The sequence below is a fragment of the Malania oleifera genome, chromosome 7 (genome assembly GCF_029873635.1).
Source record: "Malania oleifera isolate guangnan ecotype guangnan chromosome 7, ASM2987363v1, whole genome shotgun sequence".
Classification (NCBI taxonomy): Eukaryota; Viridiplantae; Streptophyta; class Magnoliopsida; order Santalales; family Ximeniaceae; genus Malania; species Malania oleifera.
The window spans coordinates 14,325,147-14,397,235 of NC_080423.1; the positions used below are offsets into that span (position 1 = coordinate 14,325,147).

The 72,089-nt window shown below is 36.0% G+C and overlaps 3 protein-coding genes across 3 annotated transcripts in view; 1 reads left to right on the plus strand and 2 right to left on the minus strand.

Annotated features, from left to right (window-relative positions):
• Positions 1-2,971: 2,971 nt before the first annotated feature.
• On the plus strand, positions 2,972-13,168 carry LOC131160187 (UBP1-associated protein 2A-like). The gene is made up of 2 exons (XM_058115587.1): positions 2,972-4,417; positions 12,925-13,168. Coding segments are annotated over exons 1-2 (1,266 nt in total). The 5' UTR covers positions 2,972-3,152; the 3' UTR covers positions 12,926-13,168.
• A 6,835-nt stretch (positions 13,169-20,003) lies between these two features.
• On the minus strand, positions 20,004-24,696 carry LOC131160188 (phosphopantothenoylcysteine decarboxylase subunit VHS3). The gene is made up of 3 exons (XM_058115588.1): positions 24,265-24,696; positions 23,616-23,758; positions 20,004-20,702 (listed from the first exon to the last, which is right to left on the minus strand). The coding sequence occupies exons 2-3, from the start codon at positions 23,733-23,735 to the stop codon at positions 20,253-20,255; spliced, it is 570 nt and encodes a 189-aa protein (XP_057971571.1). The 5' UTR covers positions 23,736-23,758; positions 24,265-24,696; the 3' UTR covers positions 20,004-20,252.
• Positions 24,697-59,692: 34,996 nt separating this feature from the next.
• LOC131160189 (probable small nuclear ribonucleoprotein F) overlaps positions 59,693-72,089 on the minus strand; it is a 17,454-nt gene continuing 5,057 nt past the window's right edge. Inside the window, exon 5 of the mRNA XM_058115590.1 lies at positions 59,693-60,071. Within this exon, the coding sequence (XP_057971573.1) occupies positions 60,002-60,071 (70 nt within the window). The 3' untranslated portion in view covers positions 59,693-60,001. The remainder of the gene's footprint in view (positions 60,072-72,089) is intronic.

Sequence of the window (72,089 nt, forward strand, 5' to 3'; positions counted from 1 at the left end):
TTATTATTATTATTATTATTATTATTATTATTATTATTACATTCCCAAACATATCATTTTCTAAGGCGTTACATGCTTGAAACCTTGTTTTATGTAAATTGTATGTTTCCAAACCATTTATTATATTATAGCATATTTAATCAAATGAGTGTGACATGCAATCGTTAATGTAAATGAACTGAACTTGTAGAATAGTTGGTATGAAATATGGGAACTGGAGTTCCAAATTGTTTTTAGGAATTGTGGAAAACGAGATGCCGATTTAAGACCGAGGGTTGTTTGTTTGTTAATGCCAAAGAATGAATGAGCTTGTGAAAATACTGGAATTGCTTAAATGTTTTATAAGGTTATTGTGGTGTTATAAATTGTATATATGATGTACGAACCACTTGAGAAACTGGTTACTATGGATGCATGGTACCGTTGCTAGTGGGTGATATAGTGCAATCACGCCTTATTGGTAAGGGTGGGTATCTAAAAAGTCGATTGGTCACTGACTCTGGTGTTTGATCCAGGGTGGGATTGACCAAGGCGGACTTGTAACGTTGAAGTGATTAGACTGGTGGGCCGCTAGAGTTAGATTGGGTTTACGGACCGCACAACTCGTACCATGGGAAAAGTAAATGGTGTTTATATAGTGTTCCTAGGCAGAGATGAGTTCGATATGCATATACATGATTTAAAAACAAAATAGGTGAAGTTATAGTTTTGAGTACTAAGTTGAGGGATTTTACAATATATGAGCCTGTATCCTACCCCAACCTTGGGAACTCTAGCTGATAATGAGTCACACTAATAATTGTTATACCAAAATGAAAATAAAACATTTAAAATTAAATGAACACACTGCATTCAAAGATATTATTAATTCAATTATTATTAACGGCTAACGACTACAAAAAAATGAATTTAGTTATTATTAGCATTTTGTAGAAATTAAATTATAAATTTATGAGAAGATTTCAAAATACTAATCATTTTATTTATGAGGGTTTCAAAATATTAAAATTTTATTTTATTGATTCATAAATTAATTCATTTCGCAATTGTTATTGAATTTATCAATTCAATTATCAATAGCAATTAAAAAATTAAATTATGAATTTAAATTATAAAAAAATGTTTAATTCAATGAGTAGTTTGTTAAGGACATTCTAAGATCAATGCCAACATTCTTAATCAATCAAAAACCCAAGAATGTAAAACACTACTGTACAAATTCAAACAATAAAAAATAATGCTAGTTAAAAAATAGATGAACATAAAATAAACTTTCATTAACAAAATATAAACATAACACATTCACTCAAAAAAATTAATTGGTCAATCTCATATTGTCCCAGGTCTTATACCATCCAAAAGCAAATATTATTAACAAAAAAATAAAATAAAATAAAGTTTCACCATTAGATCCATTAAAAAAAGGCTCTCATAATACTTGGACGGAGGCCCTTTGCTCTTGGTTGCCTCCGCTATTATTGAATACAAACTAAATTACTGTGCAAAAACATCATTATCGAACCAAAAATAATAATAATAGAAATTAATAACTATCAGAGCAATCATCACCATGATTTCTTAATGTTAGTACCCTGACCACAATCTCAATCTCACGAGCATACTTCAATGACACAACTTGCAATTTATTTGATGATTAGGGTCAAAGGAGACGAAACAAAAGTAATGAAGAAGAAATTTTTGGCTTGACAGTTGGAAAAATAAAATAAAAAAACTCAAAAATACTATCGAACATATATTTGAACATAGTTATTTTTCAAAGAAAGAGATAAAATATCTCATTTCTCCTCATCAGCGACTTTGATGTAAACATGGTTCAATGGACTCTTCCATTCTTCCAAGTCTAATAAAACTCTCCATTTTTCTATGCATTTTGTCTCTACAAAGCCACATCTATACCATAATCTTGTTAAGAAAAATTATAATCTAAGTAATATGTAATGTAAATTGAAAAATCAATAAAAATTACTTTAATGAAAAATCTTGTTGACTTGCATTAGGGATTGACAATCTGCAAACATGGCTGCAAAAATACTATTTATTTTTATTTTCTTAATGTCCTCACAAAAAATCATCACAAAAAAAAGAGACTAAAATTGAATACCCAATTGCTTTAAAAAAAAAATGAGAGAGAGAGAGAGAGATAAAGCTTACCCCGTTGAAAAATAATAAATAGAGAGTGATTAGAGACAATGTACCCCTATTGAATACATATATCCCAACGATTTCTAGGTAATAACATAAAGTAAATTAAGTATTTAAAAGATTAAAGTATACAATAAGAAGATGAGAAGACTCACAAATTTTCATCCGTACCTTTGATTTCTTCGTTTCCTATAAACTATTTAAGATACAATGGTCTGCCCATTTTCTTTGGGAGCTGACAACACAAGAATCTACACATCTTTTTTCAATAATTTCATCTTCAATTTGTTAAGAAGAACATCCAACTCAACTATAATCGCCTGCAATTTTAGAGCCACACATATTGTTCTTGAATGTAGAATTGGCAAAATTCGTGAGTGCGATTTGGGAGGGAGAGAGAGAGAAGTGAGTGATTGGAAAGAGATAGACACAAAAGATTTAAGAGAGAGAGAGAGATAATGGGTGGTAATTAGAATGGTCAAATATTCTACTGATATCATTTCAAGGCGAAAACATTATAAATCAATTAATCAGAAAATTAACAATTAATAAAAAATTTAAAATTATAAAAAATCATGATGAACATTTGAAGTTATAAAATTCTATAAGGAGTGGCTGATTTCTTTGAGCATTATAGTATATATTTATTTTAAATTTCAAAATATTAATTAAAAGTTATTAATCATTAATTTTAATTTTTAGTTTTTGTTGACATAAATTTTTAAAATAATTATTTTAATTTTTAGTTTTTGTTTAGATAATTTTAAAAAATAATACAAACGAAGTTAACCTCATTTTTGTCGGACCTAGCACCCAAAAAAAAAAAAACTCATTTTTGTTGGGATTTTAGGTACCGATACACCTTACAGTTTTTCGAGCGCAGAAAGGCCTAGGGCCCCGAAGCAAAACCCTACACGCAGGAGCCTGCGCTTGCCCCGCTCCCTTTCGTGCTTTCCCTGCTCTGATCTCTCCGACCTCGCTCCTCTCCAATGGCCAAGAGCAAGAGCAACAGCAAGAGCAAGAGCAACAGCAAGAGCAAGAAACAGAAGCTCGCCGCGAGGAAAAAAGAGAAGAAAGTAAACAAGAATAACCCCCCAAAAACCGTAGCGCTAGCCAATAACGAAGTTTCCAGCGACTCCGACACCGATTCTTTCTCTAACGCCGATGAGCTCCAGAGACTCCTCGAACCTTACTCCAAGTCGCAGCTCATCGATTTCATCGCCGACGCAGCCCTTAAGGACCTAGCCCTCTTCGCTCGCATCCGCGAATCCGCTGATCGCGACGTCTCCCACCGCAAGATCTTCGTCCACGGCCTTGGCTGGGACACCACTCGCGACACCCTCTTATCGGCCTTCCAATCATATGGCGAAATTGAAGACTGCAATGTCGTGACCGATCGCGCCACTGGGAAGGCTAAAGGGTATGGATTCGTTCTGTTCAAGAACCGCCAGGGAGCTTCCAAGGCGCTGAAGCAGCAGAAGAAGAAAATTAATAATCGGATTGTGTCGTTCCAGTTGGCGGCTGTTGGGCCGGTGCCGCAGCAGCATCAGGAGGCTTCAGGACGGAAGGTTTATGTGAGTAATGTGCAGGCGGATGCCGATCCAGAAAAATTGAAGACATTATTTGCTAATTTTGGGGAGATTGAGACGGGTCCAATTGGGTTTGACATGAAGACGGGCAAGAGTCGGGGTTTTGCACTTTTTGTGTACAAGACGCAGGAAGGAGCGAATAAGGCCTTGGAGGAGCCATTCAAGATGTTCGAGGGATACCGACTGCATTGCCAGAAGGCTTCGGAGGGAAAGAACAAGGTCCCTGCACAGGCTGCGCAGGCGCCTGTGTTGGCTGCGGTGGCTGCAGCCCAGAACTTGATGTTTAGTCAGCATGCTGGATTTAATCCAGCATATGCTGGATTGCTGGCAAATCCGAATGCTGGCTTGATGGCTGGGCCAGTGAATCCGATGGCAGCAGGGATGAATTCATCAAGTGTGATACCGTCTGGTCAGCTGACTCAGGTAGGTCAGCTGGTTGCTAGTCCATTGGGGAGTGTGGTGGGATCAGGAGGGTACAATGCGGCCTCCCATGGGTTGGGTAGCTTAGGTGGTGGTCATTCAGTGCTTGGGGCATATGGGTCCACAGCCACAAGCTTGGGTCTGCAGCATGTGTATTCAAATTCCCAGCTTGGGCATGGGCAGCTGGCTTCTGCTAGGGCGCATGGAAGTGGTGGGTCTTTCAGTGGTTACTCGCCATACATATGGTATGGATATTCTCATCCAGAGTTTTTACTTCTCGTTTACATGTTTAATTTTCTGAATTCATGTTTTTATGCATGCTTAATTTTTGTTTTTGATAGTTTTAGAACAGGACCAACTCAATTATTTATCAAATGAGTTGTTCAATGAATGTTTGATATCATTTTTATTATTATTTCTGTTTATTTATTTATTTGTTCACTCGGATATGATGTTTTTAATTACTTATTTGTTTTTAAATATGATAAGGAGTTGATTACAGCAGTGGGATCAAGATGAGATAGACTAAGATTGATATCTATAGATGTAGAATCTAGGAGGAAGAGAATAAAGAAAAAATGTGGAAGAAGAAAAGTAAAAAGTTATGAGAGATGAGGGTAAACATACGTGGACTTCCTATTCTATTTCAAAACTTCAACCTTCTTACAATAAAACAACCTAAAATTACATACAAATTCCTATAAAGCACATTTACAAACATATCCCCTGTTAAGCAGAAGTTTAACTAAGGGTGAGCATGGTTTGGGTCATAGGTGGAATCCCATTGCTAGAACTTGGAACCTATCATGTGAAGACTATTTTGGAAAATTGGGAACCTAGAATCTATACCGTAAAGGTCTCTGAAACCGAACCAAACTTGTTAATTTGAGGTTCTACTTTGGAACTTCTCAATCCAAGATAGGGTTTTCCAAGGTACCCTCTCCAAGTTCTACCTTGGAACCTATAAATATAAATTTGTTATGCGTTCTACATGGAACTTGCTAATACAATTTGATTCTAGATTCTACCTTGTATTGTAACTTGTAAAGAACCTATATTAGAACCAATTTGAGTGGATTACGTCATTGGTTAAGCTCTATGATGCAGAATGGAACTTGCAAAGACTGGTTCTCAAAAATTGAAATTAGAACCTACTCATATTGGCCTTGGAACCGCACCATAACCTACCTGCCAATTTCAGTTCTCATTGTTTATGGTTCTACCCATATTCGATGCTCACCACTTGGTTTGACTATTTAATTAAGGCTAACACATTTGGTTTATTACCTAACAAGTCATTGACCCTTTTCTTTGGAATTAGCCTTCAAGTAGGGTCATTGATCCATCCAATGACAGTCTTCGTGCTCTATATCAATTCCCTCTTGCGAAAACAAACTCGACTTTGTCAAGTTGGGGAAACCACTCAAGAGATCATGAAAGGAATCACCTCGTTTCATATAGATTTGGGTGGTGTTTTTGTTAGTGGAAGGTCTAGAGATGGTATCGACTTGTAGCTCTCCTTGTCAATGGAGAAGATATAGGAATTTTCATATGCATAGTGCATGAATTTCCTACCCAAGCCATCTTGAATGGATTAGGATGTGGCTCGACCTTCACTCTTTCTTTAGGAATTATGTTTGTACAATATTAGGATCTAGGAATGAATTCGAGTCTACACCATATTCTATTTGAACTCGACTGGACTTGAAACTCGAAACTCAAATTGAGCTTGATCAAATCTTAAGATTATCGAACTTGAGCTGAACGCAAGTTGTTTAAGCTCGAGGTTAAGCTCAACTTTGTTATAGAATAATATGAAAAATATATGAAATCTATAATTATATTGTATATATGTAAATATATATATATATATATATATAATATTGGTTCTTTACAATATGAAAAATTTATAAGGCAACAAAAGTTTGATTAGACTCTTGAGTAGCATTACAAAACTTGAGTTTGACTTGTCGGTCTACTTCAAAATCTAAAGTTTGAATAGCTCATGAGCTGACTTGTCTCACTCACCTCTATGATGATTGATGACCAAAATGCAAAAAAAAATTCTAACAAATACTTGATTCTAATGATTTCCTTCAACTTATGGGAAGCTTGACAATCTTTTTCTCCGTGTTGCCATCTTTATCTAAGTTTGTTTTTTGTCTCAGCTTCAATAATTGGATTTCATCATCTTGTTTCTTACATCACTGTTAGCTAGGATAAAGAACTTATATCAAAATACTTAATAGCATGGCGATACATTTATACAAAACTTCTACTTCGAGCACATGTAATGGAGCCATAGACAGTCAAGTGAAATCCAATCCACGAAATCATTTGATCTATGGACAGCGTCGTTGTAGTACAGGTCATAATGCCAGAGACATCATTATCGTAGGGCATAGAGGGGGCGGTCATGCTATGCAGCTTCATTAACCAAACCTTGGCTCCTGAAACACTAAATTGTTGGCTGGACCTTAAAAGTTGCTCCACACTCTTGGTCTTCCATCCAAATGCCTTTACACCTGTCTAATTGACTCTTCTTGCAAAACTTCATTGATAGTCCTCTCAAATTGAAGTGTCGATGTATCTCAAGGAGGATTATGTTGCATATCTTCTGCTTGAGTGGCAACCTTAATTGCATCTTCAATTGTAATATGGGATGAACAACTAGCTTGCATGTGGTCACTCGCTTCAATCCTTTATGTACAATTTAATCATGATATCCTCTTTCTATTCTCTATGTGCAACAAATTATAGAATTTGCTAGTTTAAAGAGCTACAGTTGTGTGTTCGTTTCTCAAATGGAAGAGCTGTGGATAGGGGTGTAATTGGTACCCTTTGGTTCTGTTTTAGGCTAAACCAAAAACCGAACCCAGAAAATTGGTTTCTCAAAGTTGTAAACCAACACCGAATTGACACTGTCGATTTTTCTCAAAACAGTTAATGCAGTTACCTGGTTCAGTTCAGTGTTTAACCGAATGTCCAGATCGCAAGGAAAAATAGGGGTATAAAATTTTTACTTAAATGTATAATATCTCAAGCCCAGCATGAAGGCTTAACATAAATTGCAAGCTGAGCCAACTAATGGGCAGGCACATAAGCAAGGCTGGGATGAGCAATTAAGGCCTCCCAAGGCAGTGCTTTTTAAAAAAAACCCAGGGGCTGACATATTCTTTAACTTTCGATGTGGAACGAACATCTCCCTAGTCCCAAGCAAGCAGCGCTCTCCTTTTTCCCCACTGCAACTTCCCCAATTCCCATTCCCAAATCAGAAGATGAAATCTTCCTAGGTCTCCCTTTAACCATATTAGTGCCCTTCCCACAGAAATTTGCTGACTGCAATTCATTTGAAGCCACTCTTTGGAAGGATATCGATAATAATAATTTTAAAGCAGAAGATTTGTTTAATATATAAAATTAGAATGCAATGATTTTTTATTAATAAATATGAATATTTACAGAATGAAAAGTAATGGTAAAAAGCAAATAAACTAGAATATTTAATATTTAAAATTTAAGTAATACATATGTGTTTCGTTTTTTGATTTTTTGGTTTGGTTTATTTCTAAAACCGAGACTGAAACTGAATTCTAAAAAGCTAAAAATTGAAACCGAAAATTGAAACTGAAAACCCAAACTGAAATGTGAAACGCTTTGGTTTCAGTCTGGTTCTCGGTTTTTCAGTAATTTTTGTATACCCCTAGTTGTGGATGGATGCACTGGCAGCAATCAGGGGGTTACAAATTGTTCTTGCAGGGCTTGCTTCATCTTATTCGACGTCCTAAATTCTCCTCCAAGAGATCTCTTGTCATTGTCATTTAATCCACCATAGTTTCCCTTCAATTTAGTTTCATCCTAATGCAACTTTCAAGATTCAATCTATGACAACAGTCTAAAAACTGAAATAATAATTCTAGAAAGAATAAGCCCAATCATCAAATTCATTAGGGGGTCATATTACCCTTATCCATTCCTGTCTCTCTTCTATCCCTTTGTATTATCTTTCTCTTTCTAGAATTTCTATGAGATTAGGAAGGAGGCTTGAGAAATTAATGAGGGATTTCTTATGGTCTAGTGGGGGTGAGGGTAGTAGAGATCATCTTGTAGGTTGGAAGTTTGTTTGTAGGCCTAAAAGGGAGGGAGGCTTGGGTCTTGGTAACTTGGTGTTCTAAAACATTTCTTTGGTGGGGGACATGGTTATGGCACTTTCCTTTAGAACCTAATTCTCATTGGCATAAGGCAATTCATAGTAAATTTGGAATGCTACAAAATGGGTGGGATGCTAAAGTGGGAATTAATATTACTTATTTGAGACCTTGAAAGTTTGTATCTTAGATTTATGATTATTTCCTTTATAAAGTGCATCATACTGTGGGTAATGGGGAGCATATTTACTTTTGGGAAGATCATTGGGTGGGGGAGATGCCTTTTGCTCTTACTTTCCTTCGTCTTTTTTGTTTATCAAATCTTAATGACACCCCAATTTCTACTTTTCTTCTTTTTCAAGAAAATGGGCATTCTTGGAACTTCCATTTTGGGAGAAATCTAAATGAGAGAGATCAATGAGATGGTTCTTTTGACTGGGTCGCTCGATCCTTTTCTTGTTCATCTGGGGAGTGATTATAAGATTTGGAGTTTAGATCCTTTTGGGGAGTTCTCTTACAAAAATCTTTCTTCAAGTGCTCGACTTGTGATTCTACTGCGGATCCTTTTGCTTTGTATCCTTTGATTTGGAAAGCTAAAGCTCCCTCAAAAATAAAACTTTCATTTGGACTTGTGATATTTGAAAGAATTAATACCAATGATTTGCTTCAGAAGAGAAAATCTAGTAAGGCCCCATGCCCCGACACTTGTGTCCTGTACATGAGGAGTGAAAAGACTTGTGCACATCTCTTTCTTTGTTGCCCTTTCATGTTGGTTATTTGGAATAAGTTATTTGGTATATTTGGTGAAAATTGGGTCTGTTCATTCACTTTGAAGGCTTTTTATGGTACGTTGGCTATTTGGAATAAGTTATTTGGTATATTTGGTGAAAATTGGGTCTGTCCATGCACTTTGAAGGCCTTTTATACCATAACTTTTAGGGGTTTTGGCAAAGTAAAGGATAGGAAAGCTCTATGGTATTGCACTGTTATGGCTATTATTTAGTGTTTTTGGTTGGAAAGGAACACTAGAATATTCAAAGGTGTGACTACTACTAACAATTTGCTTTGGAATAGAGTGGTATATCTTGCGTTGCTATGGGTGTCAGCAAATGGTTTTTTTTCATCATGTTTCTTTGGAAGACTTGCAACCATGGTTCGAAATCGCGGTCGCGGGTAACGTCGTGTAACGGTTGCGGGTGTCGTAGGACGCGGGTGTTACGTAACGGGAAGCGGGCATAACGGTCTTGAATTTTTTTCACGCATGCACAACCATGCCAAAATCGAAAAATAAGCATGAAATCCATTAATACATGATTTTTAATGAATTTTAAAGGTTTTCATTCAACCTGCAAATGTTTTTTAATAGGCATTAAGATTTTTATATTAATTTTAGTGCGCTGTTTACAAAAAAAGACATATTTTTTAATAATTTACTTTACTTTAAAATTTACAATTTAACAAAATAAATATAAAATTGTAAATCTTACAAATTAATTATTTAAATGGTAATAGACTTGAACTTGAGTCACTTAAGAGTTGAGACTTGACTAATTGTGTACAAATTAGAATTTATTATAAATTGTAGATCTAATATTAAATTAATAATTGTAAAGGACCTCAAGGTATTAAAAAAAATAAATATGTAGAATATTAGTTAATAATTTTTTACTAAATCTATACTCTAAGTTTCTAAGTTCTAAGTTCTAGGTTCTAACTCTCTAAGAGTCTAAGTAACTCTATAAATTTTATATTTTAAAAACTTATACTATTTTTTTTATTTTAATTAAAAAATTTTACTTATACAATTATTAATAATTTGCAATTGTTAATTTGTATTCTAATTAAATAATAAATAAACTAAATTTATATACTAATTATATTTATAAACTGAAATTATAAAATAAAATTTACAACTTATATACTAATTAGTAATTAAATAAATTGAAATTTATAATTTATATAAACTATAAATTGAAATTATAAAACAAACTAAATTTAAAATTGAAATTTACAATTTATATACTAATTAAATGAACTGAAATTTACAATTTATATACTAATTAAATAAACTGAAATTTACAATTTATATAAAGCAATAAAGCATAAATTGAAATAATAAAACAGAATAAGTTATTAAGCAATAAAGCATAAATTGAAATAATAAAACAACGAACATACTACATACCCACTGGCCACCACCCACTTCCTAGTTACCACTTACCCACTCCTGACTCCCACTCCCATGGAAGCTGCGACCCTGCGACTGCGAGAGAGCTGCTGGCTTGTTGCAGCTGCAACCTGCAAGCCTCCAAATTTTGGAGGAATCAAAGGCTTCGAATGGAGGAATCGGAGGCTTGCTGATTTTTGGGTTCTTGGACGAAGGAGATGAATGACAGATTGAGGGAGACGAAGCTGTACGAAGCAGATTTTGGGGGTTTTAGAGATTTCGAAGCTTCAGATTAGTAGATCGAAGTTGTACGTATGAAGGAGACGAAGAATCGAAAAGTGATTCAAGTGAAGAGGGAACTGAACTCAACTTGCGGACGACAGATGTAAAGGTTCCAAGTCTCTAAGCTGCGTAACGGACGTTATGTTCCATAACGTTAGTGTAACGGCCGTTACGGGCCATTACGTTTCCGTAACGGCTGTTACCCATGTGAATTTTTGGCTTGCCGCTAATGCGGCCTGAAATGGTATTGGAGACTTGTTTTTCTGTTACGTAATGGCCATTACGCTACGTAACGCCCGTTATTTAATACCATGCTTGCAACCCCTCCTAGTGGGACTTAAGGTTGCTTCTTGTTGTTGGGATTGGTTGGCCCTGTTTCATTGATTTTAGTTCTCTGTTTAGGTTGCATTCTTTGTAACTAGTTTTTATATAAAGGGAGGATTTCTTATTCTCCCTGTTGTTTCGTTTTTCTTTTCCTTTGTATTTTTTCTTCTCTATTTTAATACAATTCTTTGTTTATCAAAAAAAAAAAAAAAAATCATCAAGTTGGACCAGCTCTATTGAAATCTGGAATTCCAATTTAAGTGATCATTACAATTAGGGTCTTCATGCAGCCCAAATGTGCGCGAACTATAGTGGTTTGAGGATTTCAATTGATCTACTTTAGTTGTTAGCCTATACAAAGTAGCAGAGTGTTCTCCAAAGCATTCTTAATGTTTGGCACTCTACTAGATAACGGTTCAACCTTTGCAAACAACTCAACGTTAGTTGTCAAATTGTTAGAATTTTTACCCTGCACCTGTCTACCTCTGTTCCTTTTTTATTTTTGTGGTGGGGTGGGGGTTGGTTCTAGATCAGAGAGCAAGAATCTCAAAGGAGCAGAGATGAAAAAACAGAACCTGGATGCAGGTTGGGTGGTTGAATCAGGGCACTGTTCACATTCGATCAGTGTATGAGTCAGTTTGTGGCCTGAATAGTTGGCTGAAGACGTGGTGGAGTGTGGCAGCTTATGTGGGTGTGGTGATGTGGCACTGGATATGGTGTTTAACCGAACTGCTAGGGAGAATAGAGCCTCAATCCTGTTCTTTTTTATTTGTATGGGGCTTTTCTTTTGTGTACTGGATTTCACTATGTAGAAAAGCTTAGGGGCTGAGTCATCCTTTTTTTCATTTCATTTTGGTTCCTTTTTTTTTGGAGGAGGGGAGGGGGGGTTTTTTTTAAAACTTTCTGGCTGGTAATGGAAGGGCTTCGCTTGCTGTGGAATCTTTAGGGATTTGCTTACTGGTAGTCATTTGCTGTTGTTTGATTGATCCAGTCTCTCACTGGGTCAATAATTGGTCCAGGTCTCAAAACCCTGCTTTACATAAATCATAGTTATAATAATCATGAATATTGAAGTTGCTGGTCTAAGTTTGTTTTTGTGAATCTATTATCATTTGTATTAGTTGATCATGAACAAGTTTTTCGTGGACTACTGGATAGCTAGATTTGGTTTTTTTTTGTTTTGTTTTGTTTGTTTGTTTGTTTGTTTGTTTTTTCCCCACTGAGCTGAGGAAAATATCAATCTTGGGATTTCAATACTACTGCTCTACCACTTGGCCTGCTCCCTGTAAGTGGTGCATATTCTCTTGAATTAAGTTTTTTCAACTTGTTAGATTTGGTTATAAATATATAAATACATGACTAAAAAATAATGAATTAAGTCCTTGATTTAACAGGAAGAGTTGTTTTTAGGATCAATGCAATATTGAATCACCAAAAGGAGTTAATTGATTTGGATGGTTCAACAAATGTTTACACAGATGGTTAATTTTAATGAGGCTGATTCTTGGAGCTTAGTTGTGACTACTGGCAAATGTTTTTCTGAGGCTATTTAATGCTCCTTTTGTTTTAAGGGTTGTGACTTGGGATTATAATGGAAAAAACCATCTAAAGTTTTTCTCTCTACCTTTCCAAGTACACTGTGATTGCTTTTCTTGTTTTTGCAAGCATACTGCGGCTTCCTACACTCTTAGTTTGAATTTTTGTATTTTACTTATAAAAAAAGCTTCATATTTTTCAGAAATTTTACTAAAAATGTATTATTTCGCTGGCCAAATGTATATATATTTTACTTAATTTGTTATTGTTGACGGTGTGGGCTCCGTATTTGCAGATCAAGTTGGCTGAGCTCAGAAATAATGGAGTATTGGAGAATGTTTATCTAGGAGCTTTCAGTTCTGGATGTTAACTTCTAGAAAGAAACTTTGAAATTTTATTGCTTTTCTGAGTCCCTAAGTTTGTGATTTTGTCAGTCTTGGCAGGAACATGTTAAACTATTTCTCCTCCCTTTTCTTCTTCCTCTTCTTCTTTGTATTTTGTGTAATTCCTTACGTGAATTGGCGTTTTTCTTTTGCTTTTGTTCAGGATATTTTTTTTTTTTTTTTTTTATAATTCTGCTATAAGTATTTCACATTTTCCAACTTCTTTTTCATGTGATTTTTGGTTTGTAGGCTTATGATTTTCGTTTTATTTTCATTTATTTTCCTGGAATGCACAAGATGTTTCTTGTTCATTCTTGCTGACTTTGATTTGTTATGTGATTTGTGGGCTTATTTTGTTTATACTGCTTCTTTCGTTCTTTTAGTCCTTTAATAAGCAACATTCCAAGGACCAATGACTCCTAAGTCCTAATATATATTTTTTGAGGAAAATATTTTTTTTTTTTTGGTTTGTATTAATGTTCATTAGAAATTCTAACAAATTCTACGCAGATGATATTTTTTGTTTTTCAGCCATGTATTATTACATACGTTAGAAGACATGAAAGTCTCTGTGTTCCACACTTTTGTTTCACTATTAATTTAGGGTAAAAATAATCAGACTGCTTGGAAAATATTATAGAATCATTCTTTAATATCGAAGATCCATTTATAAAAAAGCAAAGGGTTGCCTCTTTATGTTTGACGTTGCATCACTCCTTTGACTTAGATTCTACAGGTATCATTCCCCACAAAACAATGTTCTCTTTCAGGTCTTTAAATCAATTGAGACACCTTGGAGAGTAGCTTTTGCCAAACTCGAGCAGTTTCTTGGAAACCTACTGCCACAATTGGGTTTTCGCTTGTATGCCATGGAGTGGTTATGGAGGTTTACTTTTCCTAGTTTAAGACATGTTTTGTCTTGGGCATTGTTGTTATTATTATTATTATTATTATTATTATTATTTTGAATAATAATGTTTAATACTTTTATGAAAAAAATACCTATCTAAAAGTAGTTCGGGATTACTTATTATAAGTACTTTTCAAAGAAATACTTAAAAAAAAAAAAAAGAAATTACATTTTCAGAAAATACTTACATTAAAAGAAAGTAGTTTGTAGAAGTACTTTTTGAAATTGGTACTTATTTAAGAGTAAATCAATCGTTGCTTACTGACTAAGTACTTGTAAGAAAAGTACTTATTTTTTAAGATGTTCAAAATAGGAACTAAGATATTCAAAACTACGGCCTTGAGTAGGTTTATAAATTAGTGTGTGTGTGTGTGTGTGTATGAATATAATATTGTTATATTGATTTATGTTCTGTGATTTGCTTTTAATATTTTGGGGAGACTTTGCATGGACGCTTGTCTGCAAACATGTCAAAGTCGAGTCAGTGTTAAAATTGCATTGGTTCCATTGTTTTGTGACTTTCATATAATGTTAACTGGGTTTTTGCTAAGGATGCATACAGAGCTTCATAGTGTATTTAGGCCCTGTTTGTTTTATGCATTCATTCTAGCTTCTCAGTTCCCAGGAAATTTAGGGGTGAGTGTGTATGAGTCTACCTTTTTTAAAAAACTAAACTTCGTTGGTTTTTCAAATCACCCCCTAAAACAAGATTACTTGTTCACTTCAAAATCTATGCTATATTTAAGCTTAGTGTCTTGTTTCAAAGTTTTTATTCATGTGCCACAAAGTGCCGAAGTTGAATTGCTTGCACATCAATTGGACCCCCTCCCCTTACACTTGGTCAATCTTGGGAGTCTTTTTGTATTTTGATCTCTTATTCCCTCCCACTTTTGGGATTCGGAGAGAGTTTGTTTATGGTTGTGAGTTTGATGAAAAATCTTGAATTTATCCTGTTTTGAATGTGCTAAAGTTTGCTCAGGTGGACTCATGGAAAAGTTCACTAATAGATCATAGATCCATTATTTGAACATAATAATTTTAGGTTTTAGGTTTACATAGATGCAAACTTATCACAATCCAATTGACATTCATGTAAATAGCACACAATAAATTAAATTGTTTTACATAGATGCAAACTCATTGAAATATGAGTTCAAGCTTGGCATGAGCTTGTTAATATTTTAACAAACATGCTTGATCAAAAAAAATTGAGCCATTTACACTGAGCTGATCTTCAATAAGGGCTTTGGCCAAGCTCTTGATTGAGGCTCAAGATTGGTTTTGAATTTAATAAACAAGCCTAAAATTAGGAAAGATTGGTTTGGGTTTAGCTTAGCACACTTGCACCCCATCACGTGTGTGCTTTGGTTTCTTTTTTGAGATTGATCTTTGGCTGTAAAAGATGTACCTAGTGATAATTAGTTGAGCATGTTTATGTGGACTGCATTATTTTGAAGTTTAAATGTGTTTTGTCTCATCGAAGTCTTCCGTGTCTGCATTTTCATTAGTTGAGTACTGTCCTCTCATTTTACTTGCTTGCAGTGTTGAGTTTGTGTCTCCAGTACACATGCAGATCTATAAAATTAACAAGATGTGCCATCCTGTAGGTATTGGTGGTCTAATTTGGTGAACAATGCAAGATATTTTAATGCCCCTTTATGGTCACATGGTTTAGGACTAAGTAAAACTAAAAATTTCTTTTCATGATGTTTTACTTGCTCCAAATCCTGTGCCGTCTGCATTCGAATGCATGGCATGAACGCATTGTCCCGAATTTATTTTGAACTTTTGTTTTAATAATAATATGCTCAATGTTCTTATCTTAATTGGCTTGCTGGAATTGGCATACTCACGACACTCAGCTATATAGTTCTCTTATGTTAGTTGCTACAAGTGCCTGGAATTTGCACTCACAAGTTCATGGCATGGTTTGCAAGGTGCATTCTGATATTGATGCACTTCAACCCAATAGCCTTGGGACAAGGTGCAGCCTCATATACCCCTAGTGTCAACCATATAGAAAAGGTGCATATTTTTGCCCAATTCCAGCAGAGCAGGGCTTGTGTGGCCAATATTGTGAACCATTTTGTGCATTACACCAAATGAACAACCCAAAAAATAAATTTGGGACATTGTGTCTGTGCCCAGTTACTTACCTTGGTGACGCCGCCATCTTTGTAAAAAAGTTCATCATGCTAAAAACTGTTAGCTGAGAAAAGGTTAGTGTCCAGACCTTCATTGTTCTTCACCAAATGGACGGTTGATACTTACATGGTAGCAGATCTTGTTAATTTTTTTATTGCATCACTAATTGTATTGTGTTTCGTACAAATTTACGCAATTCTAAATTTAAGGATCAATTCTACTCAAATGTGAATTATTAATGTTTTTTTAGGTCATTATTTTTGCTATTTATAATATAATTATTTTTTCTTAATTTTATATTTTTTTTCACTGGCCTCATTTCATGGAATGGGGTGACCAACATCAAGTTTTCTGGTGTTTAAAATACACACAAGAACTACTGACATTTTTAACCTTAAGATATTTTCTTGAGTAATTTATCAATTTCCACTTTTTTTTTTTTATAATAATGTTTTTCTTGATTTTGAGTGTCTGAATCTCAGGATTGTGATACTTTTATGCCTCTAAGAATGGAATGGTATCAAATTTTGTTGCCTTCATTTGATTTTTCTTAAAATTATTTCATTCTCACTTTATTTCATTCCTTGAAGTCAATCAGATGATTGAAAATTTATAGAATTGGCTTGGTGGGGATTATTTAAATAGAATTAGGAATCATTACTCTGGGTATAATATGTATATATATATATATATATATTGGTTGTATTGGAAGGATAATATTTTTGATGCGTAATAATTGATTTCTCTTTTGAATTTGGAATTTTTATCTTTCTCGAGTTTCGTTATCTAGATAAATGGAGAAATACTGCATTTGGGAGCATGGATTTTGAGTCTTAAATTTGAATTTGTGTGAATTAAATTGTATTGAATTTTTTCTAAATTTACATAGAGCCAAATCTACCCAGGCACGGGAGAAATGTATTCCAATATTGTATATAAAGAAAAAAAACATAGATTTAAAATTAAAAGAAATGTTGTGGATTAGACTGAGTCATGCAATGAAGATTTGAGAATGGGTAATTGAATAAGACTAATGTTAAAAAGAGGTATTAGAAAATTAGTTTGATTTTTATGTTTGGGAGATTGATTAAAGAAGTTTGCGCATATTTTGAGGAGAACAATGGAAAATTTTAAGAAAAGAAGATGGACTTGAATATGATTTTTATTTAGTTAGTGTAACCTTATGATAAGATAATTAATCAATCTTATCAAAAAAGATATAAAGGATTTAATTAGAGCTCAGGTACTTAATTTCAAAGTATATGTTGTTTGTACATGATAGTTTTTGATTGATGAAATAAGGGATTGATAAAAGGAAAAAAAGAAAAAAAATCTAAGAATAATGAAGAGAAGCTTTAGAATGTGGAGGCTTTAAGTAATTAGAAATAAGTCATGATAGGAGGGATATCGGAGATATAATTAAATTTGGTAAGAGACTAATAATACTATTGGATTTTGATATCTCGATCCATTATGTAAGTCGAAAGAGAAATTGAAGGTCTAATTCATATAGTCAAAGTAGGTTGGGTAAAATTGGAGAATTGTTTTGGATGTGTTGTGTGATCCTAAAATACCTTTAAAATGAGAAAAAAAGTTTATAGGATACAAAATTATTTATCCTAAAAGGTTTGGCGAGGTTAAAATAAGATGGAGAGATGACTGATAAATATTGGGCACTTGCAATGTAGTAGTGAAAAGGACGGAGTTACTATTGAGGACACAAAATGGGTAGCTGCTGATCTATAATAATTTGGAATGAGATAGTGATTAAGGATTTAATCACCCTCAAATTATTAGAGGAAATTGTCTGCCATGAAGTAAATTGACGAATCATGATTTATATAACTGATCTGACCTAATGGAACTTAAGGCTTGGTATGTTATTTGTTATTGCCAAAAATTCAAAGGGAGCAGTGAAGCCTTTGTATTTGAGTCTCTGGATATAAACGTGTTAAGTGCTTAAGGAAGCCAAAATGAATTTTTGCCTAAAAATAATTAATATATCAATAATTAATATCTTTTGAGGAGCTTGTGTGCATAATATTGTGAAACTTACTATCTTATTTTCTATTTGATTTTTCACGTGTGAAGAGGTTGAAACTGGTTTTTTTTTTTAAAAAAAAAAGTTAAGAAGTTTTTATTTTTTTTAAAAAATAGTATGAAACTAGTTTTATGGATGATTCGTTTGTGGTAATTTAGAATTTATTTTTTAAAAATATAAATTTAATATTTTGGATATGAATTTATGTAAATTTTAAAATTTAGTACACTTTTATATTATGTTATATTCACTTTACACATTTAATATGGTTTTAAGTTTGAGCTTTCAAATATAAATAGTAGTTCAATTTTAGTGGTTTGTTTGGATCAATGATTTTACTTGAGAAGGAGAAAGGAAAAGAAAAGGAGGAAACTCATTTTTTATTATATCTTCCTCTTATATTAAATCCTATTAAAAATGAAAGTTTATTTTTATATGATTAAAAATTAAGAAAAATTAAATATTAATAATGTGTAAAATTAAAATTTTGTTGGTGAATTTGATATTTATTTATTTATTTATTTTTTACTTTTCTTGATAACCAAATATGAAAATGTGAATTTAGTGATATATTTTTCTTTTATTTTCAAAATATTTTTCAAGTTCCAAACGAGGCGGTGAAAGAGAAACTTGAACCTAAAAAAACTTTTATTTTCAAAATATTTTTCAAGTTCCAAACGAGGCGGTGAAAGAGAAACTTGAACCTAAAAAAAGGCGCACACGCGGAGAGGCACCCACATAGGGGTAGGATCTTATTTTTATATATATATATATATATATATATAATATAATATAATTTTTTAAAGAATTGTAAAACTATAATATTGGTTTCATATAATATTTGTAAATGTAAAAATACTTTTATCTTTTAAAATTAGTTTTGCTAGTGTTAAAAAGTTAACAAATAAGGTCACTATTTTAATTATTTTTATAATAAAATATGAGATACTTTTTATAGCTAAACTGGCCATGAATTGTTTTGTTAAAAATAGAACTAAGTTTTTCATTTAATATTTTAAGGAATTACAAAGTCTGTTTTTCAATTTTTGGTATTTGTTACCAAGCACTTACAATATATTTCTGTATATATTTTACAAAAAAAAAAAAAAAATACTTGTCCAATTTATTTTTCTTCTAATTATTAGCATATAATACAAATCACTCCAACTTTACTTGGTTTAAAATTTTCCATTAATTATTTAATGTTGCTAAGTAATTTGTAATTGTATCCAATTACTAGTTATTAATTTTATGAAAATATAAATTATAAGATAATTATATTTAAATTATGTTATTTCATAAATTTAATTTTATTAATTTTAAATATCTCTTATGTGCAATATTATATGATGAGTTTAATTCAACAAATAAACACTAATTGTGGTGTTAATTATTGTGCAACTCCTAATTTAAAATGTTAGTGAAGAAATTTTGTAGACATAATTTTATTGCATAAGTTCTTTCATGCACTAACATATATGAACTTGTAAATTAAACAAAATGTGTCATCTTATAATTGATTGTAAAAAATAGACTATAAATAAATAAATAAAAATAGTTTTAAGACATAGATCTATTTCTTTTCAAACATGTTTCCTATGAATAAATTTAAAATATGAATAAAAGAAAACATTTTCAACTAATAATTTATACAAAGCCCGATATTCTAATATTACATTCAATATGTGAGACTAAAAAAATAATAATATTTTGAAAATTTAATCTGCAGCCAACTTTGCACAGGCCTGGTAATTTTTATGAAAAGAATTCAACTATTAAATGAAGAATCTATGAAAAAGCCTGGAGAAAATAGCAGGGTATTGGAAAAGATGGATGCAGACAGCCTTACCCACATTGTCAAAGAGTCTCTGTATATGTTGCGCATAGGAAGCATATCATGGAAGCTACTGAATTATAAATATCCATATTGAAGAAAATATCCCAATGTTCTTAATTTTCTTGTTGCCGGAGTGCTCGAACATTTCTAAGTACTCTAATGAAGCAAAGATAACGTGATTATCGATTGACAGAACATAAACGATCCTAATCAGACCTCATTGTTGCCTAAATATGACCATAAAGTTAGACAAAGTCACAAAGAGTGCTTTGGGGGGGAGGACAATCCTCCATTTTTAGTTACTAGTTCACTTCTTCCTCTTCTTCGGTGGTGGGGGGTTCTCTTCGTCTTCCTCTTCATCCTCATCATCTTCATCTTCCTCTTCATTTTCCAGACCATCTTCCTCATCCTCGCCACCTTCATCTTCATCATCGTCATCATCATCTTGCTCATCGTCATCATCTTCGTCATCGTCATCATCTGGTTCATCACCATCTTCCTCATCCTCTTCCTCTCCATTCTCTCGTGGCCCACCTGCCCCTTCTCGATCCTTTTTTGAGTTCGTTTTACGGCTGTTCACATCCTCTCCACCTTCAGATGGTGAATCCTCTTTGCCTTCTCCAAGCCCATCATCTGCATCGTCGTCGTCATCTTCACTGCCATCAACTTTATCAGCATCAACTTGCTTGGATTCACCATCAACGTGATGGTCTCCTTTAATTCTGGGTTTGTTACTGTGTAGCAATCCTAACGGATCCTGAAACCATTTTAAAATGTACATGGCATGGCATCCCCATGCATGTCAAGTAGAACAAGTGCATATAAAAAGTCCATTAGTGCTATATAAAAAAATTAAGCAAAAATTTATGATCTCCAAATATGCATGTTCAACAAAGAAATGAGTAAAGATCTTTAATAGGAGGCATGGTTATAGAAGAAGCAAAACAATTCCAATGCAATAATTTGAGCAACAAAGGACTTAATACAATACTATTATTAGACACGGAAAAAATCATCGCATTTAATTGCTCTATTTCTTACTGTTGAGAAGCTGGTTGAATCTGTGACTAAATCCCCATCTTGTAAGTATACTGTGACCAAAATTATTTCCAACTTAATTACAAAAATAATGTTCCAATAAATTGATGAGAAGTTTTACAATTTTTGCATAAGCATTTGTCCTAGTAGATCTGGCAATCCGAAACATAGACTGTAACCTAAATGTGAAGAAACAGGGTGCTTGAAAGACAAAAAAAAAAAAAACAAAAGGTCTCCTCTAGAATTTGGGCTACGCCGTCCAACTAAGGTGGCATCTTTTTCTATGATTTCTTCATCATCCAACAGAGCATAGAATTCAGTAAATAACAAAGTGGGCGCAACCACAAAATATCAGGCACAAGTTATTTTTGTTATTTAAATGAAAACCAGATCAACTTCATTCCAAAGATTCAACACATGCTACTGATTTTGTTCGTGTCCTTCAACCTTAATGAGTGACTAGGGTAGTCAACAGAGTCGTGGAAACCTCCACAAGACCACAAGGCAATGGTTGCAGGATCCAAATGGTAAGAGCAGAAAAGATAAAATAATGAACTGATTTGGCTAGTTACAGGTTGCAGGTGTTCATATTATATGGATCAAATCAGAGACGCAATTTACTGTTTGAAACTGCTTATATAAGGATCAGTTTTATATTCATTTCATGTCAAGAAATTTGAAAACTTTTCTGATTTTCATGTATAAGGCGGATGATACAGTTTGTAGGGGAAAAAAAAATAAATCAGATCTCCTAGGCTAGAAAGACAAATAATAGGTGAAGATATGTGCATTGAGGTATGCTGTCTATATTTTTTCCTTGTGAAAATTCATAAGCTGTCCTGCCTAAATCCAATGTAATATGAGGGTATGGAAGAGTAAAATCTAACACTCATCCCTTCTACTTTCTTTAGAAAAATGGAGAGGTCAGGGCAGTTTTCAATGATATTTGTTACTATAGAAGGTGGAAGGAAAAAAAAAAAAAAAACCATGGTTTAAAATCGAAGAAAATATTTCAACAATTTTACACCTTCCAACTTGCTAAAGATCTATGGGTAAATAAGTGTTTTCAAATTACTTGTGCCCTACGAGGGTGATAATAGCCAATAGGTTACTGCAAAGGGGAATAGTGAGGTTTGAACATGCCTAAATGTTCAGACAAGACCAATATTGTCCCTTTTCAATATTCCACAACTCTGTCCATTGTGACACCTTGAAAAGGTGGCGTTGACACACAGCAACAAACCTATAAATTTTCATCACCTTAAAAATTTGCCCTTTCTACAAAAGAGTACCAAATCTCATTGACAATTCACAAAAAAAAAAAAAAAAAAAACTTCATATAGAACAATCTCCCTCTAAAGATTGCTTGTCGGAGCAATGTCTCCCTTGAATTCAAAAGTCTTTGAGATTGCATGCAGGATAGGCCAACATTTACTTTCATATAGGACTCACGTACTAAAATGGGTATTCAAATTTGATACACGTTTTTAAACATTAACCATTTTTCAGTTTTTACCCTAAGATGGATTTTTAAACTTCTAATCAGATGTATCAATTTCGCAGAGTTACTTTGAACTAGATTCTAGATATGTATTTCAATACATTATTCCCATCTTAAAAGTAGGGCCCTGCTCCATAGCATGTGCACATGCACGTTTTGAGGAGGCACAGAAGACATTTATCTGAGCAGTATTCTTTGAAGGCCTAATATAAAAATAAAATCCGTCCAAATTCTTGTCCAAAGCCATAAAAAATTTACAAGGGAATAGGCGTCTCTAGTTGGAAACTTGAAACCAAGTAATATTCATCTCCTAAAACTTTTTTAAAGAGAGAGAGAGATACAAAGAAGAAGGGAAGCAAATACAACCGTAGATGTGTTGAACAATACACGTGTCAGCAAAGCGTGCTCCGATGAGTTCAGGGGGTTTCCAGTCCTAATATTCCAACATTATTTGTCCTACGTATGACTTTGTCTTTTTATCAAAAGATATTTTTGAATTCCTGTATGCCCCCCCACCCCCCTAACCACCACCACCCACCCCGACCTTCAACTAACCGGAACTCAAACACGTCCATAATCACAGTTTATACTTCCTCCGCATTTTGATCACCCAGCGCGCAAGTTAGCTTACCCCGCACCACCCAAAGGGGAAAAGAAAAAAAAAAGCCAATCCGATTCGAAGGAATCGACGGGTGCAAGTTAGCCATCGCCGGTCGCCACGGGCGAAACCACGGGAATTCCCCCACCAGCTCCACTATATTTTACTTATTTCCACTTCCCCCCCACCCCCCAAAAAAAGGCGCAAGTTAGGGAGCACGACAGCGTATACTAGCGGAAGGCGCACGCTAGCAGAAAACCAGAAAACAAGCAGAGAGCGGAGACGCAGAAAACGACAACACGATCCAAAACAAAAGTGTTCCTTTAGGTTTCGCTCGTTACAAGCGGGAAGTTGGAGCCTCTTCGGGCCGTTTATATTTTTAGGGAAATTTTTATTTCTGTTTTTAAAATAGCTGAAAGCGTAGAATTTTTATTTCCAAAAATAACTAAAGCACTTCACAAAAACAAAAGTTAAAAATATAATAATATAATAAATGAAAAATATAGAGTCTTCCAGTTCCTGGAGTCGCTTACCTGAGCTAGCAGCTGACTTTTGACCAGAGCTGACACCACCAAAGCGGCTACAGCTTCGCCGGCGCACGTTAGCGAACCCTGGTTAACCCCGACTTGCACCGAACCACGGTTGGTCTCCATTTGCACGGCAAGGAAGAACGCCTCTGCGCACGGCAAGGTGATAGGACAACCGTTAGATCTTATTTAAAAAGGACCCCAGCCGGTGGATCGGATCTGACTTAAAAAAAAAATGCGTAGTTTCGGAGACAAACAAATTTAAAAAAAAAAAAAAACGATTTACCAGAGAAGGGTTAGAAAATAGGAGAAAAAAACAGAGAAAAAGCTGTTTCAATTTTCAAACGGTTTTCCTTGAGAAAACGACAACAAGCTCTTTTAGCAGAGTACTAGCTCGCTGTAAAACTAGCAAAATCGCCGGAAACGATGACGACTCCATCAGAAAGTGCGTTAAAAATCGGCAGAAGTTGGAAAAATCAAACAAATCGAGTAGCAATTCACTGAAATCACACCTAAACAGGAGTTTCAAAGCTACGCGAACTTTGAAATCTCCGCGCGAGTTTCAGATCAAGCTCGAAAGGTAAGAAACCGAGCTAAGAAGTAGAGCAAGTTCAAAATTAGGAGACCGAAGCCGAACAAGAGAGGAAAATCGTACCTGGAGTGTAGATCTGAGCGAGGAGAGACCAGATCTGGGAGCTTCGACCTCTAAAGCCTCAGGCAACAAGCGGCAGGGGCTCCGTTCATTCTGGACCGTCCGATGGAAATCGCAGAGACACAGGCAGCAGAAGATAGATATATCAGAGGGAAGAGAGAGAAGGCGAGATGGAATTCACTGGTGGATTACGGAGAGGGAGGGGCTGCCCGAAATGGTTCCAGCGAGGATTACGGAAGGGTCTACGGGCAACTCGGGCACCGTAAGCGGGACTGACTGGGGTGCTGCCCGGCGCACGAGCGAAGTCATACTTAACTCAAACTTCATTAATTACCCGTAATTACCCCTGCTTTTTCATTAATGTCTCATGAATCCCTGAGAGAGAGAGAGAGAGACACAGGGTGGATGACTGTGATGCCGTTTCTAACCATGGTTTAGTTGTTGAAGAAACCCATAGTAAGGGTGAAATTAAGGCTGGGTTAGCGTGCGGCCTCGGCAAGCTGAGTCCCACTCGGGTCTAATCCTGTCCATTCAAAATTGGGCTTAGCCTTGGATTCGTAACACGTGTGATTTTTCCAGTTCGACTGACGCCTTGCATCGGATGCGTTGACCTGGAAAATCCAATTACCTAATGTCAATAAATGTCAAAATTGAACACGTGTCATGGATATAAAATATAGAATAATACTAAGACTCGTTCGTTACGGACGCCAAAAAAAACAAAGTCCCTATTATTGTTTTGAAATTGACACTTTAAAATAGTACTATTAGTATTTATTTTTATTCTTTAGATATTAAATGATAATTTTATTTTTCTTTATAAAGAAAAATCAAGAGCTAAATTATAGTATATCGGTTTTTTAAATTTTGAATTTTTGGAGTGTTTTTAAATACGTCTCGGTATACAAGTGTATGAGAACCTCAACCAAACACAAACTTTATATAATTTTAATATCTACTACTTTCAAATACCAAACCTATATTCAAAATCTTAAAAAAAAATGTTTTGTAGGTTTTTTAAAAATTCAAAATATTCGTATATCAGACTCGTCTTTATTATACCTTCGATCGATATAACCATCAAATTTTTTAAATTTGTAATTTGATATACTAAAAAATTTCTTGTATAGTACACCTACTCCTCCTAACCAAAGTATAGGTCAAAGTGACATTTTTTTATCTTTTGGACGGTTCAACAAATTATTTTATATTCACTGTTGCCTATTTTATATTTATAATAGGTGATGCCCTTGCTTGGATTTCATTTGACTTTGAAACATGGTGTTTAATCTGTCTTTTTTGTGAAAATTTCAAATGTTAAACTTACTGACCCACATTTTTCTTTAACTTAATTTATAGTTTAAATGATCTTACCGTTGTAAGAAAAAATTGATACAAAAATTAAATATTAAAATTAAATAATAACAATATAAATTAAGTTAGAAATAAATGCTATTAACCAAACATGTGATATTGTTACCCTTCACATGTAGATTTTCAAAAATTTAATATTGTTCGATATGATAAAGTCCAAGTGTACCATCAATATATGAACATGGAAATGAAGTGAAATAGTTGAATTAGTTGTCCAAAAATATATAATATAATATAAAAAAATAGAAAAGAGAAGCTCATTGCAGAGGTTGACTTGATGTTTAATCAACTCTAATAGAGGTATTCACTATGAAAAATCAAGAGTCAAAGAGGGTAATTAATATGAAGACCATGTTATCAATCCAAGAGGGGGTGGGTGAGGGTGAATAGGATCTAATTTAAACTAAAAGGCTAGAGAGTGTAATTTAAAAATTAATCAAGCAATATAAGCAATTATAATGCAAATTATAGAGCAATAAAAGAGATTTAAGGGTTAGAGAAACACAAACTCTCTATTGTGGTTTGGTTTTCTAAAGCTTATGTCAACCATCTCAAGGATTCAACTTCTTGAAGTTCCACTGATATATAAACTTGTTACCATCTCCTTATTTTCACAAAGGCAAGGACACCAAATACTACAATGAAGTATTAGAAAAGTATAAGAACAATCCTCTTAAGGATGGTTTATAAATGAAGCATTAATAGTGTGTCAAAAACTCTCGAAAGAAAATATGGAGTTGAAAGGCACAAAGAGTTCTTGATGATTCTTTCTTTTGAGTAAAGATGAGCAAATGAAGAATGATATCAAATAAGAGAAGAGAGCGAGAGAGCTTGAGATTTTGTTTCATCAAATGTTTTAGTTACTTTTCAATGCACTTAAGAAGGCACACATTTGAGTTTTGAAGTTAAAAAGCTGATTTTAATTTGCTCGTTGGATTGTGTTAGTCTTAGCAACCAGTCAACCTATTGAAGGGTTTAGTTGACCCATCACTAGACATTAATGCTCTAAAAACTGACTATTGGTTGCCTTGAAAAAGTAGGATCGGACGATCTTTTCAAGAGACTAATTGATGGTTTCACCCTCATATTGGATTGGTAAATAAATCTCTTTCATTGGATCCTAGCAATTTTGTCAAAAATAATGTCCTTTTGATGTTTTCTTCTTTATGTGCCACATCAAGATGTTTCCTATGGAGTATTAGTACATTTACAGTATAAGGACAAATTTAAAATGTTGTTTATGATGTGACTCTTATACTTGGAGTTTCATAAACAAGGGAAAAAAGAAGAACATGGAGGGGCTGCACAGCAGGCACTTGTCGACGAGTAGATACCGAGAGTCAGAATTTCTCAGGATTGAAGACTCGTCGACGAGTGGTCTTTTTCATATCGTTGACAAAGCCTTGTACTCGTCGATGAGCTGCGAAGAAAAATTCAAAATTTGAATTAGGACGTTATGGTAGTTGGGTCTTTAGAGGGAAACCTCCGAAAAACTTCTATTTATGTATTTTTGAATGTATTTTGTTTATAGAGAACTTTGTAAGACTTGTGTATTGTTGTTCTTCACATTATAGTGAATATTGAGTGCCATTTGTTTTATTCTTATGTGACAAATTGTTGTTTCTCATCCATATTGGTTGTGTGTTGTTGAGGCTTGGTGATTTGTTGTAAGTTTATATCTTCCACTCTGTGTGTGTGTGTGTATCTTATACTCGATTCAAATCACAACAAATTGGTATCAGAGTGATAGTTGCTATGGCATCGGGATCGTTTTCTGCAAGATTTGACGTTGTCAAATTTGATTGAATTGGAAACTTTAGTTTGTGGCAGAGGAGAGTAAAGGATATTCTTGTGCAATAGGGATTGACTAAGGTTCTACTTGATGTTCAACCGGTTGGAATGGATGAGGCAACATGGAGAGAATTGGAAGCAAAGGCCATTTCTACAATATGCGTACGTTTGGCCGATGAAGTTCTTTATCATGTGATGGAGGAGGATTCTACAACAGTTGTGTGGCGAAAGCTTGAAAGCCGGTATATGTCTAAATCCTCATCGATCAAACTTTTTCTTAAGCAAAGATTGTATTGACTTAAGATGGTTGAGGGTTCGGATTTGAAACAACATATCAACATTTTAATCAAATTGTGAGTGATTTGGCATGTGTTGATGTAACGTTCGAGGAGGAAGATAAAGCCTTGATGCTATTAAATTCCCTTCCTACGTCTCAAAGTTATGAAAATTTGGTTACAACTCTTACATGGGGCAAAGATAATCTGAATTTGAAAGAAGTGACAAGTGCATTGCTTGGTTTTCATCAAATAATGGAAATTAGCAATGAAGCTTCACGTGGTGAAGGACTTGTTGTAAAAGGTAATCAAGAACAAGGGAGACATAAGTCCCAAGGTAAATCTCAGTTGCAGCCTGGGAAGAAGAAGAAGGACGTGAAATGTTTTAAGTGCAGTGAAATTGGGCACATAAGGTCAGAATGTCCAGAGTGGAAGAAATGGAATTCTGAAAATCAGTAAGGTTCGTCAAAATCTGCGTGTGTAGTGGAAAGAGATTCAGAATGCAGTGATGGAAATATTCTATGTATTTCATCGGGTTCGAAATGCCTCACAGAAGGCTCTTGGATTCTAGATACCGGATGCTCTTATCATATGACAGCAAACAGAAAATGGTTTGACACCTACAGGTAAGTCAATACTGGTTGTGTTTTGATGGGAAATAATATTTCATGCAAAATACTTGGTATTGGAGATGTAAAAATAAAAATGTATGATGGTGTTGTAAGAACTATATATGATGTAAGACATGTGGAGGGTCTAGGAAAGAGCGTTATTTCATTGGGTATTTTAGACTGTAACGTGTATAGTTACGAGTCTGAAAAAGGAGAAATGAAGGTGTGTTAAGGCGATTCGATAGTGATGAAAGGAGAAAAGATAAAGGGAAATATCTATGTACTGTAGGGTGTTACAGTTGTAGGTGGAGATGCAGCCATTGAATATGAATCAGTTACTTCATGGTATATGCAGTTGAAGCATATAGGTGACTAAATATATTCAGATGTTTGGGAACCAATGATGATAGCATCAAAGGAGAGACATATGTATTTTATGAGTTTATCACGAAGGGTCTTGGTGTACTTCATGCAGTGGCTGAGGTGGAGAACCAGATCAGGAGAGAAATCCTTATGTTAGACATAGGAAACTGAGTATGCTGGTTTCGTTCAAGAAGTTTTGTGAGTAGGGCAAGTTATATGTAGGGCTTGCATGGTACTTCTTGGTGAACTCAGTGAGTATGGCGCGTTTCTCGAGTAATCGATCGCCAAAGGTATTTCTAGATGGAAAAGTTGCAAGTGAATTGTGGGCATGTTTTTGCGGTAGACTACTCGATTGTGAGTGGAAGTCCACTGGTGCACTATTCTAGTGATGAAGGATCTAGGCTTGGTGTTTTATCCAGACAGTACCTCTTTCTTTATTCACTAAGAAAGGAGGGTGCAAGCTGGGTGATCTTGTGGGAAACAAAGGGGTGATCGAGGACATGATTTTTTGTTGATAAAGTCATAGGGCATCGTACTCAGGTAAAGGAAGAGAAACATAAATGCCAGAAAAATGTGGCAGCAACAATCATGTTATTCAAGTGGAGTTAGGGACTCAGGGCAGAAATGCAGGGAGTTCTAACTCAGGTTAACAATATCACAGATTAAATGGGCTTGTGAAGCAGGTGGAGCAATAGACTCAGGGCAGAGATGGCATTGGTTATATTGCAGGGAGTTTTAGCTCGAGAAATTTGCAGAATCACGGTAAGATCATGTGCACTATCAGACCACCACTCAGGTGTGTGAGGTGGTGAGACTTCCAATATGGAAGAGGGTGATAAGATGCAATGGAGTGATATGTTTGTTGTGTATGAATCACATGTTATTAGCTAAAAATTCTTTAACTGAGGCTTTAATCAGTTGGAAACTCTGTTGAAAGGTTTTGACATGAATGTGTTGGGTATGGCCAAGATGGGTCTTGGTTTGTTGATTCACATGGACAAAGTTGCAGGGAGATTGGTATTATCTCAGGGTGGTTTTGTGGATGGAACCATAGGGAGACTTTGTTTTCCGTCTCAAGGGGGTTCTGTGGAGAATCATTGTGCAATGTCTACCGCTCAATACCCAAGGATGGGCTGTGATGTCCGGGATATGTCAAAGGTCCTCCATGATTGTGTAAATGAGGTGTTTCAACAAGCAACAGAGTGGACCATTAGTTGTGAGATTTGTTGAAGACTATGCATGGGGTTTTGGTAATATAAGGCTTGTAGCAGTGTTTATTTACTGTTGTTGGAAGGCTTTGTTGGAAGCCTAGAGTGAAGTCTTCGAGTGATGAATTTACAAGTGCATTGGGGTTGATAGTAGAAGCTAAAGCTGTCATCGATAAATTCAAGCAGTATTGCTTGGACTTGGTATTTGTCTCCAAGTGTTAAAAGGGAGACATAAAGGTGGAGCAGTTCATATGTTTTTCAGTATTCTCCTAAGAGGGCGTATAATCGCCAAGGTGGAGATTGTTGTTTATGGTGTGGCTCTTATACTTGGAGTTTCATAAACAAGGGAAGGAGGAAGAACATGGAGGGGCTACACAGCAGGCACTCGTCGACGAGTGCCCTGAGCTCATCGACGAGGATATCGAGAGTCAGAATTCTTTAGTATTGAAGACTCGTCGACGAGAGTATGGACATGTCGACGAGTGGTCTTCTTTGTATCATCGACGAAGCCTTGTACTCGTCGACGAGTGTCGCCTGGGCCGCGAAGAGAAATTCAAAATTTGAATTAGGACATTATGGTAGTTGGGTATTTGGAGGGAAACCTCCGAGAAACTTCTATTTATGTATTTCTAAATGTGTTTTGTTTATAGGTAACTTTGTATGACTTGTGTATTGTTGTTCTTCTCATTGTAGTGAATATTGAGTGTCATTTGTTTTATTCTTATGTGATAAATTGTTGTTTCTTATCTATATTGGTTGTGTGTTGTTGAGGCTTGGTGATTTGTTGCAAGTTTATATCTTCCGCTGTGTGTATGTGTATCCTATACTCGATTCAAATCACAACAAAAGATTCAAATACAATACAAATTAAATAATGATCTTGAAATGCCCTTCTAGGTTCCTACAAAATTTTCATCTTGACAACTTATTCCCTATTTAACACAAAACCTAATTTCAAAGACATTCCTTGTTTATAATTAGTTTGTTATTATCAAAATTTTGACTAGTGAAATATTGGGGTTAACAATGGAAGGCATTTATGTTAGGAAACTCACTTATTAAAGGAGGCCAATGTTGAGGTAAGAAGGATTCTCTATGACTATCTAGTATAGTCTTAGAAATACTATAATTACAATTACTTATACTCAATCTAAATTATGACATAAGCATTAAAGAAGACCTTAAGAGACCACTAGAAGTCTCCCAATCTCTTCTTTCTTTTCCTTGGTTGTAGATGATCCTCATGGTCTGTGCAAATAGGGATTAGGGTTTGATTTTCGGTGTCAACATATTGGTGCTTCAAATAGAGAAAGTGTTTTAAAAGAATCCATGATGATATTTGCAACTAAAATGGATTTTATGTGTTTGGGGGCAGGGGGAGGGGGAGAACTAGCCACTTATCTAGCTAGTACTTAGTAAATTTGTGAAAATGAGTCTAATTAACTCGAAAAAGGTAATCATTAGGATGAAAACCACCCCAACTAAGATAAAGGAGACCATTGCATGGGAGAACCTTAGCGCACCCCTCATCTCCCCATGGCTCTTGAACCTAATGGTAAAACAAGTGACAACTATTGAGGATTCTTTGCCTTAATTCTAGGAGGATAATATTTATTTACTTTGTTGGAAATAACTTTAATTATTTCCCGAATCAGCTTGCTTTTCTCAGAACTCCGCTGTACAATCTCTAGCCACAAAATATGCTTTTCACCAATTTCATCTCAATATAATGGAGATTGACACCTCCGACCATATAATGCCTTAAATGGGGTCATCCCAATACTGGCATGGTAACTGTTGTTATAAGCAAACTCTACTAGTGGCAGATACTGAATCCAGCTACCCCCAAAATCCAACACATAAGCCCGCAACATATCTTCCAGTATTTGTATGGTCCTCTTTGTCTGTCCACCAGTCTGAGGATGAAAGGTCGTGCTAAAAGCCAATTGGGAACCCAAAACTCTTTGTAAGCTCTTCCAGAACTGAGACGTGAATCGTGGGTCCCAATCAGAAATGATGGATACTGGCATGCCATGCAGTCTGACTATTTCCTGGATATACAACTCTGCCAATCTACCCATGGATTAGTAAACTCTAATGGAAAGAAAATGGGTAGTTTTCGTCAAAAGGTCCACGACTACCCATATGGCATTTTGCCTATGCTGTGCTGGTAGCAATCCCGTGACAAAGTCCATGGAGATATGTTCCCACTTCCATTTTGGGATATGAAGTGGTTGCAATGATTTCGCCGGCCTTTGGTACTTAGCCTTTATCTATTGACAAGTCAAACACTACTCTACATATCGGGCTATTTCTCCTTTCATACTACTCCACCATAAGGATTCTCGCAAATCTCTGTACATTTTCGTATTTCCTGGATGTACCGTGTACAGAGAACGGTGAACCTCTTCCAAGATGGTCATTTTAATTTCAGTGTCATCCGGTATACACAACCTACTACGAAACCTCAAAACTTCATCATATGAAATATTAAAATTGGCTCCCTATCCACTCTGCACTTTATCCCTAATCTTTACTAGTTCAGCATCTTGCATCTGCACAATCTTAATCTTTACCAGTAAAGTGGACTGTAGAACCAGATTAGCAATAAATGCCCAGTGATTACCCTCTACCAGTTCCTCACCAAGTCTTTCTAAATCCATTCTAATATGATGTTGTGCCACCACTGCTGATACTGAGGCACTCCTTGACTTCCGGCTCAAGGCATCAGCTACCACATTAGCCTTCCCTATGTGGTAACTGATGGTACATTCGTAGTCTTTAATCAATTCCAGCCACCCCCTTTGCCTCATATTCAACTCCTTCTGTGTGAAAAAATACTTCAAACTTTTATGATTTGTAGATATTTCACATTTTCCACCATACAGATAATGCCTCTAGATCTTCAATGCATACACCACTGTAGCCAACTCCAAATCATACGTAAGGTAGTTCTTCTCATACTCTTTAAGTTAATGAGAAACATATGCTACAACTCTTCCTTACTGCATCAGAACACACCCCAACCCCTTCTGAGATACGTCACTATAAATCACAAATCCACCCTCTCCTAGTGGAATGGTCAAAACTGGGGCGGTGACGAATCGTTGTTTCAGTTCCTTGAAACTCTGTTCATAGTCATCGGTCCACTTAAACTTCACATTCTTCCTCGTTAGTTGTGTTAGAGGACACGATAGCCTAGAAAATTCCTCTATGAATCGGCGATAATATCCTGCTAGACCCAAGAAACTTCTGATCTCTTGAACATTCCACGGTCTCACCCAATTCATTACTGCTTCTATCTTGCTCGGATCTACAGAGATAACATCCTTGGATATCACATGCCCAAGGAAAGTAACTTTCTCTAACCAGAATTCACACTTTCTAAGTTTAGCATACAATTTCCTTTCTCTCAACTCCTATAACACTATACTAAAATGATGTTCGTGCTCCTTAGAACTCTTCGAATAGACCAGAATATCATCAATGAAAACCACAATAAACTGGTCCAGTTACTGATTGGAAAACCCTATTCATCAGGTCCATGAATACAGCAAGAGCATTCGTCAGTTTGAATGGCATAACCAAAAATTCGTAATGGCCATACAGAGTTCAGAACACTGTCTTTGGAACATCCTTTGCCTTTACCTTCACTTGATGGTACCCGGATCGAAGATCAATCGTAGAGTAAACTCGTGCGCCCTAGAACTGATTGAACAAGTCATTGATATGGGGAAGAGGATATTTATTCTTAACTGTCACTTTATTTATCTCTTTATAGTCGATACACATCATCATCATCCCATCTTTCTTCTTTACAAATAGAACTGGTGCTCCCCATGGTGATACACTAGGTCTGATAAACCCTTTATCTAATAATTCCTACAATTGATATTTTAGTTCTTTTAACTCTACTGGAGCCATTCTGTAGGGTGCGTTAGAAATCGGTGTTGTCCCTAGAAGTGAATCAATGGTAAATTCAATTTCATAATCATGAGGTAATTTGGGTAAATCCTCTGGAAAGACATATGGAAATTCCTTCACTGTTGGAATATCAGTAAGTTTCACTTCTCCTTCTAGAATTTCCTTTACACAAGCTATGTACCCCTGGAACCCGTCCAGCAATAGCCTACTCACTTGAATAGCCGAGACTAATTGTGGCAAGGAGCGCACACACGATCCCAAAAATTTGTACTCCTACTCCATAGGAGCTCTGAATACTACCTCCTTCTAATGACATTTGATGCTGGCATGATTAGCAGCTAGCTAGTTGATCCCCATAATCACATCGAACCCATACATACCCAACACTACAAGGTCAGCTGGTAGCACTGTCCCCTGTATATCTACTGGATAGCCTTTGAGTACTTTCCTACAAACCACTACTACTCCTGTCGGTGTGGCCACAGGTAATTCGACATCCAATACTTGAGGTTCTATCCCACACAGTTTAATATATTCCTGGGAAATGAACGAATGTGTGGCTTCTGTATCAAACAAAATAATAGCTTTAATTGAAAACATAGGAACTGTACCTGTCACCACATCATCGGCCGCCTTAGTGTCTCCTGGTGTCAGTGCATAGATCCGCGTCTGCGCCGTACTCCTCTGTTGGCCGCCTCGGGGTGCTTGGTTATTCCCTCAAAATAGTCTAGGAGCAGGAGCATTGCTCGGCTACGCACGACAGTCTCGTGCCATGTGACTCGGTCTACCACATTGATAGCAGACATTCATTCCTGCTCAGCATCCTCCCACATGCCTCCTGCTACATCGAGGGCAAATAGGATAAGTCTGCTCACCCTAATACTCACAGCTCCCCATCTCCTGTCTCTGAGCCCCATTATATCTGACTCCCCTCCAAGGTCCTCGATTGGTACCCGCTCGAAAATCAGGAGGCGTGGGCCTCTTCCTCTAGCTCTACACCCTAGCACTCCTCTACTTACTCGCCTCCGCTATGGCGGCCCTATCCACCAGTTCTGCAAAATCCCGCACCTTCAAAACTGTCACCTGTTCATAAATTTCCTCCCTCAAGTCTCTCTCAAATTTTCTTACCTTCTTCTCCTCATTTGGAACCATGTATGGGGCAAAACGAGACAACTCAACAAACTTTGCCGCGTACTGTTAAATCGTCAGGTGCCCCTGGGTCAAATTCAGGAATTCCTCCACCTTAACTTCTTTAGTGGTGGCGGGGAAGTATCGGTCGAAGAATATTTCCTTAAACCGGCTCCAGGTCATGGCTACTGGTATTGGTCTCTGCTCTTCCAGTAATTTTATAGCTATCCACCACCGCTCGGCCTCACCAGTCAACCTTAATGCAGCATAGAGAAATCTTTGTTCATCAGTGTAGTGCAGCACTCAGTATTTTCTCAATTTCTTGAATCCAATTCTCCGCTATAGCTGATTCGACACCTCCTGAGAAAACTAGAGGATTCATAAGAGTGAAATGTCTGATCATACAACCCTGATCACTGGGTGGGTAGTCCTGTTCTTTCGAATTTCTTGCTATTTTTGCCATTACTTACCAGGTGACACTGCGCAGTGTTGCATCAGAATCACTGCCACCCACACTGGAAGGCCCTGCATCATTACCACCACCAGCGTGTGCATTGCTATTTCCAGGGTCCATCTTGAAATAGAACGAAATTAGTCTAAGGTTCCTAACTTCTTAACACAACTAATACATTAATCTATCTAAGAACCATAAAATATTCTCATACCACCAATCAACTTATTTTATGGTTCAGTCTTACCACTCAGAAACAAAAATTGACGATAGTTTACAATGGTTTTCCTGAAATCATCATTTCAGGAAAATCACAGAAACCACCCCGAAGTCTCTGCCTCTAGGCTGTGAGAAAAAACCCTAAATTCTCATCTTAATCTCCTTCATTGACTTACTAAAATCTCAGTCTACTTATTTCTCACCCTTATCAAGATCCATTCCTATACTCTGGTATTGTTTTCCGCTGTACACTAAAGTCTACAGAACCTAGCAACTTAGGCTCTGATACCACAATGTAACGACCCGAAAATTTGCTACATTTTTTTTTCATACTTGCTAAAAATATTAAATTACTCTAATACTAATAATAATATCTACAATGTCGTATCGGACCCAAAGTGGGTACCGGGGATACCTGTTTATAAATACATACTATCTATGCAGCGGAAAACATAATATACCTAAACCATATATATACAATACCAGAGTTCTACTATCTGTATAAATATACATGTGCATCCCTAAAAACCATAAATCGTCCTAGGGATTATACAAAACACATTTGCCAGTTCATCACTTACCTTGAATCTAGGATTGTACCAACACCTCCTCTACCTCGGAGCTCGCTCCACTCGCCTGTCTGGATCTCCTAAAATGTTTGAATTTTGGGTGAGACACCTCTCAGTAAGTGGGATAGAGTATCATCAGTGTGTGGCAACATAAGTTCTAGCATGTTATAGATATATATACTGCAAGTAATTTAGCTGTAATATATATATATATATATATATATATATCAACTGTAATTGATAAATCATGGAAATCTGTACTTTAAACATAAGCATACTATATCATAATAAATTTTTGTAACATGTAAATCATCTGCTATAACTATATAATACTAAAATTTTTCCCCTAGATGGATAGTTAGCTGAATCATGTATTACCCCCTACATGATTGGGTTGTGCAGCCCATAGGCGGGACCTAGCAATGGTTGGCCTACCATGCTAAGCCAAAATTAGCTCGTCTGTAAGTACGATTGGCTTGTCCAGCCTGACCCGGATTGCCAAGGGGCACACTACTCTTCTATGGGTTTAATCGACTATCCAATCACCAACACTCTATCTGAGACGTGTGGTGGCACTAATCTGAACTGATACCTACGGTACCATGCTCTGAAACTAAATTAAGCCATTAGAGTTCTGCTATCATATAGTACATTTCATAAATAACTGTAACATAACTCGTTTCATGTTTCTGTGCAAATTCTGTAATTTTAAAATTTCTAAATAACTGTTATATATATATATATATATATATATCTAATCATGGCACTAGGCTGGCTGAGCTATCACAACACTAGGCCGGCTGAAATACCACGACACTAGACCAGCTGAACTGTAATAATATACTGTATAATGTCATATTTTCTATGATATCTATATCATTTATGAAAATCTTTATCAAACTGCATTGGTTCTATAAAAACATAAAATATTCTGGTCTATATATACATACTGTAAAATAGTCATACTCATGCCACACGAGTGAGTATTAAAAATAAAAATAATATTAAATCTATTTCTAGGGTTTTCTTAGTTCAAACAACATATTTCCCAAAAACGTACATTAATTTACAAATATCATTTCCATGTGCCTAATTATTCAGAAAAATCATACATAAAATTTCTGAAATCCAAAACTGCTTTTTAACCAGTAAATTTTCTAAAAATACCTGACATAATCTATCCGCTTACCTGATTCCTGAAGAAAAGCCTGCAGGGATCCTAAAACTGTGCATGCGGCGTACACACAAAGCTCTGTATCCATAAACCCTAATTTAATTAACTCAACCCCAAAATAACAACTATTTAACATTCCCCAGACCCACACATTCAAATAACTAACTAAACTTGAAAAACAACTTCCTCACCCTAGTTTTGGAGTGGTGCCTAGAATACCTGATTTACGAAACTGCTCTAATTAAATTGTAGAGAATCATTGCCAGGATCCTGAAATCACGTTTATCCTTCGATTCGGGCTCAAATCGAATTATAAATTGAAGAGAGAGAGAGAGAGAGAGAGAGAGAGAGAGAGAGAGAGAGAGAGAGAGAGAGAGAGAGGAAGAGAGAGAGAATTTGATTTTTAAACATAAAATGAACTTAAACCCTTTATATAGGGTTGTTGGCGCAGGAGAAACCGTCAATAGTTTTCCTGAAATCGTCAACGATTTGGCCTTTTTAACCAAACCATTTCTACTGTTTTACCCTTACCTCCCTTTTGTAACTCAAAACCGTCAACGGTTTTCTGAACTCCACCAAAACTGTCGATGGTTTGGCCTTGCACCAAACCAATTTCTCCTTTTTCTGACTTATTATTATTATTATTATTATTATTATTATCATCATCATCATTTTCGGGTCTCTACCTTGGGTCTTCCTTTGACTTATGTTTTATATTTAATTTGTAATATTGCATGACAATTAAGCTTGCTTGCATGTGTGTGAATTTAGTAAGTTGTGTTAGTAATTATTGTGTTAGAACTAGGTGTAGTGTCTTAATTACTTTGTTTCCCCTTGTTTAGTTTCCCATGCCTTGGCCCCCCATGCTTGTATAAGAGTTAATGTCTTGTTCCCTTGCTAAGTCTTTATATCTTGTATCATTGTAAGAATTCAGCAACTAAGTTTGAATATTAAATATTGAAAGGAATTTCCTTTGCTGAGCTTGAAAGCTTGTCCAATCTTTCGATTGTATAGTGTGAGGCTACGTCGTTCTTTCCAGAGATCAGGTGGTGAGAGACCACTATCTATCCAGCGACTTCATCCCCATTTATCCCTCAGACACTCCACACAACCACTTTTATACACACACAACAGTTCTCATTTTTCATTGTGTTCAAAGTTTGTTCCTAGGATTTTTCTAGCGTGATATGAGTTTGTGGTGAATCATATCAAGTAATCCAATGATTTCATTGGTAAGATTGTTATTTTCCTTGAGCCTTATCTGGTTGTGAACTCTTGCTTGAAACCCTGTAATCCTAGTTGAAAATAGCTCTTGAATTCCTATATTTTATTCAAAACACGTGGGTGTTCAGGCGATTGAAGTCATTTGTTTAGTCGACTAAACTGCTATTGTCAATCTAGAATTCTGCTTCTAAATTCTTCAGGCGACTGATCTTGAAGTCCAGGTGACTGAAGTCACCTAGAACCTTTAGTTTTCAATAATATTGTTATGCTAACAACAAACTTACATTTCTTGAATTTTTGAATAGCATCTTTTATGCATATAACTTGATTCCTTTGTGAAAGAACTCTTGAGACTTATTTTTGGATAGCATCATATATCCTTTCAAAAATCCAACAACATATGAAATAAAGCTTGATTTATGGTGTTTATGCTAGTTAATTAAATTATTAATTTAAAGTGTTTTGAGTAAATGTGCTTGTGTGAGGGTTATCAGTAGGATTAGGAGACCCCTTACCCGTCCTACATCAAATCTTCTTAAGTTCCAATCTCGTTTCTCACAAGCAGACCAAGCATGTTTAGCTAGACTACTACTTTCTTCGTGAACTTGTTCTCGCTGGCAAGCTTTGCACTAAATATGTGCCTTCTCATTTGCAAGTTTCTGACATCTTCATCAAAAGTGTGTCTAGACCTTTATTTGAATTTTTCTGATCCAAGCTTCACATTCGTCCCAATCCGATGCTCAGCTTGCGAAGAGTGTTGAGGATTCTTTGCCTTAACTCTAGGAGCATATTATGTACTTACTTTCCTTTTATCTATCCTCTAATTAATAGGAAATTGATATGTAATTACTTAATGTAATATGTAAATCAATATAAATACACAACACTCACCACTTTACAAGTGTAGTAGTTTTCAAACCTTCTCAACATCAGAGCCCTTTGACCTCTTGTTCCACTATGACCTTCAAGGACTTTGACGAAGACTCCATGGGCTTCATCACCACGTTTGACCTTCTCTACGTCCTCACTAATATGTGATGTTTATTTTATATTTTTAACCAAGCATAATAAGGGTGATTCAAATTAGAACAAATGGTCAACTAAGGTTTGTCCCAACTCAACATAATCCAGTATAATCGAAAAATATTCAATAAGTGATTAGAGTTAATCTAGTCCTAAAATAAAATTAAAAAAAAAAAGAAAAAGATTTTCAGAAAGGGTTGAACGCAATCCCTTTTAACACCACAACTACGCATCTTAAATTTTGCCGAGTAAGGGTAAAAACTAAAATCGAATACTATTTTATTCTAGTTATACACTTTTATAATTATTTCTATTTTTTAAAATAGTATATTATCACACCTTAAATACTATTTCAAAAGGAATTTACATGTGAATTACGAAAATACTCAAGCATATGCTTAACATGATAAAATAGTTTCGGCTATTTGTGAATTTTTCTTGTAATTTTATTTGTGATTAATAGAATATTACCTCCAACCTCAATGTGTATTTGATCATTGTTTTTTTTTTTTTACTTAAACTATTTTTGGTTTTTGAATACTTCAATATCATTTTTTAAAATTTCATACTTTTTAGGAGTGCTTTTTAAAAATCTCTGATAACAAGTTTTTGAGGACCCTTTACCAAACACCAATTTGTATATTGTTTTATATCTCATGCTTTCAAATACAGAAAAAATATATTCAAAATCTTAGCTAAATACATCTTAAAAGTTTTTCAAAATTTGAAATACACCTATATCAGACTTATCATCCTTTGATCAATATTACAATCAAATTTTTTTGGGATGCATTAAATGGTCGTTGATGATGTATCTAGCACACATGTAACTAATATACTAAAACAAATTTCTTGTAAGATAGGCCTGCACTAGCTCCTCCCAACCAAAGTTTATGGTCAACATGACATTTTTTTTTTTTTAAATTTTTTTGGGTGGTTCAAGAAATTGTTTTATATTCAATGTTGTCTATTTTTTTAATTTAATTTATAATAGGTGATGCCCTTGTTTGGATTTCATTTGACTTTGAAACATGGTGTTTAACTTTTGTTATTTGTGAAATTTTCAAATGTTAAACTTGCTAACCCACATTTTCCTTTAACTTAATTTATAGCATAAATGATGTTAGAATTGCAGTTGTTAAGATCGTTGTTAGAAAAAAAAATTTGATACGGAAATTAAATATTAAAATTAAATAATAAAAATATGAATTAAGTTATAAATAAATACTATTAACAAAACATGTGGTGTGGTTACCCTTCACGTGTAGATTTTAACAAATTTAATATTATCAGATGTGATATAGTCCAAGTGTCCGTAAGAAGTATTTTACCATCAATATATGAACATGGAAATGAAGTGAAATAGTTGAATTAGTTGTCCAAAAAATATATAATATAATTTCAAAAGTCAATAGAAAAGAGAAACTCATTGCAAGGGTTGGCTTGACGTTGAATCAACTTTGATAGAGGTATACACTATAAAAAATGTAGAGCAAAAGAGGGTAATCAATATGAAGACTATGTTATTAACACAAGAGCGGGTGGATGAGGGTGAATTGGATCTAATTTAAACTAAAATGCTAGAAAGTGTAATTTAAAACTTAACCAAGCAATGCAAGCAAATTATAACGCAAATTATAGAGCAATAAAAGAGACTAAGGTTTAGATAAATGCAAACTCTTTATTGTGGTTTGGGTTTCTCGGGATTATGTTAACTACTCAAGGATTCAACTCCTTGACGTTCCACTAATCAATAAACTCATTACAATCCCCTTACTTTCACGGAGGCAATGACACCAAATAATATCTTGAAGTATAAAAAAAGTACAAAAGAATCCTCTTTTAAGTATGATTTATAAATGAAGCACTAGGAGTGTGTGAAAATCTCTCAAAAGAAAACATGGAGTTGAAAGGCACAATAAGTTCTTAATGAATCTCTCTTTTGAGTGAAGATGAGCAGATGAAGAATGATATCACATTAGAGAAGAGAGCTAGAGAGCTTGAGATTATGTTTGTCAAATATTTCAATTACTTTTTATTGGACTTAAGGAGGCACACATGAGTTTTGAGATCAAAAAGTTGATTTTTGCTCATTGGATTGTGCTAGCCTCAACAATCGATTGACCTATTGAAGGGACTAGTTGACCCTTCACTAGTTATTAATGCTCTAAATTGACTATTGGTTATCTTGAAAAGCAACATTGGTTGACCTTTTTAATGGACTAGTTTATAATTTCACCTTTATATTGGGCCGTTCAACCAATCTCTTTGACTAGTTGACAGATTGGTCATTCACAGCAATTTTCCCCAAAACAATGATCTTTTGATGTTTTCTCCTTTATGTGCCAAGCAAGATATTTCCAATGGAGTATTACCACACTTATAGTATAAGGACAAATTTAAAGATACAAATACAATACAAATAAAATAATGATCTTGAAATGCCCTTCTAGGTTTCTCCAAATTTCTATCTTGGCGACTTACACCCTATTTAACACAAACCCAATTTCAAGAGATTCATCGTTTATAGTTAGTTTGTTATCATCAAATTTTTGGCTAGTGAAATCTTGAGGTTAACATGGTCACCATAAAATAAAGAGGAGAAATATAACCATGGGTTGTAATCCCCTACATAAACTAGTGGTACCCAAGTTAAGAATGGAAGGCATTTATGTTAGGGAACTCACCTATTAAAGGAGGCCAAGGTTGAGGTAAGAAGGAGTCTTTATGACTATCTGACATAGTCTCAAAAATACAATAGTTACAATTACTTATACTCAATTTAGACTTTGTCATGTGTTAGAGAAGGCCCCCCAAGAGACCATTAGGGGCCTTCCAAGCTCTTTCTTTCTTTTCCTTGGTTGAAGATGATCCCCATGGTTTGTGTAAGTACAGATTAGGGTTTGACTTTGGTGTCAACAAATTGGTGCATCAAATAAGGGAAGTGTGTTAAAGGAAACCATGATGATCCTTGCAAGTAAAATGGATTTTAAAAAAAGGGGGTGGGGGGTGGGGGGGGGGGGGATTAGCCACTTATCTAGCTAGTACTTAGAAAATTTGTGAAATTGGGTCTAATTAACTTGAAAAAGGTAATCATTGGGATGAAAGCCACCCCAACTAAGATAAAGGATACCATTGCGTAGGAGAACCTTAGCACACCCCTCAACCCCCCTTGGCTTTTGGACCTTATGGCAAATCATGTGAAGTAGGAGCCCTTTGACCTTTGGCTCCATTATGCCTTCAAGGAACTTGACAAGAACCACACAGGCTTCATCACTGTGTTTGACTTTCTCGACATCCTCATTAGTCTCTGTAAGAAGTTCAAATAGTTTAATGAGGGGATCTGTAGATTTGATGTCATATTTGATGTTAATGCATGCAAGTCTAGCCAAGTTGGTGCTTTTGGTAGTTTCAATTTGGATAATGTAGCATCAGAAAGCCAATTTAAACTTGAGAAGGCAGTTAAAAAAAAGAGAGAAAATGTAAAGAGAAACAAGAGGAAGTGGAGAGTACCTTAGCTCTAAGGCTTGAGGAGAGAGAGCGAGAGAGAGAGAGAGAGAGAGAGAGAGAGAGAGAGAGAGAGAGAGAGAGAACTAGGTGCTTTTGGTATTTTCAATTTGGATAATGTAGCATCGGAAAGCCAACTTAAACTTGAGAGGGGCAATACAAAAAAAAAATGTAAAAAAAAAGGAAGTAGGAAGTTGAGGGTACCTTAGCTCTATGGTTTGTGAGAGAGAGGGAGAGAGAGTACAAGACTTAAGAAACTCTCATCTTATTCAATTTGTTATAAAATGTGTAAGCTTATGCACTTATGTACTCCCCTAGAACCATTGTACTTAATGGAGTTTAACAGTCTCAGATATGTCCCTTTTTCTGCCTTGTCAAACTTGGTGAAATTTTCAAAAATTGCCTTCATAAAATGCCTCAACATTCTCCATCTCAATCTAATGGACTTATAGAACACTTCATGAGCATTAGGGACACTCAATTAAAAGTGTTCCCATTTCTCACAGTAGGCCTTATAATCAGCGAAAGCCATCTCTATAAGTTTTATAGGTTCATATACTCTCAAAGCTAAATCAACATTCATGATATTAAGTGACTCAATTCAGTCCTCACAACACAACTAGTCCTAGATAAGGTTTTGATGGTAGACATTTGAGCAATTAAGGAATTAAAAAAAAAAAATATTCATTATGCATGTATAACAAAATCATGACATATACACTATTGATTAACCTCATGATAGGTGAAAATAGAATCAAGTATGCCCATTAATTTCATATAACCATGGTATGTAGAGTGCCATCAAATTTTAGATTTTGTTCAAGAAAGACACTTAATTTTTTTGAATATTCATAATTGCAAGCTCACACATGTTTAGTTTTTGAAATCCTCCATTGTTGTGTGTAAATAGCTTTGTTGCAAACATAGGGCACAAAGTATGGGTATTCACAGTTGTGCAAATTAATGTGTAGTGGAAACAAATAATATCACAATGCAACACTTAACAATGAAATATACAGAAATTACAATCACACAGATTATAATGAAAGCAATAAAACAATGACACAAAAAATTACGTAGTTTGGCAATGCTTACATCCACGGAAGCAATCGGCAATGGAATTTTCACTATCTTGTGTCCAAAGACATGGGCATTACAGAGTTACAACATATACCATGTATATATAACCCTCTCGAAGGTTTTACCCTCAAAACCCAACCCATACAACTTCCCAAATTCAAAAATTGAAAACCAACGCTAAGTGACCGAGCCAAAACGTTGACAATTTTAGACATATAATCGAACGTTTAATATCGAGAGCAAACAATCAATAAAACAATGCATAACAGTCGATTGTTTCTTCACATCTAGACAAAACCATCGACGATTTCAGTTTGCTCTTGAAAACCTCAGCTACTATTTTCTTCCATGTTTTCTCATTTGTATATGTGTTCCACTCAACATATGAGTCACATATTACAACAATTTTCACCTTGGCGAATATGCACCCCTTAAGAGAAAACCGAAAACATAACCCGCTGCTCCACCTAGGGCAAAAATTCGTATAGGTTGGGACCGCCTCCCGTCTAGGAACTGGAGACAAAAACCAAGTCCAAGCGATGCTTAAACTTGTCAGTGACAACTTCGACTACTGCCAAAAATCCTGACTCAGTTGCAGATAGTACAACCAGAGAATGTACCCTAGACTTCCAACAAATAGGTCTTCCCACAACAGTAAACACATACCCTGTTATAGACTTCCTATCATCCAAATCCCCTACATAGTCTGCATCCACAAATCTCACAACTGACGGATCACTATGTGGCCTGTTGAAACACCCCACTGCACTGGCATAGGGGACCTTTGACATATCCCAAACATCACCATCCATCCTTGGGCACTAAGCGGTAGACAAATAAAACTAATTCGCCAATGGTGTGCCAGTGACCAGTTTAACCATGCTAAACCTCTCCAATACCTTCTCCACAAAACCACGCTGAGACAACCACAATCTCCCTACAGTTATGTCCACAAAGCCACCCTAAGATAACCCTAATCTCCCTGCAGCTCTATCTTTGCGAATCTCCAACCCAAGAATCTTCTTGGTTGTACCCAAAACCTTCATGTAAGATTTTTTTCTCAATAGAGTTTTCAACTAATTAATCTCACTCAAAGTCTTTCAAGCAATTAACATGTCATTCACATAAGACAACAGAAAAACCACCCATTTGCATCCTATCATCCTCTTCCTTTATAGAAGCTCCACCAATTCCCACATCTGATTCTTTTGCAATAATTCCATCACCTCCACCATAGCACTCATCCATCTATTTTTTCCTTTGTTGTGCACTGCATCTTGAAAAATAGTAGGAACCTTATTGGTAGTAATGAATGCATAAGACACTAGATCATCAAATTCATACTTGAGTGGTGGCCTGATAGTGCATCTAGGCCCACTGTGAACCTGGTGGTCTTCCAAGTTAAAAATTCTTGCAATATGAACAATGTCATCTCTGCCTTGAGTCTCTAACTCCACCTGCATCACATGCTCATTAATGCTGCAGTTTTCTGGCACCTGTTTCTCTTCATCTACCTGAGTACGCTGCACCATGACCTTGTCACCAAAAACAATATCTCCACTGATTACCACCTTATTTGCCATTGGATCACACAACTTGAACCCACCTTTCTTATACCCCAAAAAGATGTACCGTCTAGATATTGCACCAAGCTTAGATCTCACTTCACTAGAAACATGCACGACTAGACATCCAAGCACTCTCAAACCAGAGTAGTTTACCACATTACCTGCCCATACCTCTCCTGTAACTTTCCCATCTAGTGATACCCTTGGCGATAAGTTAATCAAGAAACACGCCATACTCACTGAATTTACTAAGAAGTTCCTTACAAGCCCGACATACTGCTCACAAAACTCCTTGAACATTAGCGTACTCAGTTCTAATATTTGACCTGAGGATCTCTTTCCCGGTTTGGTTTTCCACCTCTGCCACAAGTTAAAATTGGAAAATATCTCTGACTTGTGTGCCGCATGAAGTACACCAAGACCTTTCGTGATAAATTCACGAAGTACATATGTCTGCCCTGTGATGCTATCCTCATCGGCCCCCAAACATCTGAATAAATGTAGTCACCCATATGCCCTAACCGCATATGCCACAAAACAGTGTTATTTGACTTAGATTCTACAGCCGCATCTCCACCTACAACTATGGTACCCAGCAGTGCATAGATATTTTTCGCTAATTTAAGTCCCTTCATAACCATCAAGTCACCTTTACACACCTTCATTATCCCATTTTCAAACTTGTAACTATACCTGTTACAATCTAAAGTGGCCAATGAAATCACATTCTTCCCTAAATCCGGTACATGCTTTACGTCATATAATGTTCTCACAACACCATTATATATTTTAATTCTTATGTTTACTATTCCAACAATTTTGCATGAAGCATCATTTCCCATTAGAACAAAACCAGAATTAACTGACCTATAGGTGTTGAACCAATTTTTATTTGGTGTCATATGATAAAAACATCCCGAATCTAGGATCTAAGAGATGAAACAGAAAGCATATCACTATCAATGCTCCCCGAATCTCCTTCTTCCACTACATTCGCAGATTTTGACTAATCCTCTTGATTTTCTGCATTTCCCTTCTTTCACTTCGAACACTCCGATTTTATGTGTCTAATTTTCCTGCACTTAAAACACCTTATGTATTTCTTTTTCCCAGACTATGACTGAGACTTATTCCGACTCAATTCGCTCTAAAACTTGCTTCTCTCACGTTCCTAGTTATCTTTCACCACAAACCCTTCACCTTGTGAAATTTCATCGTTGGCCTTCTTTCTTTGATGAAAACCTAGCAATGTGTTTGTTACCACTTCCAAATTCAGGGTTTCTTTGCCCCATGTTAAAGTCATAACTAGATTTTCATACGTGTGAGACGCTGGTAAGGAATTCAATAGAATCAATACCTTGTCTTCTTCCTCGAATCTCATATCAACTCGCTTCAAATCACTTACAATTTGATTGAATGCCTTGATGTGTTGGTTCAAATCCGAACCCTCCGCCATCTTAAGCCACTATAATCTTTACTTAAGAAATAACTTATTTGATAAACATTTCAACATATATCGGCTTTCCAGATTCTGTCAAACTGCTACCGGAGAATCCTCATCCATGACGTGATACAAACACGTCATCGACCGAACAAAGCTTGATAGTCGACATAGCCTTTGCTTCCAATTCCTTCCAACTTGATTCATCCATGCCTTCCCATTAACCTCCGTATAAAGTCTTCACCATACCTTACTACACTAGCAGATCTTTAACCCTTATTTGCCATAGTTTGAAGTTTCTTGTTCCATCAAACTTAACAACATCAAACTTTGCAGAAGATATTCCAGAATCCATTACAATAATGTTCTGATACCAATTTGTTGCGAAAATTAATGCGCAGTGGAAACAAACAATCTCACAGTGTAGAACTTAATAGTGAAATATATAGAAATCATAATCACACAAATTATAATGAAAGCAATAAAATAATGACCTAAAAAATTACGTGATTCGGCAATGCCTACATCCACGAGAACAATTGGCAATGGAATTTTCACTATCTTGTGTCCAAATACTTGAACATTACAGAGTTACAACATATATCATGTATATATAACCCTCTCGAAGGTTTTCCCCCCAAAACCCAACCCATACAACTTCCTAAATTCAAAATTTGAAAACCAACGCTAAGTTACCGAACCAAACCGTCAATGGTTTCAGACATATCGTCGACGATTTAATACCGAGAGCAAACAGTCGATAAAAAATTTCATAACATTCGACTATTTCTTCACATCCAGACAAAATTGTTGGCGATTTGCTCCTACAAACCTCAACTACTGTTTTCTACCATGTTTTCTCATTTGTACATGTATTCCACTCAACATATGAGCCACATATTACAACATTCACATACATACGTAGATACATATATACGCACATTATATCAGTATGCACAAAAGCAAGCTAGTTTTGTTTAACAACCAAATTACATCAATGCTAAGAGTATGCATTCAGGAGAGGTAATAAACTGACATGTAAAATTTGGCCTAAAAATCAAAGAGTACAATATCTAAATGCTTGCTCAAAGTTTTGAATTTTAATGAAAAATTATTATAACAAAATTTAAGGCTAATTATGAGTTAGACTTTGAAAAATTGAGTAGGTTTTGAGAAAAAAGTTAGGAATAAATTATTATGTTCGGCAATCTAACTACATTACATTTTAGAAACACAATCACAACCCTAAATTTTGAATGATTTAATTTAACTTTTGGAAAGTTTAAATTAAGTAGTTATTTTTTAATTCAAATTTATTCAAAATCTAGGAATGTGATTGGTTCTCTAAAATATTATGTGTTTAGACAATCTAATTACATCACATTTTTGGAAGGCCATGTAAGATTTTGTCCCAAACGACGTGACCCAATTTTAATTATTGGGATTAGTGAAATGGTTGCAATTCTAAGCAGTTATGGTAAATTATTGTTCTAATTAATTAGAGAAGCTATTTTCCTATTTGGACTCTATCTTTGATGGAAAGAGAGTCATTATAAAATAAGGAAAATCGGTCCTTTATCTACCCTATAAAAGCACAAAATAACCATCGTTATTTGTGTAACTAACGTAACATCTTTTGGGGCCAAGAGAGAGAAACTGCTTTTCTTCTACCCGTCATTCTCCAAAGGGTTTGCCTACTCCTCTTCCAAGATTTGCCCAATGGATTGAGGTACGCTAATTATTTTCCACATAATTAGAAGAGAGAATCATGATTATTCAAGATCTTGGGAATCAATAGATTTAGGTTTTTAATCACTAGATATTATGGATTGGCCCCAAGGTGCACCACTTCTAGGTGATAGGTTTACTGAGTTAGGGTGATTAGTGAGTATCCTTAATTTGAATAGGAATTGGATACCCAAAGGTAGCAGACCTATTTAAATTTTGGATCTATATCGTTGATCATTCCTAGGTGAAAGGGAATCACCATAATTGTTTACTAGTGTATCATAATTACAACCCAAAGGTGGATTACGGTAGCATTGCTTATATTCTTATTTATGATTGTTAATTCAAAGCATTAATGTTGTAAGATTTTTTTTTTTTGCAATCTCTGTTCCTATTTTTCTACATTCACTAGTTTCATTTGTTTATATGTTTAATGGATCTAATTTCCCATATTGATATGAACAAGTCCAGTTTCACCTTAGTGTTCTGGATCTTGATTTAGCATTCCGAATTGAGAAACCAACTGCCATTACTAATTCAAGCAGTGCGGAAGAAAAGGCTTTCTTTAAGTCTTGGGATAGATCAAATAGACTGAGCATTATGTTTATGTGGATGAGCATTGAGAATAAAATTAAATCAACGCTTCCTGAAACTGACAGTACTAAAGAATTATTGAGAACTGTGGAAGATTGTTTCCGATTTACTGACAAGTCTCTTGCGGGGACATTAATGGCTCAGCTTACCACCATGAAATTTGACGATATAGGTGGGATGCATGAGCACATTCTTGAAATGACAAATCTAGTTGCTAAACTCAAGGCTCTTGGGATGAATGAGTGTCAGTCCTAGTGGCTAAGGGTTCTATGTCCAGCTTGTTTTGATGACAACAACCCATTAGTGGCTCTTAAGTATGTTAACATTCTTTCCTTGAGTCCAATTCAGATTCACAGAGAAGTTCCAAAGCAGACATAAGGGTTAAAATATGCATCAAACCAGCAAAGAGCAAATGATCATCAACAAAGTTCAACATATGACACGTTCGGAACGCAACTACTCAGCCAAAGCATTTATGGTTCCTACATTGTGTGTATAAGCTTTGGGTTGTGTGTGAGTGTATAGGAAAGCTTGATATTGTAACTCCCTTGTTTATGGTGGTGTTTAAAAGTAATCAGCAAGAGATGAGCAAATTGCATACGATAGGCTAGAACATAGACACTGAGATCACACACGCACACCGAGTCACCTTAGACTGCACAAGATGCCTAAATGTTTTCAAAACATATTTTATCAAAACAAGACATTTTGTAAAATGATAAAATTATTTCTAAACAAGTATGAACCATAACTCAATCGAAGATCACCCTTGGAGTCGTTAGAATCACATTTAAGGTCTCCTTTGAAACACACAAATAGGGTAGCTCGTCGACGAGCACAAGGCCTCGTCCACGAACACACAGAGAAACTCGTCGATGTACACAGGGTACTCGTCAACGAGAAAATACCGAGAAGACCTTAAATCTCAAAAGTTGTCTCGCTGACGAACACATGGTTTCATCGATGAATAGATAGTTAGTCTCATCTACGTACACAAAATACTCATCGACGAAGATAAACCGAAAGCCACCTAAATTCAGAACAAGTTGCTCGTCAACAAGGCCAAGCATGGGATCCGTCGATGAGGACGTGACCTCGTCAACGAGTGTCGGGCTGCAGGCAAGCATTAAATGAATAGTAACGACTATTTTTCAAACTTGTCTTTACTCCATTAATGCCCAACGGTTATCAAGCGAGCTACTTGGCCCTTTGCTCATAAATATGAGTCTTGTGCATTCATTCTAGAGTAGTTAAGCATTTTGGTTGTTAAGCATATTTATTGAAGCATTCAAATTCTAGGGCTTATCTTGTTTCACTTACTCTTGTTCTTTACTCTTGGTTGACCTACCATTCACAAGGAGAATAGTGTGAAGTTTATATTTGTATATTCAGCTCAGAGAAGAGAATTCTACATTGTATCTACTTGCTTTCAAATTTATTGTATTGGGAGGTTCATTGTAAGCCATTATAAGGTGACTCTAGGTGAGCACCATTGTTAAAACTCTTGGTGAGTAGCTGGTTTGTAAAGGCTTCTCCGCCAGCGAAGGAGGGTTAGATAGTGGATTTAAGGAATCCTTGAGTTGGTCTCAAGGCGTGGACGTAGGCTTGGTGTCGAACCACGTTAACATCACTGTGTTAAGCTTCTCTCATCTCTTCTCTCTTGTTTTGCTTACTTATTGCTATTTGCTTTAAATATATACTGTGATATAATACCCTTGCTCTTGCCAAGATAGCTTGGTGATTGTAGAGAAAGTTCTATATTCGCGAAAGACATCTATTCACCCCCCCTCTAGATGCATATCCGGGCCAACAATGTGGATGAGTTCTTTTTTATGCAGTTTCTTATGAACTCATGGCCTCCTCAATATGGATCATTTCAAATTCACTATAACACTATTAAGGACAAGTGGAATGTGAATGAATTGACCAATATGCTTATTCAAGAGGAGACAAGGCTTAAGCAACAAGGACATCATTCAGTCAAACTTGTAAGTCAAGGAGCCAAAAAGAAATGGAAAAGGCCAAGAAAGGGCATGGAGTATGGACCACTTAAAGCTAAAGAGCCTCATAATGCTGCTGGGGCTCACAAGAAGGAGCGAAACAATGATAGATGTCACTTCTGTAAGAAGTTGGGGCACTTTCAGAAAGACTGTCATAAACGCAAGGCTTGGTTTGAAAAGAAAGGTGAGCCTTTGGCTTATGTATGTATTGAATCAAACCTTACTGAAGTTCCTTCTAATACTTGGTGGTTCGATTCAGGTTCTAATGTTCATGTTTCAAATACAATGTAGAGATTCATTACAACCCATATCCTAAGCCAAAATGAGAATTTTATAATCTTGGGGAATGGTGTCAAAATTCTAGTTTATGCCATTGGGACCTATCTTTTGTTTTTAGATACCGGTTTTCATTTAGATTTGTTTCAGACTCTTTATGTTCTATCTATTTCCAGAAATTTGATTTCTATTTCTAAACTTGATGTTGAAGGATACTTCTTTAAGCTTGGGAATAAAAGAATCAATTTGTTCAAAAATAATACCTTTCTTGGTTCAGGTTGTTTATGTGATGGCCTATGCAAAATAAATCTTGATAACCATTTTGTTGAAACCGTTATAACCTTGCATCATAATATTGGAACTAAACATAACCTGACAAATAAAAGTTCTTCTAACTTGTGGCATAGACGTCTGGGTCATATATCCAAAGAAAGGTTAGAGATATTGGTTAAAGATGGGATTTTCCCAAACCTAGATTTTACTGATCTCAATTTATGTGTGGATTGCATTAAGGGAAAGCTAACCAAACACACTAAGAAAGGTGCCACAAGAAGCGAAGCACCTATTGAAATTATCCATACAAACATTAGTGGGCCTTTTGACTCCCCATCATTAGGCGAAGAAAAATATTTTATCACCTTCAACGATGACGTTTCACGTTATTGTTATATATATCTGTTGCTTGAAAAATCTCAGGCAATGGATGCTATAGAAGTATACATTACTAAGATTGAAGGGCAATTAGATAGAAAGGTGAAAGTTATTACATCTGATAAGGGTGGTGAATATTATAGAAGATACGATGAATCAGGACAACATCCTGGCCCATTTGCTAAACTCTTATAAAAGCATGGCATACGTGCACAATACAGTATGCCAAGAACGCCATAATAGAAGGGTGTTGCTAAATGGCATAATCGTACTCTAATGGACATGGTTAGGAGTATGTTAAGTAATTACTCATTGCCCATATCATTGTGGATGGTAGCCCTTAAGACCGTTGTATACATACTTAATCAGGTTCCTAGTAAGGCAGTTTCAAAAACTCCCTTTGAGTTATGGACTGGAAGGAAACCGAATTTAAGACACCTACATGTTTGGGGTTGTCCAGTGGAGGCTAGAATTTACAATCCAAATGAAAAGAAATTGGATTTCAGAACAGTCCGTGGATACTTTATTGGTTATTCAGAGAAATCCAAAGGGTATAGGTTTTATTGTCCTAACCATAGTACGAGAGTTGTAGAAACAAGAAATGCCAGATTCATTGAGGATGGTGAAACCAATGGGAGTGATATACCACAAAATGTGGACATTCAAGAAGTTAGGGTGCAAGTCCCTTTACCTGTGGCTTCTAAGGAAATTGTTGTTCCTATAGTTGTTGAACAATTTAACAAATATGAGCAACATTTTAATGATCAAACACTCCATGATGAGGTTATCACCACCGAGCCCATTGTAGAACAACCACAAGAAATAGCCTATACGATCTCAAAGAGAAAGGAGATATGCTATTTCGAATGACTACGTGGTATATGTGCAAGAATATGAATTTGATGTAAGGACAAGAAAAATCCGGTTTCATTTACTCAAGCCATAGAAAGTGATGACTCTGAAAAATGGATTGATGCCATGAATGATGAGTTAAAATCAATGGACCAGAATGAAGTTTGGGAGCTCGTTGAATTTCCTGAAGGTTAAAAAATTGTTCGCTATAAATGGGTTTTTAAGACCAAGGACGACTCAAAGTGTAACGCCCCGAACCCGTCAAGTGGGGCCCGGGGTGTTATGTGTTCCATTCACCTATCTCTGATACCATAAATATCATCCAAGTACCGGAATATAATTAAACATCCTCAAATATAACACTAGAGTACTATATTACACATTTAAAAAGCAATTTTCATCTGTCCATATTACATAACCAAAATTTTAAAACAACATAAGCTTAAATACTTTAAAGATATTACAAGCACCCATACTACACTACGCTAACCAACCCTGCCCTGAGCTCGCTAAGCTTGATCACGCGATGATCCTAAAAAAAATAAGTTGTATATTGGGGTAAGACACTTCTCAGTAAGGACGAATGAACTATTATCAGTGTGTGACTATCATGAGTTTTAGTGTATACAAAATATAACCATTTGTTAATCAACAACAACTGAGAAGACACATGCAGACTGTACTCACACATACATAATCATTCATAAGCGAGAGTTCCCGAGGATTGGGGAAATTACAAGCCCATAACATGTAACGCCCCTTTGCTTTGATATAATTTGTAACTTTGACCTTTTTATTTGGGTGTGGCTACAACTGATACTTATCAGGGCATTCACCTTACTCAGCAAGCCCTCAGGCAGGTAGTTTTACTTCGCCATAGTCATTCATGCATTTTAATTTACATACATGTACACCACAGCACATCCACATTTACCATACATTCAATCCACATTCATGCACTCACACCCATAATTGAAAATGCACATTTACTTCACAACCTGTGGTTCTCAGGGCATCTCTCCCCATCGTTCCCCCCCCCCCTCCCCCACATTCTTACTTCAACACTTCCATAGTCACAACACATAGAGCCCTATTCATAGTAAAATAATAAAACAACCTCCTCATGCCTGCCAACGTCTTACCCCTATATAAATGACAATATAATGACCTCCTCAAGTCCTACCAACGTTAAATTGTGATTTATAACAGGTACAATATAACGAACTCCTCACTCCTGCCAACATTATATTGCAATTTACATGAATAACAGTATATTAAATCGGTTAAACACACCACAGCAATCACAACCAGTGTATTATAAAGAGTTAATCTCATGTCACACGATTTAAGCATTAAACCATAATTTAATAAACTAAGATGGCCAACCCTACCTACTTTGATCCTTTATAAAATATGTATAATGATTCAAAATCAAAAATTTATTCCGATTAGAACGTTTAGAAAATTCATTACTATAACCATGTGTTCATATACTTTAATTTAATCGATTAGTTTTGGAAATAACAACCGTTTATATAACCCTAAGTTCAATTACTCCTTTTAAAACGAATAGGTTTCGAAACAAAAGTGGTAATCATATACATAAACCTATATACTCCATTTTAACCAGTAGACTTTACAAAAGAATCGACAAAATTTATTCCCCTTACCTATTTTTCCGAAAACAACCCAAAACGAACAGGAAAGCAAAACCCTAGCTTTCTGAAACTCGCCGATGAATGGGAACCTTTGAGCCGGGAGGAGGAAGAGAGGATCAAAGAGCACACGAGACTGATTCGAGAGGCTTAGGAAAGAGAGACACGAAGGAGAGAACCAAAAATTTGAAACCCTAGCTTTTTTTAGAGAGAGGAAATCTATTTTTCTAAAAAAAATGAGCTCACCTCTATTTATAAAATTGTTGTCCTGCATGAAACCATCGACGGTTTTAGGCCCATGCCAAACCCAAATCCCCCGTGTACTGCTCTCGGTAGTTTGGACCTGCAGGACGGTTTTCCACCATCGACGGTTTGGTCCTTTCCTAAACTGTTTTTTTCCTTTTCTTTTTCTTTCCCTTCTCTTTTATTTATTTATCCTATTTTTTTGGTTCGGGTTACTACACAAAGGGCAAAGTTGAACGACATAAAGCCAAACTTTTGGCCAAAGGTTTTATTCAGAAGGGGAGGCATTGATTACAAAGAAACATTCTCTCCTGTATCTAAGAAGGACTCACTTAGAATCATTATGGCTTTGGTTGCACATTATGATTTAGAGTTGTACTAAATGGATGTAAAAACTGCTTTTCTGAATGGGAGTTTAGAGGAAGAGGTCTATATGGATCAACCCGAAGGTTTCTCTATAAAGGAAAAAGAGCACAGGGTTTGCAAATTAAAGAAGTCAATATATGGACTTAAACAAGCTTCCCGACAATAGTATCTTAAGTTTAATGAAAGCGTTACATCCTTTGGTTTTAAAGAAAACACTGTTGATCGATGTATATATCTGAATGTTAGTTTATATTTTTGATTCTATATGTTAACGATATATTGCTTGCTAGTAGTAATATTGGCTTATTGTATGAGACTAAAGAATATCTCTCTAAGAACTTTGAAATGAAAGATATGTGTGAGGCTACCTACATGATTGGGATAGAAATATTTCGAGATCGATCATGTGGATTGTTAGGATTGTCTCAGAAAGCATATATAGTAAGAGTTCTTGAGAGATTTGGTATGGAGAACTGTTCAAGTAGTGTTGCTCCAATTTAGAAAGGGGATAAATTTAGCCTCATGCAATGTCCACAGAATGATTGGGAACTTAAGAAAATGGAAGAAATTCCTTATGCTTCAATTGTTGGAAGCTTGGTGTATACTTAGACTTGCACTAGACCAGACATCAGTTTTGCAGTTGGTACGCTCGGCATATGCCAAAGTAATCCTGGAATGAATCGTTGGAAAACTACAAATAAAGTGATGAGGTACTTGCAAGGAACAAAGAACTTCATGCTCATATACAAGAGATCTGAGAACCTAAAGGTGATTGGCTACTCAGATTCAGATTTTGCTGGATGCATTGATAGTCCAAAGTCAACTTTTGGATATTTGTTCCTATTAGTTGGAGGAGCAATAAGAGTGCCAAACAGACTATCATTGCTTCATCCACTATGGAAGCTGAATTTGTGGCATGCTTTGAGGCCACTATTCATGCAATGTGGCTGCAGAACTTTATCTTAAGGTTTGGGATTGTCGACACTATTGCCAGCCCACTAAGTATTTATTGTGATAAGACTATAGCAGTCTTCTTCTCCAAGAAGACAAATATTCTAACGGTGCCAAGCACATAGAACTCAAATATTTTGTTGTTAAGGAGGAGGTTCAGAAACAACAAGTGTCTATAGAAAATTTAAGAGCTGTGCTCATGATTGCAGATCTACTAACAAAGAGTTTACCACCAAATACATTTAAGGAACATGTTAATAGAATGGGTCTTTGTTGCGACCCATAACTTTTATTTGTGGATTGTATTTTTGTTTATTTCTTGTGACACTTGAGAGCTCATTGAATGTGTTTATGATATGATTTTGGATGAATGATAACAGGAATTGTCTTTGATAAAGACATAATTGTCAGACCTTACAGACACTTCTCACTTATAGCCTATAGTTGAATAGTTTACTAGTGTTGTGGTACATAAAAGGAACTATGTCGCTTTATTGATGTAGAATAGCCATGACTTGCACTTGTAGGTTGTTTAACTTATAGTATTATGGTAACCAAACTGATAAAGAATTGGAATGTTGCACACCTAATGTCTACCTTAACTATCCCAATAAGTATGATATCGTCGTATGGGTCAAGTGGGCGAATGTAAGATTTTATCCCAAACAATGTGACCCAATTTTAATTATTGGGATTAGTGAAACGGTTGCATATCTAAGTAGTTATGGTAAATTATTGTTTTAATTAATTAGAGAAGTTATTTTCGTATTTGGACTCTATCTTTGATGGAAAGAGAGTCATTATGAAATAAGGAAAACCGGTCCTCTCTCTACCCTATAAAAGCACAAAATAACCATCATTATTTATGTAATTAACGTAACATCTTTTGGGGTTAAGAGAGGGAAACTGTTTTTCTTCTACCCGTCATTCTACAAAGGGTTTGCCTACTCCTCTTCCAAGATTTGCTCAATGGATTAACGTACGCTAATTATTTTCCGCATAATTAGAAGAGAGAGTCATGATTATTAAAGATCTTGGGAATCAATAGATTTAGGTTTTTAATTTACAGGCCATGCGAGTGGACCCCTGAATGTCCTGACTTTCATGTGAGAAAATATTAGATACACCGAGCGTATACATCAAATTTGATATGATTTTGCCATGTGTAAGAAAACTGTCTAATTTATTTAAGATACATAAACATGGTAATATCATATTAGTTTCAGCATATGTATCAATGTATCTAATAATTTCTCGTATGTGTGGGCATTATACAAGAAGGCACGATTGTCTTCTTTGCCCGCTACCTGGCTTATGGGTTTTTTTTTAACCTAGATTGGGCCATTATGAGTCACGGCCACTCCATTGTCTCCCATATCTTCTTCATGGGTTCTAATAATTTTTCATTCAATTTCAAACCACCCAATCATGTTGAATGCAATACTTGGCAACATTGATATTTTCACTATATATATTTATATATAAACCACTTTTGAGGGGGCACTTAACCTTATCCAAATCAAAACATCAAATAGACGATTAATGATTCAATAAAGATGTAAAAATGAACGATGAGGTTTCCAATTTTCATATCAATTGCTAAGTTCAGAAAAAAGGACTAACAACGATGAGTCTATAATATAAATAATAATCAATGAGAGCGAATCTTGTAACTAGGTGGTCATGTGTCCACATCTAAGAAAATCTCTTTACATTAAAGTAAAGATAAGGCTATATATATTATGGCCATCCTCTCTCTACCCTTAAAAAGCAGTAAGCCTTGTGGCTCGAGAATGCCCTTCATGAATAATAATCAACTAAATAAATTTCTCAATCCATTAACAGGTGTATGAACATAAAATTGTTGGAAAACATTTTACAATGTGCAGTTTGCACCATCAAGTCTATTGATTGTGTGAAATTGTACATGTTGTTGAGAACTATCTATTTTTATTTTTTTTTATTGATCCTGAATTTGTGAACTTAACAGGAAAATCACAATAACCTATGATGATGAGTGTGGGACTTCTCCTTATCTAGCAGAAGCAAACCTCTTTCATCATAGACACTCCTTGGGTAAGCAAAACCCACACTTAATTTTCAATAATTAGTGCACAAAGTCCAATACCAAAAAAATGGAGTTCGCTTGTTTAATGGGCTTTTACATTAACATTTCCAAAATTTTGATACTCTTTTAATCCGGGCTTTATGAAAATTGAGCTGTGCTGGTTCTCTAAGAGTCCAACTTGAAGTGGAGAAGTGTTGGGTGTTTCCGGGGTTTATTGTTTGTGTAAGCTGTAATGCAAGAGATAGTGGATGGAGGTTTTGGGTGCTTGTGCCTATGCAGCATGCATGATATTTGAGAGGGAGAAAAAAATTAGTGGCATAATATTAGGGTCTATTTACATCATGGATTATGCAGATAATCAAATGAAATATATATATATATATATATATATAATTTATATTTTATTTATTTAAAAATTAATTAATTTCAGTTCTATGTACGTAATCCATGTTGAAAGTTTCAAATTAGAAGCCTACCAAAAACTTTCCCTACTCGTGTAAGTTTTCAAATTAAACTTGATGCTTTAGAGCATTGGTAAGTCCATATGGACCATACTGCAGAGCCGAATGCACGCTTGCCCAAAAGCCCATTTTCCTTTGGGCGTAAAGTTTTTTGGTTTGATAGCAGTGGAATAATAATTTTTTAATGCTATTTTTTAGCGTCCAAATAATGTTGCAGGACGCATATGCTGCTTGTAGAGCAATTAGCTATTTTAATTTTTAGTTTTTTTAATTCAATTCTTATTTAAATTTCCATTTACTTTTCAGTTTTCTTACTCCAAATATTTTGGCATCGATATGCAATTTTAGATTTACTTCTGGTCTAATTCTGAGTTAATGATTCATCTAAGCAGCTCTATAGCCACCATCTATAGGGATTGTCTACTTTGTTTTCTGAACACTGCCATAAAACATTTTTGTTCTCTCAGCTAGATTTCATATTTTGAACCCTGCAAACTAGACTTGGGCATTGAGGTTTTAGAGCACTCATAAAATACAGTTTGTTTTTTTTAGCTATCATACTTGGTTACTTCCAGTAAGGAAAAACAATCACAATGGGATTTTGGAAACTTAGAAAATTAGACCAATTAAGCAAAATCCTCTCACTAATCTTATAGTTTTGACTCATAATTCATTTTGTAACATAACTTAGAGAAAGCTGTGGCAGGCAATTAAAACAATGTTAAGAACATGAAATTTGGGATGCAGACAGGGAAAAAGTACAAAAAAGTAGAATACATCTAGGAGGAATTTCGTCCATCAAACCTGGAGATGGCAATGGCAGCATGATACACTAAGGCTGCTCTAGAATAGACAAAATCAAACATACTAACATTATGTGAAGGTAAGCCATTACCAGGGTACCAAAATCTGCACTTAAATACACTGTAAAAACCTGTTCTTAATTCACTGGCAAAATGAGGCCCCTAATCTTGGTCTGCATCCTCAATTTCTTCATCTTCGGGTACCCCACGCAGATAGAGAACATTGTTACACCTGAAAAAGTAATTAACAGAAACTAGATGCAGTCAATTCTACAAGACAATTAAATATGCATAAAATATTTTAAATGGAATATCAAAAGCATCCATGGGTACTCATTCAAAAACTAAAGAGCATCCAGTGTAAAAATTCAAGACCCCTTTTGCAAGGTGAGGTTGAAGTGACTTCTTGCACTCCCATGAAGCAAGTTTTCAAAAAAAACATTACTAGTGTTCCATGCCTAAAGGCAAAACAAAAAGCAAGGCATGATCTTCGATCAAACTCATCAACAATGAAATAGTTTAGTCCACAGAAAACTCAGAACGCTTTTGATGAATTAGAATGGGAAAGTTCCATTAACCATGCCTCGACAGATCAGCAAATATGGCATTGCTTGCAATAGAAAACTTAGTGACCCGGAGGAATCAGCAGGCCTGTACTCCTGGCCAATGACAAATTACCATGTGAGAAAAATTGGAAGCAGCTGGGCTGTCTCACCAACACAGCCTGTGTCTCCCCCCCCCCCCCCTCTTTTTCCTCACCAACACAGCCTCTTCGTCTCTCTCTCCCCCCACCCTCACCCTGTCTCAGTGAAGCCAAAAGAACACTTCTATTTTCTTCCATCTTCAAAGTTCCTCATCTCTTAAAAAAGATACCATCAGGAAGGGATGATCAATTAACCTGTTTCACAGTCAATTTTTGTAAGGAGGCTAGCCTCCAGTCAATGCCATCTATCAATACCCCTCTCTTCCAAAAATTTATTAAGCTGCCAAATAAAGGCAAGTCCCACCATCTTCAATCAATATAAACATGGTCTTAATAAGATTATATTTATTCTTAATTTATCCTTGGAAAATCCCATTCCAGTGAAGTAGGAATTTAACCTTAATACCAACAATCAGGATCATCTACCCAGACAATCAAATGAAAAATACAGATTATAGAGCAATGAAAGAAAGAATTTGGGGGCTCTGGGTTGGGCTTCCAAACCCACCTGAAAAGTTGCAATTCCCCCTCTCCAATTTTCTGGATCTTCACCAAATGAGAAGATCCATCCAGCCTTTGAGACAAGATCACAAGCATATCAAGCATCTCCGCTTCAGCTTCACTGTGATTTCTCGCAGGAGCTCTAGACCCTCTGCCATACTCCTTTGTGACATACATTGCTGTACCTATTCTTGCAAAATACTACAGGTTTGGTGCTCTGTTTTTGGCTTTGGAGAGGGAGAGGAAAAGGCCATGTTGATGAGAGAGCATCCAATTGCCTCTTTCAATTCCTTTGCATACATCAGTTTGTTCTTCGCTGGGGGTACAAATTAGGAAGTGCCCCGGGATGCCGAAGTTTTTCACTGGTTACAAAACATGGATCCTCAATAATATTTTCTCCATTAAAGGCCCCAAAAGCCAGACAGCCAGCTATCATACCAAAAGAACATTCTGCATTTCCAACTGCATTTTTCACAAAATGCTTACCAAATTTCTTTATGTTTAATAATTTACCTCAGCCCCAAGAACCATAGTCTTTCTCAAAAAGTATAATAAAATTTAGAAAAAGATAAAAGTGAAACAAGTACTATGGATTTCGTAAATATTTTACTTTCATTTTACATATAATAATCAAAATTTTTACTTCTTGGAGAACTCAATATTTGAAAGAGGAGGCCTACCTCCAATTGCACATCCAAAACCAACCCAGACAAAAATTTTAGTAGTTCTTATCATTAAGTCCAGGTTTCAGTATGGGAAGAGCAAACAAGCTAACAATGCAAGTATAATATCACAAAACAGCATTTGAAGCAAAGGTACAGGGTGATATCTCGAAAGTGCCCTGATTTCACATCCATATCATTTGATGTGGATTCGTGACAACCATTACAATCCACTACAGTTGGACTGGCTGTAAATTGATGGAAACAATTTTTCTACATTATTTTTGTATTCTTGAAAGAAAAAAATATTCAAGCTTTTAAAACTTGAAAAATGTCCAAGCTATATTAATAATAGGTGCCATCAAATATTCAAAAATGAAAGACAAAATTAAGATTAAAACAATTGAGAAGGTAAACAAATCATCTGTTAGATGGAAAAAAATAAAATTATATTTTGAATTTTTTTTTTCTAGTTGGAAATTTTGTTTGGTACATACATCTACATCCTTCCAGTTCTCAAAAGATCCACTAAAACTTAAATTTGAAAGCAAGTAGTCACCAGTCTTTGATCCATACTTTTTATCCTTTGATTAAATATTCATGCAATTATGCTATGCTATGAGTTATAAATTTTGAATATATTCTGTTGTTTGTGTCATTACTTCTATGATCTCTTGGTTAGGGTTGCATCCATAATAAATAGTGAATAACAAGTACTTCTTGGCAAGAAAAACCAATATTACATTTAACATGTTTGGAATATGTCATGTTGATAAAAATCACTCAAGCCATTAGCATGTAATGTTTTGGAGTCAAAACATGTGATGTCTGTAAGCTTTTACCAAGTTTGTTGATTTCATAAACAAATTCCTGAAACATGGTATCCGTTACAGGTTGCATAACATCTAAAAAGACTACAACCAACCATTATGTGTGAATGCCATTCTTACACAAACGCCACCACTTTTACAATTATGATTTGAGGCCCCAGTGGTGTTCTATCATATTTTGGTGTAATGCAATCATAAGTAAAAAATTAGATTTGACAAACCAGGTCTTGTAAATGAAGTCTAATACTTTTATCTCTTGACACTTCAGAGGAACTCAAATTGAGAAAGAGATCAAGAAGATCAATTAAGTGCTGTATAGAGTATATAAGCAAGTATAGAATATAAGTTTCAAGAAGCCAACGACTCCAAGACAGAATTCTCCTACTCGTAAATCCTTTTATTTGCACCATTGCTTGTTGCTTTATCATTCCATACAGCGAGATCAACATTCTTGTAAGGATATTCATACTTACCAACATTTTTGTAAAGGTATTTATACTTTTCAATTGAAACCAAAAATATTTAAACCTGATAAAAATTACATGTACCCAAATGGAAATCACAAGATTTTCATGATTTAAACCCCATAGAACTATGAATAACTGACACCTAGCAAACCTAGAGTGGGACATGGACCAGGTGCTTCATTGCCCTGTCTGAAAATGAATGTTGGGGCTTGGTTTGTTTTAAGCGAGGTGAGGCATGGGTCTGTTTTTAAAAGAATTGAGGCCCAACATCCATTTTCAAACAAACCAAGCCCAACTTTGTGTAAAAAAAAAAAAAAAACCCAGGCCTCACCCTATTTTAAAAACTGAACCCAGGCCCAACCCTCATTTTAAAACAAACCCAGGCCCAACTCTTTTTAAAACAACTCCCAGGCCCAACTCTTTTTAAAATAAACACAGGTACAACCTTTTTTAAAAAAAAAAAAAAAACCAAACAGGCCCAGCTCATTTTTAAAACAAATCCGGCCCAACTCTTTTTAAAACAACTCCCAAGCACAACTCTTTTTAAAACAAACCCGGGCCCAACCTTTTTTAAAAAAAACCAAACAGGCCCAGCTCGTTTTTAAAACATAACCCGGGCCCAACTTTAAAAAAAAAACAAAACAGGCACAATCCATTTTAAATCAAGACAAGCCCAACTCATTTTAAAACAAGCCCAAAGCCCAAACCCAATCGAGAACACATCTGAGCCCACAAGGACTCAAGGGTTGGCTCATTCGAGTCAACCCAGGAAAGACTCGGTGGGGTTTGGATGAGTTAACTCGTCCATGAACCCAGTGATCGTTCAACCAGTTCCAAGACCCTAGAACCAACAGATCCAAAATAATAGCATTCAAATCACAAGAATCACAAGCACAATCCAGCACTTAAATCACAATCATCACCATAGTTGAAGCACACACAGTCACAAATCACAAAAGCAAAACAGAAAGGAAGAACAAGGAAAAAGGGGGGGGGGGGGGGTTACCTATCTTCCGTGAGCATTGCGCACAAACCCCCCAAAGAGGGGTAACCCCATCTCGAAACCTTGGTCAGACCCCTCCTGGGTCTCAAGTCGAGCCTCTCATCAAGATCAGAACACCTCATGGGCGAGGGTTGGTTGAGTGAGAGAGATCGAAAGGGGGCTTAGGGTTTCGGGTGAGAGATTTTAGAGAGAACAGGTAGAACAGAGGGGGCTTAGGGTTTTTGGAGACAGAACGAAAGAGGGCTTTGGGTCTCAAGTGAGAGAACAGAGAGAGGAGAGGGATATTTGGAGAGTGAAAAAGAGAATCTGGAGGGTGAGAGAGAGCTAGGGTTTTCAGAATCATCGCAGGTTCAAGAGAGAAGCAGGACGGGGACTTAGGGTTTCAGGTGCTTTGAGAAAACATAGTACAAAGAGGGGAGAGAGAAGAGAATACGAAAAATGGAAAAAAAAGTAAAATTTTGGCTTTTATATGATCTGCCCCCGAAAGCCACTTGTCATCACTGATTGTTGACATGCAGCGAAACCCCAGCCGTGCATACAGAAGAGGCGTGGTCCATCCTAAGTCGTACGATTTGTGTTTTCCTTGGAACAGTGTGGATCATGCCACGTCATTGATCCACGCACACCGATCTTTAACCGTACGATTTGTGTTTCCCCGGAATGGCGTAGATTACGCCACGTCACCGATCCATGCCCGTATATTCCCCTCCATCCGGTTGTCGACACGTGGCCACGTGACGACACCACATCGGCCCCCCATTTTAAATATTGATGCATAATATATATATATATATATATATATATATTTGTCATGCCATGTGTCGTCACCCAATGACGACACATGGCCCGGTTCGTTGACTTAGCCCTATTTCTCCAGAACTGGTTCAAACGGATTTCTTTATTTTCTTAATTATTTTGTTATTATATTATTTATTTGATTTAAAAATTGGGAAAATAGCAAAAAAAATCACAAAAAATCAGGCAAAATCATAAACATTTTGGGGAAATGTTTTTAAAATCAAGAAAATATTTTAATTCATTTTTCACTTGAAAATGAGCTCTAAATCCTCCCAAAAATTTTGAAAATATTATAAAATACTTAGAAAAATCTCTACAAAATTTTGAAAAAAAAAAAATCTAGGAGCTATTTTCTTAAAATATTTTCTTGATTTTTAAATGGGTGTTATCCCTATCATAAAAGGGGCAATGGGCCTTGCAGGCCTAACCTATTGTAGCTCTGAGGGGGATTTTCTAACGAGATCCCCACTTCCGGGGGGGGTCTTAGTAGACAATTCCTAAATCACACCCTGTTTTAAATATACTCTATAAAGATGTGCATACTTGTTTACTTACTTAATTGTATATACTTAGGCAATGTGTTTGTTTGAAAAGAGTAGAATAAAAGGCTATTAAAATTTAATTTTGGATAATTTTTAGTTAATTAGATAGCGTTCGTAGAACGGGTGTGTAGGGGGTGTTAGTACCTTCCCCTCACACAACTGAACTCCCGATCCCGATTCTGGCATACTTAGAACGATACTATTCTTAATTGACTATACCAAGAAAAAAGGTCAGTGGCGACTCCAAACTTCCAATTTTTCTCGAAAATCAAACATCATTTTTATCTGCCTCCTCTAGGCACCCTCGCACCCGCAACGTCGCAACACCTTGACGACTCCGTTGGGGACTTAGAGAGTCGAGCCAGTAATTAAAATAAATGCATCTACCTTGGGTTGGGACAGAAGCCTCATCCTTCTTATTGTGATTTAATATTCATGCATATTTCTTTGAAATGTATGAGGTTATGTCTGACATGTTGCATTCACGTAGGCATACACATTACTTTACCAAGATTCCGAAAAAGATCTGATTCATTCATGGAGAATACAATAGTCTACTAGGAAAAGGAATCTACAACACAGTTATACTCCAAGAACCAACAGAATCGATGGGGTGACAGTCTGAACAGAGAATCTATGATTAAATTACAGGTCAATAGGGCACTCATATGGCAAGCACCATGGATGTGCTACTCCCGGCATGATATACAAGTGTGAAATTTTTTCATGGGTGCCGTTATTAGGCCCATGGAGAGTGAAAGAGAGGATCTGGAGGGTGAGAGAGATCAAGAGAGAGCTAAGGTTTTTAGGATCATTGCAGGTTAGAGGAAGAAGCAGGAAGGAGGCTTAAGGTTTCAGGTGCTTCGAGAAAACAAAGAGTATAGAGAGGGGAGAGAAAAGAGAATATGAAAAATGGACAAAAAGAGTGAAAATTTGGCTTTTATATGATATGCCCCGAAAGCCACGTGTCATCACAGATTGTTGACATGCAGCGAAACCCCAACCGCGCATACAGAAGAGGCGTGGTCAATCCTTAGCCGTACGATTTGTGTTTCCTTGGAACCGTGTGGATCATGCCACATCACTGATCCACGCACACCAATCTTTAGCCGTACGATTTGTGTTTTCCCAAAATGGCGTTGATTATGCCACATCATCGATCCATGCCCCTATATTTCCCTCCATCTGATTGCCAACACGTGGCCATGTGACAACACTATGACGTCACCACCTCAGCCCCCGTTTTAAATACTATTATATATAATTGTCAGGCCACGTGTCATCACCTGGCCCGATTCATTGACCCAACCTTGTTTCTCCTGAACCAGTTCAAACCAGTTTCTTTATTTTCTTAATTATTTTGTTACGATATTATTTATTTGATTTAAAAATTGGAAAAATAGCATAAAAATCACAAAAAAAAAACAGAAAAAATAAGAAAAATTTTGGAAAAATGTTTTTGAGGTCAAGAAAATATTTTAATTCGTTTTTCACTTGAAAAAGAGCTCCAAAACCTCTTGAAAAATTTGAAAATATTATAAAATACTTTAAAAAATCTCTCCAAATTTTGAAATAAATCTGGGAGTTATTTTCTTAAAATATTTTCTTGATTTTTAAACGGGGTGTGTCCCTACGATCATAAAGAGGGCAATGGACCTTACAGGCCTAACCTGTTGTAGCTCTTAGGGGGTTTTTCTAACGAGATCCCACTTCCGAAGGGTCTTATTATACAATTTCTAAATCACACCCTGTTTCAAATATACTCTATAAAGATGCGCATACTTGTGTACTTAATTGTATATACTTAGGCAATGTATTTCTTTAAAAGGAGTAGAATAAAAGGCTATTAAAATTAAATTTGGGATAATTTTTAGTTAATTAGGTACCGTTTGTAGAACAGGTGTGTAGGGGGTGCTAGTACTTTCCCCTCGCATAACCGAACTCCCAATCCCAATACTTAAAAAATCTCTACAAATTTTGAAATAAATCTGGGACCTATTTTCTTAAAATATTTTCTTGATTTTTTAAACGGGGTGTGTCCCTACGATCATAAAAAGGGCAATGGGCCTTAAGGGCCTAACCTGTTGTAGCTCTGAGGGGGTTTTTCTAACGAGATCCTCACTTCTGAGGGGTCTTATTATACAATTCCTAAATCACACCCTATTTTAAATATACTCTATAAAGATGTGCATACTTGTGTACTTACTTAATTGTATATACTTAGGCAATGTGTTTGTTTAAAAGGAGTAGAATAAAAGGCTATTAAAATTAAATTTGGGATAATTTTTAGTTAATTAGATATCGTTCATAGAACAGGTGTGTAGGGGGTACTAGTACTTTCCCCTCGCATAACCAAACTCCCTATCCCGATACTTAAAAAAATTTCTACAAAATTTTGAAATAAATCTGGGAGCTCTTTTCTTAAAATATTTTTTTGATTTTTTTAAAAGCAATGTGTCCCTACAATCATAAAAAGGGCAATGGGCCTTGCAGGCCTATCCTGTTGTAGCTCTGAGGGGGTTTTTCTAACAAGATCCCCACTTCCAAGGGGTCTTATTATACAATTCATAAATCACACCCTATTTTAAATATACTCTATAAAGATGTGCATACTTGTGTACTTGATTATATATACTTAGGCAATGTGTTTGTTTAAAAGGAGTAGAATAAAAGGCTATTAAAATTTAATTTGAAATAATTTTTAGTTAATTAGGTACCGTTCGTAAAACAGGTGTGTAGGGGGTGCTAGTACTTTCCCCTTGCATAACCAAACTCCCGATCCTGGTATATGCAGACCAATACTATTCTTAATTGAATAGTAATTAGGTGTTCTAACCACACCAAAAAAAAAGGTTAGTGACGATTCCAAACCTCCAATTTTTCTCAAAAATCAAACATCATTTTTATCCGCCTCCTCGAGGCACCCTCGCTCCCGAGGCGTCGCGACAGCTTGGCGACTCCGCTAGGGACTTAGAGAGTCGAGCCAATAATTAATCAAAAATTATTCCAAATTCAAATTTAATGTGTCTTCTAGTTACTCTTTATTTTGTCTATATTGTACAAATATCTGGTTGAGTGCTTATTTGTATAAATGATGAAAATATGAGATCAATTGTGCATAGTATAGAATATGTAAATATGATTGTATATGTCTGATATGTGAGTATCTGAACATTGTATGAAGTATGGGATAGTGGGAATAGGCCAAGCTTATGAATTCATACACATTTTCATGAGCCTACTACTCGAATTTCACCTATTAGGACTAGAAAGGAGTGTAATACCATTTGTCCCCACGTGGCAGAACTTGTGGGGACTCACGAACCACTCCGCTCACTTTGAACTTTATCCAAACCTTCTGGGTGAAGACAGAGGTCATGCTGGGAACCTATTGTCAATAAGTGATCAAAGCTTAACCACGCATACTTGACTATAGGATCTCCTTCCCTAGGATAAAGCCTTGAAGAACTTTTAAAATAAATGGATCTACCTTGGGTTGGGACAAAAGCCTCATCCTTCTCCTTGTAATTTAATCTTTGTACGAGGTTATGTCTAACATGTTGCATTCACGTAGGCATACACATTACTCTACCAAGATTCCGGAAAAGATCTGATTCATTTATGGAGAATATGGTAGTCTACCAGGAAAAGGAATTTGCAACGCAGCTATACTCCAAGGACCAACAGAGTCGATGGGGTGACAGTCTGAACAGAAAATCTGTGATTGAATTACTAGCCCGAGTCAACATAAACACTCGATCAAATTCCTAGGAGTTGAAAGTCATTCAGAAGGGATGGTCACCCAAACGCCGCCTGAAATTCTCCAAGTTGTACGGGCATATCGGTTTCCTACTGCATGTGTCAGTGAACCTCCACGCAATTAAAGCACTGGTGGAATTATGGAACCTCCCATATTGTTGTTTTACCATGGACAGGTTAACATGGCTCCAACTATTGAAGAATATACCTCGCTACTGCATCTAGTAAAGTTGCAAACACCTTATAAGACACATATGCATGATTCTAGGGCATCCTTTGTGAAGGAACTATATGAGGTTACTGGGTCAAGATTCAAAAAACAACTATGAAGGATGAGAAAGAAAACAAAAAGATCACCTGGAAATGTTTGAAGGAGTTGATGGAAAAAGAAGAAAGAGAAGAGACCCATTTACATATACTGGCCCTCGCCATTTATGGCCTGGTCATATTTCCTAAGGAGTTAGGAATCATTGACCAAGCCATCATTTCTTTCGTGGCACATGTACAAAATGGAGTTAACCCAATACCTGGTACTCTGGTTGAGACATTTCGATCCCTCAATGACTATGGGATCAAGAAGCGAGAAAGATTAAGGTCCTATGTATCGTTGCTTTATGTTTGGATCGTGAGTCACTTGCCATATAGCCAAGGGAGCTTTCGGACTATCTTCTCGACACTCCGAATCCCTTTGGTTGAGTTTGAAGAAATCCAGTGGGAAGAGCAACCCAACAAGTTTGAATGGAATGCGAGACTACGTAACTTGGTTAATTATTGGCTCGACTCTCTAAGTCCCCAACGGAGTCGCCAAGCTATCGCGACGTTCCGGGAGCGAGGGTGCCCTGAGGAAGCGGATAAAAATGATAATATTTGATTTTTGAGAAAAATTGAAGGTTTAGAATTGCCACTAACCTTTTTTCTTGGTGTGGTTAGAACACCTGATTACTACTCAATTAAGAATAGCATCGGTCTGCGTATACTAGGATCGGGATCGGGAGTTCGGTTATGCGGAGGGAAAGTACTAGCACCCCCTACACACCCGTTCTACGAACGGTGCCTAATTAACTAAAAATTATACCAAATTAAATTTTAATAGTCTTTTATTCTACTCCTTTTAAACAAACACATTGCCTAAATATATATAATTAACTAAGTAAACAAGTATGCACATCTTTATAGAGTATATTTAAAACAAGGTGTGATTTAGGAATTGTATAATAAGACCCCCGGAAGTGGGGATCTCGTTAAAAAAAACCCCTCAGAGCTACAACAGGTTAGGCCTGTAAGGCCCATTGCCCTTTTTATGATCATAGGGACACACCCCATTTAAAACTCAAGAAAACATTTTAAGAAAATAGCTCCAAGATTTATTTCAAAAATTTGTAGAGATTTTTCTAAGTATTTTATAATTTTTTTCAAAATTTCCAAGAGGTTTTGGAGCTCTTTTTCAAGTGAAAAACGAATTAAAATATTTTCCTGACTTCAAAAACATTTTACCAAAATGTTTTTGATTTTTTCTTTTTTTTTTTGTGATTTTTCTGCTATTTTTCCAATTTTTAAATCAAATAAATAATGTAATAACAAAATAATTAAGAAAATAAAGAAACCGATTTGAACCGATTCAAGAGAAATAGAGTTGGGTCAACGAACCGGGCCAGTGACGACACGTGGCCTGACAAATATATATCATTATTTAAAATGGGGGCTGAGGTGGTGACGTCACTGTGTCATCACATGGCCACGCGTCGGCAACCGGATGGAGGGGAATATACGGGCATGGATCGGTGACATGGCGTAATCTACGCCATTCCAGGGAAACACAAATCATACAGCTAAAGATCGGTGTGTGTGGATTAGTGGCATGATCCACACCATTCCGAGGAAACACAAATCGTACGGCTAAGGATTGACCACGCCTCTACTATATGCGCGACTGGGGTTTCGCTGCGTGTCAACAATCGATGATGACACATGGCTTTCGGGAAAGATAATATAAAAGCCAAATTTTTACTTTTTTGTCCATTTTTCATATTCTCTTCTCTCTCCCTTCTCTGTACTCTCAGTTTTCTTGAAGCATCTAAAACCCTAAGTCCCCTTCCTGCTTCTCTCTCTAACCTGCAATGATCCTGAAAACCCTAGCTCTCTCTCACCCTCCAGATCCTCTCTTTCACTCTCCAAATCTCCTTGTCCTCTCTTTGTTCTCTCACCTGAGACCCAAATCCCCCTTTCGGTCTATCTCCTGAAACCCTAAGCCCCTTATGTTCTTTCTGTTCTCTCTAATCTCTCACCTCCAAATCTCTAGCTCTCTCTCACCCTCCAGATCCTCTCTTTCACTCTCCAAATCTCCTTGTCCTCTCTTTGTTCTCTCACCTGAGACCCAAAGCCCCCTTTCGGTCTGTCTCCTGAAACCCTAAGCCCCTTATGTTCTTTCTGTTCTCTCTAATCTCTCACCTAAAACCCTAAGCCCCCCTTTCGATCTCTCTCACTCAACCAACACTCGTTCACCCTCTGCAAATACCCATGAGTTGTTCTGATCTTGATGAGGAGCTCGACTTGAGACCTAGGAGGGGTCTGACCAAGGTTTCAAGATGGGGTTACCATTCTTTGGGGGGTTTGTGCGCGATGCTCACAAAAGATAAGTAACCCCCCCTCCCTTTTTTCCTTGCTCTTCCTTTCTATTTTGCTTTTGTGATTTGTGATTGTGTGTGCTTAGACTGTTGTGATGATTGTGATTCAAGTGTTGGATTGGGCTTGTGATTCTTATGATTTGAATGCTATTATTTTGGATCTGGTGGTTCTAGGGTTTTGGAACTAGTTGAACGATCACCAGGTTCATGGACGAGTTAACTTGTCCAAACCCCACCCCACCAAGTCTTTCCTAGGTTGACTTGTTCCCTTGAGTCCTTGTGAGCTCAGATGTGTTCTTGATTGGGTTTGGGCTTTGGGCTTGTTTTAAAATGAGTTGGGCTTGTCTTGATTTAAAATGGA

Coding starts and splice junctions, on each gene's coding strand:
- LOC131160187 (XM_058115587.1), top strand. CDS start 3,153: ATGGCCAAGAGCAAGAGCAACAGCAAGAGCAAGAGCAACAGCAAGAGC.
- LOC131160188 (XM_058115588.1), bottom strand. CDS start 23,735: ATGGAGACCAACCGTGGTTCGGTGCAAGTCGGGGTTAACCAGGGTTCG. Junction 20,703..23,615: donor AAAGTCAGCTGCTAGCTCAG/GTAAGCGACTCC, acceptor AAATGGTTTCAG/GATCCGTTAGGATTGCTACA.